At 33.9% G+C, this 72,089-nt stretch overlaps 4 protein-coding genes, 1 long non-coding RNA gene, 1 other non-coding gene and 1 pseudogene across 6 annotated transcripts; 3 read left to right on the top strand and 4 right to left on the bottom strand.

The window, feature by feature from the left end:
* Window positions 1–472: 472 nt before the first annotated feature.
* Window positions 473–591, top strand: LOC115231912. The gene has a single exon (XR_003883560.1). It is a non-coding gene; the product is annotated as a 5S ribosomal RNA (ribosomal RNA).
* Window positions 592–42,901: 42,310 nt separating this feature from the next.
* On the top strand, window positions 42,902–44,191 carry LOC115231911 (innexin unc-9-like). The gene is made up of 2 exons (XM_029801806.1): window positions 42,902–43,080; window positions 43,111–44,191. The coding sequence occupies exons 1-2, from the start codon at window positions 42,906–42,908 to the stop codon at window positions 44,157–44,159; spliced, it is 1,224 nt and encodes a 407-aa protein (XP_029657666.1). The 5' UTR covers window positions 42,902–42,905; the 3' UTR covers window positions 44,160–44,191.
* A 2,866-nt stretch (window positions 44,192–47,057) lies between these two features.
* Window positions 47,058–48,278, bottom strand: LOC115231902 (KRAB-A domain-containing protein 2-like). The gene has a single exon (XM_029801798.1). The coding sequence runs from the start codon at window positions 48,276–48,278 to the stop codon at window positions 47,058–47,060; it is 1,221 nt and encodes a 406-aa protein (XP_029657658.1).
* Window positions 48,279–52,431: 4,153 nt separating this feature from the next.
* LOC115231901 (solute carrier family 35 member F2-like) lies at window positions 52,432–53,895 on the bottom strand. Its single transcript, XM_029801797.1, is given in 6 exon segments — window positions 52,432–52,473; window positions 52,937–53,164; window positions 53,167–53,275; window positions 53,434–53,447; window positions 53,529–53,746; window positions 53,778–53,895. Coding segments are annotated over 6 exon segments (729 nt in total).
* A 1,117-nt stretch (window positions 53,896–55,012) lies between these two features.
* Window positions 55,013–58,687, bottom strand: LOC115231900 (cGMP-gated cation channel alpha-1-like). The gene is made up of 4 exons (XM_029801796.1): window positions 58,661–58,687; window positions 57,651–57,725; window positions 57,022–57,112; window positions 55,013–56,394 (listed from the first exon to the last, which is right to left on the bottom strand). The coding sequence occupies exons 1-4, from the start codon at window positions 58,685–58,687 to the stop codon at window positions 55,013–55,015; spliced, it is 1,575 nt and encodes a 524-aa protein (XP_029657656.1).
* A 1,459-nt stretch (window positions 58,688–60,146) lies between these two features.
* Window positions 60,147–60,599, top strand: LOC115231899. The gene is made up of 3 exons (XR_003883558.1): window positions 60,147–60,244; window positions 60,315–60,474; window positions 60,506–60,599. It is a non-coding gene; the product is annotated as an uncharacterized LOC115231899 (long non-coding RNA).
* Window positions 60,600–70,078: 9,479 nt separating this feature from the next.
* On the bottom strand, window positions 70,079–70,942 carry LOC115231898 (annotated as a pseudogene).
* Between the last annotated feature and the right edge of the window lie 1,147 nt (window positions 70,943–72,089).

Here is a 72,089-nt window from a genome sequence, read left to right as displayed (position 1 = left end):
CCTTAAATAATCTCACTACACGCATGTTTCACGCTTTTTTAAATAAAAAATAATAATGTGATTCTACTAAAATAAATAATCAATTATTGATTTTTTTCATACTAATTTTTAGATTTCTAATTTTTTCAGCCATTTGTGACAAGTGTAGATTATTCGGCGTGTATTTTATTCGGACTGTCACATACTTTAATATTGTTTATTGTTATTTTGATTCCTTTTGTTCACTATAGACAATAGTGAACATGATGTTTTGACGTGGACATTTTGTTCATTATAGAGAGGGTTGACTGTATTTACTTTAACCAATGACGGACAGCTTTTTACGATTACTTCAAGTCCTCCGAAAATATTTATTGATCAAAATAAAATCTACTATTAAGTAGAAAAGTAAACACCAGCCAATATACAATATTGAATATAGAAGATATGGAAAATGAATTATCTATTTCCAAAAATGTCACAATTTTAAAAATTGTACGATCATACTTAGTCGTAAATACCCGTTCCCATCCGAACACGGCAGTTAAGCGATTACAGGCTGTTCTAGTACTTGGCTGGGTGACCGCCTGGGAACAAACAGTGTCGTACGTTTTTTGTTCCTGTTGGGTGAAGAGTATGTTTAAGATTGTTGAGTACGGCAGTATTCGTGGAATTAAACTTGTCACCGTTTGACGTCCTAAGACATCAAGTCTGTCTGGTACGATATGTTTTAAAAGTGAATCCCCATTCTTCTTTGATTTACATTACCAATGAAACTTTTCATAATGCAAAATCTAGCCAAAAACAAATAAAGTTTTGTAAGCGACTGCTTATCCACTTCTCTTTAAATGGGGAAATCGGTCGATCTTAAGTGATAGAAAACTTTTTTGTTTTTGAAATAGAACAGAAGTTTCTTAAATTTATAGGTTTTTTGAATGTATGTGATGTAGAGTATTGATTACTTTCTTATTTACAAGGTACTTGCCCTTCTATATTATACATCACAAGCCCGAATCTTTTTCAGAATTTGGTCGACAATTTCAAAGTGCCATTTAAATAAACGTATTGCAGTTAATTCAGTTCAGAAATATCAAGGTCGCCTCAATTTTTTGCGAGACATGAGGTCACAAAAACAAGAAACAAAAATTCATATTAAACAATGTAAAGATACTAGTACAAAATATATAAAATTGCATTGGTACATACACCACAAAGAGCAGGAGTAAGAAAATTAACTTTTTGGGAAACTAAACCAGTATTCGAATTGTTTGAATGAGCTGCTCCCATTTCCCGCAGCAAGATAAAACGGTGCTATTTTTGTAATCAAATGAACCATTATGTAATCAATGAATTGTTTTATTTGATTATTCTGTTTTATGTTGGAAAGTTCTTCGAACAATATCACAATATATGGATTTCATGAAAAATTGTTGAACGAATAATTTTTTAATGTAATATTATGTTTTTTGTATGAAAAGTAAGTTTTAAAAATGTTTAATAAGTTATTATGTTCTTTGAGTTTTATTTTTATTGTTTTAAAATTATTAATTTTGAATTTCAAGTATTTATATAAAATATTTTGTAATACAGTTAGGTAAATAATAATAATTTATTCCCCTTATAATTCTTGATTTTCTGAACTGCATATTCTTCAAACAAATCAACAAGATACAAAACTTCATATCTGAAACAGAGGCAACATCCTCACCACATACATAATAAATCTCATTCTGCTTTTCTTTCATTCTCTTAACATAGGAATCAAAATCAGTCAATTCTGTTCTTGATTTATTCGATTTGAACATGACAAGCTCAACAAGTCTCTCCTGATTTGTGGAATCCTCATGAATACCAAGCTTGACGCTCTTGTGGTACTGCTCGTAAAATTTCCCATACAACTCTTTATTTTATTTCATTTCCAAAAACATGTCCAAAGCATTTTTAACAATGTTCTTTTGATAACTTTAAGGACTGTATTGCTCTGCAACATCTCTTTTGAAAGGTTGAGAGCAAATCGTTGCTATCCATCAACCCCTTTAAAAAGGGACAAGATCAAGACATTCGTCCATTATAAAGACTCGTCGGACATACAACTTAATTCCAGATTTCTTTTTCTTCGTCTCAAAAAGGTCAAAAGGAGCATTCTTAAACGAAAATTTTACTGCTTTACTTAAATCTATTGATTTGCTTCATACTCAAGCTGCTGTATAAAGTGGATTCTCTGTACCAAATATTTCCAAGTTTATTTCTGCCATTAATACTATTGTCGCCTGCACTCTTGATGTTGAAATCGATGAGGCCGAGAATAAATCTGAACAAGTCGCGCCTGTTGCTGTCCATGTCAAAGAACCATCTCAACTTGAGGAATTTGATTTGTTAGTTACTCTGTTTTCCTTGGTTTTTTGATTTTGATTAAATATACTTTTTAGTTTTGAAAAAAATTAGGTAAATTTCGAGTAATATTATCGTAATTATTTCATTATATAAGTTACTTTCTGGTCAAGTTTTTCTTTTCAAAATGATTTCTAATATTTTCTAAATACATAATTTGATAATTATAACATGCAACAACAGTTTTTATTCCGCTTATCTTTCGATGTCTTTTGAAAGGACTCTGATTTGAAAATGAGTGTACAGCCTTGTTATAATGTACACTGAAATTTCAAAAATTTTCAGTGACTTTTTTTTCATTTGTGTTTATCATTTTGAGCATTTAACTCCAAACGGAACTCGACCTCCCACAATGATTGGTTTAATCATTAGCGTTTGATTGCAATTTGATTGTAAGTAGGTCTGTCGTTGAATGATATGGTCTGAAGAATAATGAAAAATTATCTTTAATTAACAAAAAGTTGAAGTGTAAAACAATTAGAATTCGCCAGTGGATACACCGCAAATAGCATACAAATTACCTCGCAAGATTACTATAGATATTCTTTGGTACGGCCAGGTGGTTTCCCGGCTTTCCTGGTCAAAGGGCATCGGGAATTACAAGACACCTTGTCAATACTCAATATCTAGCGGTGGAGAGACAAAGAGACACTCGTCAAGTCTTGGGCGAGGGTATACGAGTTTTAACTCTCAGGTCTCCTCACTAACTCGAGGAGAGACAATAAGTATTAGTTAATAAAACGAATGTCCAGGAATGGGAGATTTATATGTCGTTATAATAATCGCAGAAGTACAGAGATTTAAGAGTGGAGGCGGGAATGTCCCGACTACCAAATATACAAAAATTAATTACGAGTTCATTATGCACTTGATTCGACTGATTTCATCTTGGTTATTCCATTTAAATGCTCGTTTATTAGTTACAATATGAAAGTTGTGGATTTTTTTATTCGATGGTTGATACTTCCGTCGGATAATACTATGTCTGGGTATTCTTTGCGCAACGGGAATAAATCAACTGTTATATTAATGAGACTTTTACCAAACAAACTAAACTGAGGGATGACCCTAATCCCCCTCAAGGCCGCATATTGAACAATCTCCCTGATATGATGTGCAGTATAAACCAAATCCTCCCTATAGGCTCCCTGATGAATTAATCCACCAAATATATACTTTGCTCATGTTTGGGTGCACTGTGCTCTCGTAGGGGACTGATTTATTTCCAGTAATAGTCCAATGAAGTGCATTTAGCTTATTGTAGGCCATTGCGTCCTATTTACTAATTTATCATTCCTCGACCAAGTTCTGCATGATCACCTCCTTGGGGATATATCGCACAGATGTGTTCAAATGGAGTCCACGATAAGAATAGCGAGGTTTGTCTTCTATTTTTGCACTCGGGACAATAAACTGAACATAAATTGCCAGGATACTTACTTCTCCAATATCCGAACGACAAATCAGTTGGCTAAATGTTTCTAATCCTCTCAAAATCCCCCAAACAGTATTGGATGATACATGTATAGTCCCAGTTTTGATCCTGAGATGATCTAAAATTGGATGATTACATTCAAAACATGACTCGTCCATGTCTCTGTAGGGAATTGACTCGCATTTCCCGGGCATATCAATACTCACGGTCGAGATTTGTCCATTTTGTGACCCAGAGAGGTCGCTTGGTTTGCATTTTAGTCGGGTGTTCAAGACAATATCTTCATAACGAGAACTGGCAGATTGCAGAATTGGACAGCCTTGATTATAGTTCAGTTGGAAGTTAAAGTTGTCACAGTCAAGTTGGAAAGTTTTCTGATAGTCAATTACACTCGTCAGAATTAGACAAATGAAACATAAAATGAGAGCCATAAAGTCATTCGACGCGAAAAATTATTTATAAATTCGAACAACCAATTAAGGGATAATGCACGAAAATTTTTAAATTGTATGTGGACAAGGGGGCAATAAAATATCTAAGGGGGCGATAAACAAAAAAGGTTGAGAATGCCTTGTGTATACCATACACTCTATACTAACGTTACTGCAGTTGAAAAACTCGCAATTGGATTTAGGTGTGGTAGTACGCATGCTAGCAGGCCTTGGCTGTAGTTAGTCTCAAACAGAATAAACCGCTTAAGGAAAACATCTTTATAATGGATATCATTTCCTTTTTATTAAATTCTGTAGTTGAATGGATTAAAATCAAAATGTGATTTTCATTAATTCTATCCATATAAAATGTCTTAATATTAATGGTTTTTATGACTTTTAGACAAATTAAATTTAGAACAAACCAAAAACAAAGTCAATTAAGCCTTTTCAGTCTCGAAATATGTACGCCAGTTAAAATGTTTCCTTTATAGTCTTTAGGAAGATATAAATCTTTGTGAACAGTGACGACATAATACACTGTAGCATCTAGCCCATCATATAGAGGCAGCTTTGGAGGAATGACGTCTAAGATCTATTAAGTCAGCAATGTGTCTATCACGCTGTCTATTAGGGATTATACGAGTTATTTTTGACTAACAAATATCAAAAAACTACCTAACAAAATGAACATTTTAAAACAATGTGAGCAACCTCAGTTCGGGAAACATCGTAATAACGATTTCGAAGCTTTTCAAATAACGATCTCGTCCAAAGTAATCCATATTATGTTCTGACTGTACTTGGAACATTAGCTTATATTCATCGGCCGCAAAAAAACGAGGTTCAGAATGTAAGTTTTTCCATCTTAAAACCGGATCAGATTCTAAATTTCTTTTTTTTCTTATTGACATCTTTAAAAAAGACGGATCGCAATCAGAATTAAGATAATCCTTAATTTGATGTATTTCATGCAAAAAAAGCTTCACTAAAACCATGCCGCAATTTTATTATTATTTTTATTTATTTATTTATTTAAAGACCAAAGACGGGTAAGCCAGTTAATTATAATAATCCCCGTGATCGCCGATCCAAACGAGGGAGATCCTACTGAAAGGTTCGATCCTGCCCGCATGATCGGCCTAAGATGACGATGTCCCAGGGTCTGAGTTCTAGAACTCCTTTTTTCGGTAGGCATTAAGTGCCTCCTGAGCGTTTCCATATCCGATTGGAATTTTCCAACTGACATGGTGGACCCCATAACGCCACGCTAAGACCGGAAGGAAGGTTACATTTTATTTGAATAAAAAGTAGTCGGTCTATTCAACGGCGTGTTCCATTGAATAACGGTGAAAATAATTATTTTATTTAAAAGTTAATTTAAGGTTAAAGAGTATGTCATTCAGGTATTATGTCACATGGGCGACTATGTCGCTATGGGCAGCCAGTCCTTTTACGTGTTTCTATGGAAACCGCAGAAAAGGTATTAAATATTGAATATAGCAATTTATATATGGAAGAGTGTAGATTAATCAATTATTCTAATTTAAAATTACATTTGAATTATCTTTTAAAAATGGCTTACCCAAAAGTATATTAATTTTAACAGCGTGGTTACTCACACTTTGTGATGTCTGGGTTTAAGTGTTACGTCAGAAATATTAACGAATACAATCAAATTAAGGAAGCGTTAATCGGGATATTCCCGGAGGATATGAATGCTCGAAGCAAACACCGGTTGGCCAAAAAGGCTTCCAATTTTTGTCAAAAATGTCTGAAGAATCGTCAGCAGAAACATCATTTAATTTCGAGTTAGGGTTTGGGTTAAGGTTAGGGTTAGATTTTGAATATTTATGTTGTCACTTGCCAACGTTAGGGTTTGGGTTAAGGTTAGAGTTAAAGTTGTTACAAACTTTGCAAAAAATTTGATGTAAATTATAATTTGCTAATGTTGCAATTTATATTATCAAAAATAAAAATAATTCACATTATAATTTGCTAATGTTGTAAATAATTTTACTATTTTAAAACAAGCATGGTTCAAATATAAAACATCATTTTCTCAAAAATTTAAAGTTCAATCATTAGTTCGGATCGTTTGCCTTTATATTAGTTGGCCTTTTAGTAAATATTTGCTATGTAGTTGCCATGAAAACACGTAAAGGCCAGGTTGCCCATAGGGGTCTGATCACCCATGTGACATATTATTTCATTGATGCTAATCCGACCGTTCTCCGCTAGAGGTTAATCTCCTCCTTTTGGAGGAGGAAGTAATCAACATCACTCCCTGATCCTCTGTCTCCAAGTTAGTTACGACTCCTTTTCCCACTCGCCATATTATCTTCGTACAAATGACTTGCTTCAATTAAGGGGCAACTGGCTGAATTTATCTCCTCATCAGTGATTTTAATCCCGTGTCTGTGTTCAACAATCATACTCTCCAGTGTTTTCTTCAACACAATTGACTGTATATAAGACTGAGTTCCGTCCTCGATAACCAACTTTTGTCGCATTTTTGAACCTTTGATTAGTGGAACGTCTCATCTATGACTCCAAACAATGTCAGAAGTCGATCTTCCTTCACGAAAACCGTTTATTTCCAACTCCAATTTCCTATGATGGCCAGTAAATGCTGCAATTCCTTTTCTTTTTGAATTAAACAATTTCTTGAAATGGACGATTTTTGCGGAATCTGCGATTCGCCTGTCATTTCCGTCATTTATAAATAAAAGTTTCTGTGTTTAAGTCTCAGTAGTACTCTAATCACTTCATAGTACCTGCTATTCTCCTTCAGAGCTTCCATTGCCTGGATCTATATCTTAGTCTCGTTCTTGACATAGAGAAAACACACTTTTTGATTTTATACTTTATATTTATTCTTTCGCGGCTAAGATTTTCGTTGATGTGTTTGTCATCCGTATTTAAATATTGTAGCCAAATAAATTTTTGTTTATTTACAAGGAGTGACATCTCAGTTGTTCCACTCGGTGATGTCTTATCAATTTCTGTATATATTTGTCCGCTGTATTGATTTTTACATTTGCTTTCAGAGTTTGGGGATTGGTTGATTTGTTTCTAGATACTTATCAAGTAATTATTGTTGTAATGACAGTCCATTTATGTTGAGTTTTCTTCTTCTGTAAATAACATCTGCCTCTTTATATTAGTTTTGTTCCTGATTAGATATTTGACATTCTGTCGATGACCGTTTTATGGTCACTGTCGCTAATTTACCCCAAAATGATCTTACGTCGGTAAAAAGAGTTTTGTTTTTAGCTCGACAGATTATGTAATCAATCTGGTTGTAAATGTTTATAAATTCAAAGAATATCTTAAATTCTAGTATTGCATCTCACAAATACATTCAATCACTATCAGAGCTAATTCTAAAAGCCAGGAATTGAAAAAGGAAAACTAATTCTGAAGGGATTCATCATATCGTAAAGGACCATTATTTCACAAGTTTTCACAATCACCTCAAGTCCTCAGAATATATTCATGTAAGTTAATGTAACCTATAAATAACTAAAGAACCAAAAACAGTTCCCAAAAGTGGGCAAAATACAAAATGTTTTATTTTTCACATCCAATATCACAATTTTCAATGTCGAAATAATTAAAACTGGGAAAAAAAATTCATGATTTTTCTTTTAAAATAGCTCTTAACTATTTTTTATGATCCATTAGAATTTTACTGGGGCCGCCTTGGTCTAAGATCCTGTTCCGATTTTGCTCTTCCGGCTTATCTGTCCTCTCATTCTGCCTCCCGCACTCTCTCAGGTTGAGACACAAATTTTTTGCATCTCCACCTTGTAATTTGATTCCACAATTATTCTTTATTTTTTAAAATAAATTGTGTTATAAAGAATAGAAATGTTTATTAAAAATATGATGAAATTCAATAAATAAAAATCAAGGAGAAAATAATTTTTCAAAAATTTCAAAATAAGTGGAATAAACAGATTGAAGGAATAAACTCACAAATATTACAAAATGATGAAATTTCAGATAATTTAACCATTAAAATTTTCCCGCCAAATTAATTTTAAGAATATTTGACTCGATCATTTCTGGTTGTCGTCGTCTTATGACTATTCACAAAATTGTCCAATTATAAAGACAACCATATCACGACCACAACGACAGCATAAAAACAATAATTTATTTAGAATATTTCAGTAAATAAAATAGTTTTTTTATAAAATAAAAAAATCTAAATTAAAAAGAAGTCAACTACGTTCATTCAACCCACTGGAAATTACTTTTTACCTCTAGTGAGAATTTTATTTGAAAAATGAAATAAACAACAATTTTTGTAGATTCTTCCAGAAAAAGCGTTTTTCTACCAACAAACAACTATAATTGTACATCTCCTTTCATTCGCTATATTAGGGGTCTCCAAACTTTTGACAACGCGGGCCGGATAGAATATTTGGTAGATGACCATGGGCCATAGTGTAAAATCAATTAGATTTAATAATGTTCCTAATTTTTTAACTACGACTAAGACAGAATAACAAAAAAAGATTTAAACATTAGCTTTTAATGAGAATGATGAAACTGACTTTTCGTTTTATATATTTTATTGTAATCAGGCGTCAAGTCTGTTGTCCCGATTATCAAAAGAAAGTGTAAGTGCTCATCCGACAAGTTTGCTCGATATTTGGATTTTACATATTTTGTCACATGGGTGATCAGACCCCTATGGGCAACCTGGCCTTTACGTGTTTCCATGGCAACTACATAGCAAATATTACTAAAAGGCCAACTAATATAAAGGCAAGGAAGGAAGGAAGGAAGTTTTATTGGAAACAGAGAAGGGTTAAAGGTTAGGGGGGAGTTTGTATAATGAAACAATAGGACTACCCTATCGACTTCTTCCCAGAAAAAAAAAGAGACCCCCCCAAGTAAATTTTTTTTTTTTTTTTTTTTTTTCTTTTCTACCTCTGCAGGTACGTCCCAGTGACAATTGAGTTGGATTTATAACCACTTATAGCTTTTTCGACAGTTTCACCGACCATGGAGGATTTACTTTCAAGCCACAGGGGGATTGGATCTTCAACTTTTTGGTGGTAAGCAAGCTTCAAAGCGAGCCTGCGAGACTTTTCAAATTTAGTTAAGATGGTGTCCTTCTTTTTAGAGAAGTACCATCCCTCTTTTCCGTATAGTAGTCCCGGTAGGATCACCGTATTGAAAACGTAGAGGAAAGTATCAGGCTCCAAATTTAACTTCCTCAGGCAGAACAGAGCATTAGTTGCTTTCCTTTTACTTAATTTTGCGTTTTCGAGATAGTTTCCCTTTTCATCGATGAACAAGCCAAGATATTTAATTGAGTTTTGTCGAGGTATGTTCTTGATCAGGCACGGTAAATTTATTAAATTTCTGCTTTCTGTGATTCTCAGTAATGCGGACTTCTCACGCGCAATAATGAACATATTTTCATCGCACCATTGCTCCACTGTATTCATATATGATATAATCCTTTGTTCGGATAAGGCAGGTTTCGATGAAATGTCAAGGATTACAACATCATCGGCGTATATCAAAATTTCCGTCCGTGTGTTGACAGGAGACGGCAGATTGCTCATCACAATGTTGAATAATAGAGGACTGAGGACTGATCCTTGAGGGACGCCTCTTTTAAGTTTCAGTTCATCCGAGTCATAGTTCAGAAAGCTTATCACAGAGCGCCTGTCGCGGAGGAAGTCTTTTAGCCATAGGAATAGTCCTTTGTCTATGTGACACTTCGCCAGATGTCTAAGGAGACCGAGGTGCCAAACCATATCAAAGGCTTTTGAGATGTCTAGAGACACAATTGTCAGACACTCTTTGAAATCCAGAGCCTTTACAATCGACGAATTGAGTGTATAAAGACAGTCAGCACAGGAACGACCCCTCCGAAAGCCCCACTGCACGTCTTTGAGATAACCATTTCTCTCGACGTGTTCAGAGAGTCGTTCAAACATTACCCTTTCCATTATTCGACTGATGGTAGGAATTAGGCTTATAGGCCTATAACTTGTCGCCAAGTAACCAGGTTTTCCAGGCTTCCGTATCATCCTTACCTCCGTCAGTTTCCATGAAGAAGGGACGTATCCCAAGCTCACACTGCGGGAGAAGAGACATCCCAAATATTCGTAAAGTTGCTTGGGAGCTTCTTTGAACATGCGCATGGTTATCTTGTCCTTTCCCGGAGCGTTATTTTTGGAGTATCTAACTGCATTTTCCACGTCTTTGCACGTTATAGATTCCGAGCACATTGGTAATGAGCTAAGATTGTCTTCCAACTCTTTTTCCATATCAAACAAAGCTGAATCAGATAGATTTGTATCCGGATTGACTTCTTGTATTCTTTTGAGACTATCAGCAAATATGTTCGGGATTTCTTCATGAGATGCAGGGGATCCATCTTGTTTTAGCAGTTTAGGTATAGTTTTCTCAGACGTCGAGGTTAATTTCGAGTAGACCTTCCAAAAATTTGGACTTCCTTTATGTAGCTTTTTGCACTCAGTATTCCATTTTTTATCCTTCGCCACCTTCGCCGATTTTCTTATTTCTTCCGTAATGGTGAAGATTTCACTTTCCAAAACGGACCGGTCACGAAAATCTGCGCAGCGCCGGAGTTTGTTCCTTAGACATTGTTTTTTCCTTAGTAGGATTTCAACATTCATGTTTGGCATGTGAGTTTTCCTATTGTTTGAGACGATTTTTGTAGAATATGTTTCCAGATAAGACTTTATGTATCCAATAAGGGAATTGCTAGACTTCTCGAGGTCCTCAGATGAAGAATTTTCGTCAAGTTTAGGAGCGAAATTGCTCAGATAAAGTGTAAAACATTTTCGGTAGTGTTCCCAGTTTATAGTCGAGAGGTTATATCGTATAAAAGTTGGTTTACCCTTTAAAGGTCCAAGGTTGAGTTTGTATAAAATTGGTAGATGGTCACTTCCAATATCATTTAAGGTGTACGGTTGTTCCATAAATTGAAGAGTAGACATAGAGACCAATGCTACGCCCAAATAGTCCCACCCTCCTGGTGAGTAATGATTTGGGGTTTTTGATGTGATGACCGAGAAACTGAGAGATTCTGAAAGCTTCTTAAGAATGATGCCATCCCTGTTGGTTCTCAGACAGCCAAAAGATGTGCATTTGGCATTTAGATCCCCGAGGAGTATTGACAAATGATTGTGTTTATCGGCAAAAAAGTCCTTGATAAGCGATGAATAATTGGAAAGGGATTTTGAGTACATCCCTCCGATTGTTACCCACCCTTTTTCCAGAAGGACGTCGATTGTGAGGAATTCACACAATTCCTCGGACACAATTTTTAGATTTTTCACCCTTAGAGTTGATTTGTAGTAGATAGAAGTGCCTGTTCCAGCGATCGAGCCCGGCTTCCACTTAATATCAAGGGAACGATAGCCATCCAAGTAGTAATCATCATGTTTTTTGATTTTTGTTTCGTTTACGATCAAAAGGTCCACGGGGTTATGGGATAACATATCCTCAATCTCTGAACGCCTTCTCTTTAGAGAACGTGCGTTCACAGCGATAATAGACAGAAAGGGGCTCACGCCTGATCAATCCTTTCCCTTCCAAGAGAAAGGGACAACAGATTGTTGATATCGAGGCCTTTTTCACCGCATATAGCGATTATTTTGCGAATCATAGAGGTAAGCTCAACGTCGATAGTTGGTGCTTTCCTCTTAAAGCGGGTTGGAGGCTCTGTGTGTTGTGTATTGGGAGGCAAAGTTGCGTCTTCACTAACATCTGTTTGCGTTGAGGAGTCAAAACAGCGGGAAATTGTGGGTTTTCGCCATACAGATTCAACGGCCTCCGCTTTTGACCATACAGTTTTTGAGTGTTCTGCTTTGGCCAGTCTGTCCCTGGCACTGAGCTGCTTTTTTAGTTGTTCAGTGGCTGCCTTAGCTGAAGAGCAGCCACCGTAGCAAGCCAAATGCCCACTCAGACCGCAGTTTATACATTTTTTCTCAGTTTTTCCTTTAATCGGGCATATAAAGGCAAGGAAGGAAGGAAGGAAGTTTTATTGGAAACAGAGAAGGGTTAAAGGTTAGGGGGGAGTTTGTATAATGAAACAATAGGACTACCCTATCGACTTCTTCCCAGAAAAAAAAGAGACCCCCTCAAGTAAATTTTTTTTTTTTTTTTTTTTTTTTTTTTTTTTTTTTTCTTTTCTACCTCTGCAGGTACGTCCCAGTGACAATTGAGTTGGATTTATAACCACTTATAGCTTTTTCGACAGTTTCACCGACCATGGAGGATTTACTTTCAAGCCACAGGGGGATTGGATCTTCAACTTTTTGGTGGTAAGCAAGCTTCAAAGCGAGCCTGCGAGACTTTTCAAATTTAGTTAAGATGGTGTCCTTCTTTTTAGAGAAGTACCATCCCTCTTTTCCGTATAGTAGTCCCGGTAGGATCACCGTATTGAAAACGTAGAGGAAAGTATCAGGCTCCAAATTTAACTTCCTCAGGCAGAACAGAGCATTAGTTGCTTTCCTTTTACTTAATTTTGCGTTTTCGAGATAGTTTCCCTTTTCATCGATGAACAAGCCAAGATATTTAATTGAGTTTTGTCGAGGTATGTTCTTGATCAGGCACGGTAAATTTATTAAATTTCTGCTTTCTGTGATTCTCAGTAATGCGGACTTCTCACGCGCAATAATGAACATATTTTCATCGCACCATTGCTCCACTGTATTCATATATGATATAATCCTTTGTTCGGATAAGGCAGGTTTCGATGAAATGTCAAGGATTACAACATCATCGGCGTATATCAAAATTTCCGTCCGTGTGTTGACAGGAGACGGCAGATTGCTCATCACAATGTTGAATAATAGAGGACTGAGGACTGATCCTTGAGGGACGCCTCTTTTAAGTTTCAGTTCATCCGAGTCATAGTTCAGAAAGCTTATCACAGAGCGCCTGTCGCGGAGGAAGTCTTTTAGCCATAGGAATAGTCCTTTGTCTATGTGACACTTCGCCAGATGTCTAAGGAGACCGAGGTGCCAAACCATATCAAAGGCTTTTGAGATGTCTAGAGACACAATTGTCAGACACTCTTTGAAATCCAGAGCCTTTACAATCGACGAATTGAGTGTATAAAGACAGTCAGCACAGGAACGACCCCTCCGAAAGCCCCACTGCACGTCTTTGAGATAACCATTTCTCTCGACGTGTTCAGAGAGTCGTTCAAACATTACCCTTTCCATTATTCGACTGATGGTAGGAATTAGGCTTATAGGCCTATAACTTGTCGCCAAGTAACCAGGTTTTCCAGGCTTCCGTATCATCCTTACCTCCGTCAGTTTCCATGAAGAAGGGACGTATCCCAAGCTCACACTGCGGGAGAAGAGACATCCCAAATATTCGTAAAGTTGCTTGGGAGCTTCTTTGAACATGCGCATGGTTATCTTGTCCTTTCCCGGAGCGTTATTTTTGGAGTATCTAACTGCATTTTCCACGTCTTTGCACGTTATAGATTCCGAGCACATTGGTAATGAGCTAAGATTGTCTTCCAACTCTTTTTCCATATCAAACAAAGCTGAATCAGATAGATTTGTATCCGGATTGACTTCTTGTATTCTTTTGAGACTATCAGCAAATATGTTCGGGATTTCTTCATGAGATGCAGGGGATCCATCTTGTTTTAGCAGTTTAGGTATAGTTTTCTCAGACGTCGAGGTTAATTTCGAGTAGACCTTCCAAAAATTTGGACTTCCTTTATGTAGCTTTTTGCACTCAGTATTCCATTTTTTATCCTTCGCCACCTTCGCCGATTTTCTTATTTCTTCCGTAATGGTGAAGATTTCACTTTCCAAAACGGACCGGTCACGAAAATCTGCGCAGCGCCGGAGTTTGTTCCTTAGACATTGTTTTTTCCTTAGTAGGATTTCAACATTCATGTTTGGCATGTGAGTTTTCCTATTGTTTGAGACGATTTTTGTAGAATATGTTTCCAGATAGATAAAGGCAAGCGATCCGAACTAATGATTGAACTTTAAATTTTTGAGAAAATGATGTTTTATATTTGAACCATGCTTGCTTTAAAATAGTAAAATTATTTACAACATTAGCAAATTATAATGTGAATTATTTTTATTTTTGATAATATAAATTGCAACATTAGCAAATTATAATTTACATCAAATTTTTTGCAAAGTTTGTAACAACTTTAACTCTAACCTTAACCCAAACCCTAACGTTGGCAAGTGACAACATAAATATATTCAAAATCTAACCCTAACCCTAACGTTGGCAAGTGACAACATAAATATTCAAAATCTAACCCTAACCTTAACCCAAACCCTAACGTTGGCAAGTGACAACATAAATATATTCAAAATCTAACCCTAACCCTAACGTTGGCAAGTGACAACATAAATATTCAAAATCTAACCCTAACCTTAACCCAAACCCTAACGTTGGCAAGTGACAACATAAATATTCAAAATCTAACCCTAACCCTAACGTTGGCAACATAAATATTCAAAATCTAACCCTAACCTTAACCCAAACCCTAACGTTGGCAAGTGACAACATAAATATTCAAAATCTAACCCAAACCCTAACGTTGGCAAGTGACAACATAAATATTCAAAATCTAACCCTAACCTTAACCCTAACGTTGGCAAGTGACAACATAAATATTCAAAATCTAACCCAAACCCTAACGTTGGCAACATAAATATTCAAAATCTAACCCTAACCTTAACCCAAACCCTAACGTTGGCAAGTGACAACATAAATATATTCAAAATCTAACCCAAACCCTAACGTTGGCAACATAAATATTCAAAATCTAACCCTAACCTTAACCCAAACCCTAACGTTGGCAAGTGACAACATAAATATATTCAAAATCTAACCCAAACCCTAACGTTGGCAAGTGACAACATAAATATTCAAAATCTAACCCTAACCTTAACCCTAACGTTGGCAAGTGACAACATAAATATTCAAAATCTAACCCTAACCCTAACGTTGGCAACATAAATATTCAAAATCTAACCCTAACCTTAACCCAAACCCTAACGTTGGCAAGTGACAACATAAATATTCAAAATCTAACCCAAACCCTAACGTTGGCAAGTGACAACATAAATATTCAAAATCTAACCCTAACCTTAACCCTAACGTTGGCAAGTGACAACATAAATATTCAAAATCTAACCCAAACCCTAACGTTGGCAAGTGACAACATAAATATTCAAAATCTAACCCTAACCTTAACCCAAACCCTAAAGTAACCCTAACTCGAAATTAAATGATGTTTCTGCTGACGATTCTTCAGACATTTTTGACAAAAATTAAAAGCCTTTTTGGCCAACCGGTGTTTGCTTCGAGCATTCATATCCTCCGGGAATATCCCGATTAACGCTTCCTTAATTTGATTGTATTCGTTAATATTTCTGACGTAACCCTTAAACCCAGACATCACAAAGTGTGAGTAACCACGCTGTTAAAATTAATATACTTTTGGGTAAGCCATTTTTAAAAGATAATTCAAATGTAATTTTAAATTAGAATAATTGATTAATCTACACTCTTCCATATATAAATTGCTATATTCAATATTTAATACCTTTTCTGCGGTTTCCATAGAAACACGTAAAAGGACTGGCTGCCCATAGCGACATAGTCGCCCATGTGACATATTTCATTCTTGAAAATGTTTGTTCACAAAGGTATGTTGTACCAAAAGTAGTTATAAATCCGCATGCGTATCGTTTCAAAATTGGAAACTGATCAGAATTTAAATATTTATAAAATTGAATAATATTCTGTTTTTCATATTTATCTTTTAGAATATTATCTGATTGGAGTTCAATTATTTCAAGTTGAAGATAACTTGGAATTGTTTCGGCTTCGCATTGAAAGAATCTTTAATGCTGTCAAGTGCTACGGACAAAAAGATTTATCTTATTGTGTTCGGGAATATGACAAATGTTGCTAAGAGGACCTCGCAGCTTGTTAAGTTTTTAGAGAGGAATCAACGTTTCGCTGTGCGTTATAAAATTCAAGGAAAACTACATTCCTAGACCTGCTTAATGATGAATTCAGGTCATAATTCAGTTAATATTTTCGTGTATTATCTGTTAGTTAGATACAATTTAATTAAATTATTAATGGATAATTTTAAAACAGTAAATTATATGGGTAATGGAAAAGTTACTAAAATTAATAAATAAAATCTCAACTTGACTTTGCTTTGAGGACTTTATCTAATACGTAATGGGTCGTATTCTAAATGTTAGAAATTAATATAAATACAATAAAAACTCCTAAAAATTTCATTAGTCCATCTTCTGTTTTTTTCCCCTTCGGCGATTATTAAATAGACAAAAATGAGAAAGACAAACTGCGCAAAATGCTATATTTATACCATTATTGGAAACATTAATTGTAAATTGCTTGTGCAGCCAGGGAACGCTTATCAAATAGGAAAAAAATTTAGTTATATCAATATAAGATTTTTAAAACATTTGGTAAAGACGCCGAGGGTTTTTAAATTTGATGGAAGAAGTTCCGAAATGCGGCGAGCCAGGGAAACATAAGAGAGATGAAAGAAATCTGAACGGAATGAACAATATCAGCTCTTCTTTCCTTTGTTAACCAAGTTGCAGATTATTCAGAGGGAAGTAGGATTGGTAGTGAACAGGCATGTGAAAGAAAATCGAAGCGAAAATGAAAAATTAATCAAGCGAAAACCGTAAATAGTAATTATTTCCTTGATTAAATTTATGTTTTAAATAAAAAGTTATCCAATATTTGCAAATTATTTTTATTCTATATCAAAAATAGGTGTTCATCTCGAATATTTACGTTTGTTTTTCGGGAATAATTGAATAGAATTCTGTTTAGTTGTGCTCATTTTATTACTGGTCGCGCCTCTTGCAATCCTGGTGATCTTTCCACGAGGCCACACAAGATCCAACCGGGCGACAGGCTGTTTTTGACGGGGCATTGGCAGACGAACAGAAGTTCAGCTTGATAAGGTCTTCCAGAGGAGCTGGATCGGGGCGTTCATTATCGTGTAATCAACGATCGGTTAATCTGTGGGCACTTTGTTGAACCTTATCGATTCGCCTCCTGTTAAACCACGATAACCGGGGACCCCAGATGATTTTAGGCTAGATATTGAGGAGGATTTGTCCAATTAATTCTATTTAATTATGAAAATATTTAGGGAATAAATTTTTTAAATAATTAATAAATTCTTACCCTACTAACCTATTTACTGTGCTGAGTTCTCTCCATAAATGTCAGTAAAACGTATTCATTGACTTCCCTATTACAATCTGAGGCTAGTCAGATATTCTCTGGGGCTTTAAGATTAAGTATTAAAACATTTTTTAACATTTAAAATTAAAGTTATCTTTATTAGTAATCGAATGAAAGGTTAAAAGTCTTATTAGCTATTTTAACTATAAAAGTGCCTGAATTATATAACTCCCAGTAAGTCCGATTATAAAGCCAAACATTCTATTACTAGCTTGTTTTGCGGGTTTCTTTGTTGTATTTGTTGGTGCAGTCGGTAAAATGGCCGGATTTTGTGATATGCAATTTTCAAGTCCAATTTTTATATCCTTAATAGTCTGTTTTACGTTACTTTCATCAGTTAGGAAAAAATTTTTCGCCATATGAAGGTACCAGTCTTCAAAACACATGGACAATTGTTTTTTGTCGTCGCGTCTATAAGAGTTCAAAATCATACAAACTTTTTTTTAAGATTTATAGGCTCTAATACATTTTCATCAACTCCAAATGATAGTAACAAATAATAAATGCTTTCCCTGGATATATAATCCTTAAATAGGTAATAAAATTAATACAATATTAGCTGGAAAGTTAATATTAGTATACGTTAAATATCCTGCAGATTCCAGATCTGAAGTTCCACTAATCATTAGCTTAGTTGAAATTTATACTATCTTATATTGATGTCCAATTTTTTATTGTTGTTTTTTAATACTACTGATATTTTGTCTATAATTAATTTAGTCATCTTAGAAATCTTACACTTAGTTATCTGCTCAAAGCCTAGTTTGGTTCCCTTCAAAATTATATTTAAAATTTATCTCACTTGTCGTTTTCTTATTTTATGGTCTGTAAAGACTTTGGCTTCTCTTTTTGTATTAGCTAGAGTAGTGATTATCCCAAGTTTAACTAAAAATTGTTGCATTGTTGGTTTAAGCAAAGATATATTATCATTATATTCTATCAACGTATTAGAATACTCAATTACTTTCAAGTTCACTTCCAGCAACTAATCCAGCGACATTTATACTTAAAAAATTAGTAAATATATATATTATTGACTTAGGTTTGTTGTCCTGAAATTAATTTTATTAAGTTTTTACACGATAGATTGGGGGAAAAAGACCATTAATCGTCATACTGATCACGCTATCAAATGTTCTAATTGAATTAAACAGTCAGATTTACAGATCTAATTTCAGGTTCATTGTATTTCCGTTCGCGTTTTTTGTAAAAAACATTTCCATTTTTTTCAACTTATCGCGTTCTTGATTGAACACATTTGGAATAAAGAGAAGTGAGATTACGAACATGACTCGCCACTGACTGCAGAAACTCAATTTATATTGCAATAAGAACGCAATTTAATTAGAATTCTTGACATAATTTCGAAATAAATCATTTGATTTTTTATACTGAAACATATATAAACATCAGTTTAAAACTATCAAAACCTTTTATTAACAATTAAATTTTATAAGTTCAAACTAAAATCTTCTTTAAGAAACAGTCGATAAATATCTTTTAATAAAGTCTGTCAAATTCAAAAATGCAGGAATTTTAAATTTCTTGGTAAAATATTTATGTTATATCCGAATATTTTTTAATTTGACTGTTATCTAAAAACTGAGATTTTGTCAAAAAAATTAACACCAAACTAAATTTAATAATTTATTTAATGTACAAAAAGCACAAAAAACCAGGCTTTTACAGGCCAATCGTCCTACTCTGTTTCATGTTGAAGGTTCTAGAAAAAGTTGTATTCTGGAAGATAAAATGTATCTCCACTACATATCATGTCACCGTCCATTCAATATACCACGCCTTTTTTTGCAAGAAATAGAACAAATTAAGGATTATATTAATTCTGATCGCGATCCAACATCTTTTAAAGATGTCAACAAGAAAAAAAGATACAGACTAAGAAAAATTTCGAATCTATTCCGCTTTAAAGACGGAAAAACTTACATCTTACATGAAGATACTGAACGTCGTTTTTTTGCGGTCGATGAATATGAGGTAAGTCTATTCCAATAAGTGTTCTATTAGGGCCTCCGGTCATTTTGCACACGGACAATGGTAAGGAATTTAAGAATACCGCTATGGTTGAATTATGCGAAAAGTATTCAATAAAACATGTTTTCGGCAGAGCAAGAGCTCCACTACACTCCATTATGTCAGAACCGTTAGTGGAGATTCGTATGTTCTAGAAGACGATAAAGGGAACATTGTAACTGACGTACATATTTCAAGATTGAAAAAGCTTAGTTGACTTTATTTTAGAAATTTTTTGTTACGAATATAAAGTTCAAAATCTGGTTGATTTTTAAAAATAAAGCTTGGTAAAGTTAGAGCTTAATAGGGGTTTCTGTCAAGCTAGAGTTGGTTTTAAAAATTAGGATTTAGTAAAAGTTTGAAATTAATTGGATTGGTTACAATTAGGGTTAGGGTTGGGTACGTAAAGCGTTAAGGTTTGGTTAGGGTTAGGGTTGGCTTTTAGAATTAGGCTTAATTATGTTTAGCGTTAGGGTTTGGTTAGTGTTTGAGTTGGCTTTTAGAATTAACTTAATTATGTTTAGTGTTAGGGTTTGGTTAGTGTTAGGGTTGGCTTTTAGAATTACGCTGATATTGTTAATTTAACTTAGTAGTTTTTTTAAATAAAAGTAATTTTTTAATTAATTTGTAATGGATAACCACTAAAATTAATAAAAATACGTTTATCAAATAGGAAAAAATTTAGTTATATCAATATAAGATTTTTAAAACATTCGGTAAAGACGCCGAGGGCTTTTAAATTTGATGGAAGAAGTTCCGAAATGCGGCGAGCCAGGGAAAAACGAGAGAGATGAAAGAAACCTGAACGGAATGAACAATATCGGCCCTTCTTTCCTTTGTTAACCAAGTTGCAGATTATTCAGAGGGAAGTAGGATTGGTAGTGAACAGGAATGTGAAAGAAAATCGGAGCGAAAATGAAAAATTAATCAAGCGAATACCGTAAATAGTAATTATTTCCTTGATTAAATTTATGTTTTAAATAAAAAGTTATCCAATATTTGCAAATTATTTTTATTCTATATCAAAAATAGGTGTTCAACTCGAATATTCACGTTTGTTTTTCGGGCATAATTGAATAGAATTCTGTTTAGTTGTGCTCATTTTATTACTGGTCGCCCCTCTTGCAATCCTGGTCATTTCTGTGTTTCTCTGGCGAATATATTTTAAATGTACAGTGTAAGTGATCAAAATTTTTTTAGGGAAATACGGTTCCCGTCAAAATTTTTCATCAATATCAAAATATAGTGGTTATTTGAATCGCAATTTTATTTTTAGCAAATAGACGAACAATGATCGTAATATAAGAACATATGGATGTTTTCATTTTAATAATTCATTAACGTTTCTAATTTTAAACTCTTTCACCCTTCGAATTATACCAAAAAATTTCAAATTTATAATCCGAAAGTTCAATTTTATAATTGGCAACTTCAATTTTATAATTTGCAATTTAACTAATCGAAAACGTATAAAATTTGAAAAAAATATGTGTTATTTTTAAATTTGGATGTTCTGCATTTGAGTTGCATTTAGAAGTTTACGCTGAATGTTCGCTATAAATACAACACATTTTTGAACAGTTATTAGTCCAATGTTTTCTTCAATAATCCTTTCAAGACACCGTAAGCAATATTCTTTCTGCGTTAAGTCCGTTTGATTATTTTCTAAAATAGATGGAAGATGAGTTGACAAATCTTTCTCCACTCCTGCCTTTGAAATTTACCATGCATTTTCAATAGGATTGAGCATAGGAATATATGATGGCAAACGAAGATTTCGATGCATTGTGAACTCTTCTTCACGAAGGATTTCTTCCAGTTGTGAATGGCATGGGGTATTATCAATTATAACTACGTCCCCGGAGTTGTTTATTTCATGGATTTTGCGATGACACTTCCTGACAAACTCATAGCTCCAATTACATGGATATCTGGACCTTTTGAAGTGGATGCAATAGACGTGATCCAACTTTTGACCAAACTTTTAAGTAATTAACTAATTTACCTTTTTTACGACGAATATGCAAGTTGAAATTTGTTTTATCAGCAAATAATATTGTTCGCAACTCTCCTTGATATTCAAGACACAAATTTGCTTTCCTTTTTCCAAAGCCTCAGACCCTTTGATATAATTTGTATTTGGAATCAAAAAATTTGATTAAATGCGGCATATTTCATAATTAAGGTAGACATCAACAAAAAGCAGCAACTTGCGAATTATAAAATTAAAGTTGTTTTGGTATAGACACGCACAAATAGATTATGTCGCTTCCCATGCTGGCTACATGTCACTTGTCAACAGATCATTTTTATGAGTTTGGCGGCGATCCAAAAAAATGAAAAAATCATTTAAAATTGTTTAAATCGAATAAATGTCTGGTAGAAAGTGTGACTCCTTGTGGGTTCACTTCGATAAACATATTATTCATGTTAAACCTTTTATTTATGTTTAGGCTGTAACATCGGATAGAGAAAGCTATATAATTGACATTGTGGATACCTTAATCTGTTGCATTAGAATCTGCAAAATCTTATCTGGATAATTGGTCTACAATTTTGAAAATTTGTCAAGAACACAGATCCGATATTGATTCAGATTTTGCTTCTAAAGTCCAAATTATTTTCCTAAAACGTCGTGTTGAAGAATATTTGCAGCTGATTAAACCAATTGCTGTCGGTTTAGACGAAATGCAAAATGATTCTACGAAGATTAATTATGCTGTAGAAATTTGAAAGGAACTTGAACCGACTTATGAATTTACGGCTATTTTAGAAAAAGTGAAAACTCGAGCTGATCAAGCATTAACATTTTTCCACTTACTTGCAAATCTAATGGAGGGAAATCTCTTTCAACTGTCGAGATTGACCTTGCTTTGAAGTATTATGCTTAACATTATGAATATACTCTCCCGACTCAGAGCAAAATTTAAGCAATACATTTTCGCTTATGAAAATCTGATTTAAATCAAAAATGTTTCTCGGAGTCAGGCTTTTCCAGCTTTGGCTTTTCTGTTTCCGCCAATGATGTACATGTAGGAAGAATTGAGGTTGTTGTATAAATCTGTGAGGGTGGAGTAGAATTCATCAAGTTCTTCTGGGTTACAATGGCTCTGACACGCGTTTGAGTCGGAACACATTGATAATTTTGTTGGGGTTGGTCCCTCATTTGAGTCGGAACACCGCTGTCCTGTCTGAGATGGACCACACCCGGGATACGTGCTTTTCCGATTTTCGATGGAAGCGAATCCCTGACTGTAGTGACGACAGGTCGATGGGATGATAGCGCATTTTGCTGTAATTGAGCTTGAAATTCATCAGCTTTCCATTTTGATTAGAAAAAAAGTCAATTCCAACCGCACTGACCAAGTGTTACTTGAATTAGGTCTCGCATATTAACAATAATTATGTCTGACTATACGAGAATATATTCCAGGAATACGTCGGGGAAGGACAACTCGTTAATGTCTAGTTATCTATGCATATCCAATGCTTGTTGAATCACTGGGTCAAACATCTGGTTTTGTAGGGCTTGGAAAATTAAATACATTACGCAGTGAGCGATGTAAAGTTGACAATCTGTAGCGTTGGGTTCGGAAAGGCGATGAGGAAAAAATATACTTGTCATAACGCCTTCAAGTGATAGCAGGTCTCTTGTCTGAGGTGTTACATGACATCTATTCAAAACTTCTCTCAACATCGCTTCGAGATGACCCCTAAATTGATATTGTTGAAAACTATACCACTTTCAGTTCAATTCTGACATTTTTATATCAATTTTAACTGAGCAATATTCAATTTTGACACTTTTTCATCAATTTCTACATTTTTGTGTTAATTTTTACTTTTGACGATTTGTCATTTATTTTATATTTTCTGATTCGTCGTTCTTGTACAAATTTGTCAAGAACAAATTCAAGAATATTAAAACCTACATAAAGAGGACTTATAAATAAGAATGAAAAGGGTGGCAATTATATAAGCTTTCTCGGGATTTTGGTCTAGGAGAACAACAGCTATAGCCATTGTAAAAAGTGGAAATCTGTCTGTTTGTAAACTGGAAGTAGAAGGGATGCTACGATTAAACTTACGGATGATGATATGAATTTTTTTAATTGAAAAATTTGAGAATAATCTATAAGGAAATGCGCAGTTTGGTAAATAATAAAATTTGTATTGCGACAATATATAAACGACTTGATGGCCGATTGATTATCTACAAAATGCTGCGAAGAGGACGAATTTCGAGGAATAGTCTGGAAAATATTAAAAAAATAAACATTGACCAAATTTCGAGCACTATTATTACAAAATGCGTTAGAATATTCTCTGACAAATCTAACTCGGGAGAAAATACGGAGTTTCTACAGAAATGCAGAAAAAATCATTGAAAATTGTACGATTGGGATTCCATTAACCTGATTAATAAAATTATTTTTATTAGCTCTCATCTTGATTTAGCCGATTAGAAAAAGTCCTTATGTGTATATGTTATAAAAATATTTGTCAAAATATACGCACAAAAATAATTATAATTTTTTACACATAAAATGAGACAAAGTTTCTAATTAATCGAACATCAGACAAAACCGGCTTACAAGATTTGGAAACAACGAAGGGTGCACAAACGGCCAATTTTGTCAAAATTAATGTAAAAATGTTAAAATTGAATCTCTATTCCAGGTTTAGGACTATTTACAAAAAAGTCATGGCTTATGAACGACACTAACAGGATTCAACATGGATTATTCGTAATGCTATAAAAACACATATTCGTAGAGAAGGCGTCATTCCACTTATCGATTAAATTGTCAGAATTTTTTATGGTTTTTATTTTTGCCCTTAATTTTTGTTTTACACTCTGCACAATTCAGTTATCTATCAATTTATTAGCACCAGTTATGGGCATTATTTTGTTTCCTTACATTAACGAAGCTGTACGCTCTCTTATTAGAAAACAGTCTACGCTCACACAAATGATCTGACCCAAATGTAAATATTTCCTAGATATTCAACTTTTATTTCTATTATTTTCAGTGGACATTTTTTAGATATAGGTTGGTTTTGGATCCAATTGTTTTCATTTGGTAATTCTTACAGTTATTTGGATGTTTCTTTTTGCTCGATGAATGAAAAGCAAGTTTAAAAAAATTAAAAATTTACAAAATTGTCACACTAAAAATTCTTTAAATGAATTTGATCACAAGAAAATTAATGAATGAAGTTTATTTTGTTTTTTAAATTATGAAAAACAAACAAAACAGTCGATTGTCAGGCTCTCCAATTTTGGTTATGTAGCTGGTTGTATTGTCTTATTTGATTGCACTTTGTATCATTATTTCAGCTATCTGGAGCATCATTGAGATATGCGCGTTGTTATTTACACTGTTTATAAGCGACAAGGTAGAATTGTGTTTTAATTAAAATAATGTTTTTTTATTAATAAATTATCTTAATTTTTGGTTATCCAATTATTAATTGAAAACCTAATAAATTATGGCACGTGTGAGCACGCTGTTACATACCTTGTTGTCCTGTTACATTATTTGATCGATCTTTATTTTTTTATTTAAATGGATTCAGAAGAAATATTCCGAGATGTAGTTTCTTTTAATGGTTAAATTATCTGAAATTTCATCATTTTGTAATATTTGTGAGTTTATTCCTTCAATCTGTTCATTCCATTTATTTTGAAATTTTTGATTCATTTTTATTTATTGTATTTTATCCTATTTTTAATTAAAATTTATATTCTTTATAATTTTATAACATAATTTTATTTATTTGTTCCTCGATTTTGTCTTTGCAATAGTTGGCGGGTCTGAACTTTTTGAGTGTGTTCCACATGTGTTGGGTAGATTTTTCCTTATCAAGCGTTTTGATTTGTTTTTCCCATCTTCTTCTTTGAGATGCTTTCAGTTTCTTAGAAATTGTATCATTTAGGTTCTTTATTTCTTTTCTTCCTCCAGGAATAGAAATTGAATTCTTTTTAAGAAAGTTTCTTTTCCTGATAAGGATTTTTGTCCCCTGGTCGAGATTTTGGTTCCAAGTCAGTTGAAGATCGACGGCAAAGAATTTGTCCCAGTCTCGCTGAGAAAAGACATCTGAAGGGACTTCAGAGAAATTACGTTTCCAAAAAGCGAGGGCCGAATCAATATCAGAGTCAAGAGTCCAACTTCCCGAATGATCTCTCTTTTTATTGTATAAAATCTTCTTCTACAAAGAGCTTCCAATGCATTGTGTCCGCAATGATTGGCCTCATGAATCCCTCGAGCAATATTTTTCATTTCTTCAATGTTCGTGAACACAATGACGAGTAAATTAGACTGACACGTTGATGACAGGCTTGACAGGTGTCAAAGTCGCGTCTAGTGCTCGGTTTGTTCCTCGATTTTGTTTAAAATTAGCACAAATCCTCTTTTCGCTCGGATTCGTAGTTCAACTCACATTAATAAATACCAAATCAATTAAAGAAAGAATCATTCTGTTGATTGCTTGTAAAAAATGTGTTATTATAATGAAAAAAGAGGAAGCAGCTGGGATGCGAGCAGCCTTTGGGATTCTGTGCGGGATTTGTCGGAGGCGGCGGAGGAGTTGCACAACAACAACGTGCAACAACAACCTTATAATATAATTTTTTATATTCCAGCAACCAACAACTTTTTATCACATGACATCTTTTCCCATTTTCTTTTATTGCCGAAGCTGAACGTTGATTCTCATGTAAAATTGTTGAAATATGATCAAAATCCTTTCCATAAATATTTTGAAACTTTTTCTAACAACTTTTTATCACATGACATCTTTTCCCATTTTCTCTTTATTGCCGAAGCTGAACGTTGATTCTCATGTAAAATTGTTGAAATATGATCAAAATCCTTTCCATAAATATTTGGACACTTTTCTAACAACTTTTTATCACATGACATCTTTTCCCATTTTCTCTTTATTGCCGAAGCTGAACGTTGATTCTCATGTAAAATTGTTGAAATATGATCAAAATCCTTTCCATAAATATTTGGACACTTTTTCTAACAACTTTTTATCACATGACATCTTTTCCCATTTTCTTTTTATTGCCGAAGCTGAACGTTGATTCTCATGTAAAATTGTTGAAATATGATCAAAATCCTTTCCATAAATATTTTGAAACTTTTTCTAACAACTTTTTATCACATGACATCTTTTCCCATTTTCTCTTTATTGCCGAAGCTGAACGTTGATTCTCATGTAAAATTGTTGAAATATGATCAAAATCCTTTCCATAAATATTTGGACACTTTTTCTAACAACTTTTTATCACATGACATCTTTTCCCATTTTCTCTTTATTGCCGAAGCTGAACGTTGATTCTCATGTAAAATTGTTGAAATATGATCAAAATCCTTTCCATAAATATTTGGACACTTTTTCTAACAACTTTTTATCACATGACATCTTTTCCCATTTTCTCTTTATTGCCGAAGCTGAACGTTGATTCTCATGTAAAATTGTTGAAATATGATCAAAATCCTTTCCATAAATATTTGGACACTTTTTCTAACAACTTTTTATCACATGACATCTTTTCCCATTTTCTTTTTATTGCCGAAGCTGAACGTTGATTCTCATGTAAAATTGTTGAAATATGATCAAAATCCTTTCCATAAATATTTGGACACTTTTTCTAACAACTTTTTATCACATGACATCTTTTCCCATTTTCTTTTTATTGCCGAAGCTGAACGTTGATTCTCATGTAAAATTGTTGAAATATGATCAAAATCCTTTCCATAAATATTTGGACACTTTTTCTAACAACTTTTTATCACATGACATCTTTTCCCATTTTCTTTTATTGCCGAAGCTGAACGTTGATTCTCATGTAAAATTGTTGAAATATGATCAAAATCCTTTCCATAAATATTTTGAAACTTTTTCTAACAACTTTTTATCACATGACATCTTTTCCCATTTTCTCTTTATTGCCGAAGCTGAACGTTGATTCTCATGTAAAATTGTTGAAATATGATCAAAATCCTTTCCATAAATATTTGGACACTTTTTCTAACAACTTTTATCACATGACATCTTTTCCCATTTTCTTTTTATTGCCGAAGCTGAACGTTGATTCTCATGTAAAATTGTTGAAATATGATCAAAATCCTTTCCATAAATATTTTGAAACTTTTTCTAACAACTTTTTATCACATGACATCTTTTCCCATTTTCTCTTTATTGCCGAAGCTGAACGTTGATTCTCATGTAAAATTGTTGAAATATGATCAAAATCCTTTCCATAAATATTTGGACACTTTTTCTAACAACTTTTTATCACATGACATCTTTTCCCATTTTCTTTTTATTGCCGAAGCTGAACGTTGATTCTCATGTAAAATTGTTGAAATATGATCAAAATCCTTTCCATAAATATTTGGACACTTTTTCTAACAACTTTTTATCACATGACATCTTTTCCCATTTTCTTTTTATTGCCGAAGCTGAACGTTGATTCTCATGTAAAATTGTTGAAATATGATCAAAATCCTTTCCATAAATATTTTGAAACTTTTCTAACAACTTTTTATCACATGACATCTTTTCCCATTTTCTCTTTATTGCCGAAGCTGAACGTTGATTCTCATGTAAAATTGTTGAAATATGATCAAAATCCTTTCCATAAATATTTGGACACTTTTTCTAACAACTTTTTATCACATGACATCTTTTCCCATTTTCTTTTTATTGCCGAAGCTGAACGTTGATTCTCATGTAAAATTGTTGAAATATGATCAAAATCCTTTCCATAAATATTTTGAAACTTTTTCTAACAACTTTTTATCACATGACATCTTTTCCCATTTTCTCTTTATTGCCGAAGCTGAACGTTGATTCTCATGTAAAATTGTTGAAATATGATCAAAATCCTTTCCATAAATATTTGGACACTTTTTCTAACAACTTTTTATCACATGACATCTTTTCCCATTTTCTTTTTATTGCCGAAGCTGAACGTTGATTCTCATGTAAAATTGTTGAAATATGATCAAAATCCTTTCCATAAATATTTTGAAACTTTTTCTAACAACTTTTTATCACATGACATCTTTTCCCATTTTCTCTTTATTGCCGAAGCTGAACGTTGATTCTCATGTAAAATTGTTGAAATATGATCAAAATCCTTTCCATAAATATTTTGAAACTTTTTCTAACAACTTTTTATCACATGACATCTTTTCCCATTTTCTCTTTATTGCCGAAGCTGAACGTTGATTCTCATGTAAAATTGTTGAAATATGATCAAAATCCTTTCCATAAATATTTGGACACTTTTTCTAACAACTTTTTATCACATGACATCTTTTCCCATTTTCTTTTTATTGCCGAAGCTGAACGTTGATTCTCATGTAAAATTGTTGAAATATGATCAAAATCCTTTCCATAAATATTTGGACACTTTTTCTAACAACTTTTTATCACATGACATCTTTTCCCATTTTCTTTTTATTGCCGAAGCTGAACGTTGATTCTCATGTAAAATTGTTGAAATATGATCAAAATCCTTTCCATAAATATTTTGAAACTTTTTCTAACAACTTTTTATCACATGACATCTTTTCCCATTTTCTCTTTATTGCCGAAGCTGAACGTTGATTCTCATGTAAAATTGTTGAAATATGATCAAAATCCTTTCCATAAATATTTGGACACTTTTTCTAACAACTTTTTATCACATGACATCTTTTCCCATTTTCTCTTTATTGCCGAAGCTGAACGTTGATTCTCATGTAAAATTGTTGAAATATGATCAAAATCCTTTCCATAAATCTTGACAGCATCCAACAATGTCGCTTCTTCTTTTATAGATACTTCCTTGCCTGACTTATTATAAAGAGGCCTGGCGAAGGCAAATCTATAAAGATTGTTTTAACTAACAAACCTGCTATTGACATCAATGACCGTTAAAATCCATTTAAAATCATGATTAACAGTTGAAAATCTTTTTAAGTCTATAAGATCTGACCCAAATGTAAATATTGATGGAGTGTGCATTGCCGCGAACGACAGCTATTCCAATTTGTTGGAATAACCATGACACTTCTCGAGGCTCCCCACGTCGCCTAGCAACTTTTCCTCCGACTTCTCTGATGAAAGAAGTCGTAAGAGGGCCGGTTATTCCAGAAGTCTCCACAGCGATAGGTACGAAGCGGTACCGTTGTCCAAGATTTGCGTATTTGGCAATTTTTCTTTGCTCTGCAGCATCTGCTGCAGAACCTGGAGAAACAGCAGAAGAGATCATATTAGTTTTGGAATGGGTGTCAACACACGTTGAATCCCAAACCAACGATCATATTAGTTTTCACCTTATTAACTAATATTCCGTCTCCACTAAAATTTGATACAATTTTAATGACTTCAGGAAGATTTTCGGAATAATATTTAGCTGCTGATAGCCAGCTACCCCATCTTGTGACAACCACATCAGGTGGTTGCCAAATTTTTGAAAACATTTCTTTCTGTCCCCTATTTTTTACTATTGCCGCCTTGATTTTTGAAATTAATTCATCCACATCTCCAAAATGTGACTTTATTCTTAAAGCACAATTATGAAGCAAATGAGATACGCATGTTATATGAAAAAGATTTGGATAAATCATTTTTAATGATATTCCAGCTAAAAAATTAATTAAATTTTTACCACTTGTCATATATCTTGCTGCATCTGAAACCAACAAAACAAATTTATCACGGTGAATGTTCATATTTTTAATCAATTCATCGACTTCAACGCAAATTTTAGAAGCAGTGGGTGGATCGTCTAACTTTTTGCAGGATATTAAATATAGTTTTTTCGGAAATTCTATATTCCCCATCAAGGATACCAGAAAACGTGACCCATTAATTTGAGCCTCATCAATGACCATGGAAACATATACGCCACTACAATTTACTTTAAAACAAAACCTTAAGGAATTCATAATTTGATTAATTTTATCTGTAACGATTTCTTTGACACACGACCTGCATGTAGATTCTGAAGGGAGAGTAAAGGTATCATTTTGAAACAAACGTATTATGGAAAGATGCATCAGTTTATATAAAGGTATATTGGCTTCTAGAAATGTTCTTGTGACCGTCAAAGCCCAATTATGTTTACTAGAAATAAATGTCTGTACATTTTGGGATGAATAATAATTATAAATCGATAGTGCATATTCGTTAACTGATTTAAAGAAATTTCCAGAATTTAGCTTTGTATTAGCAAGCTTCTTAATCCTTGCAATTGCTTCACTTTTCAAGACATCCATCACTTCATTACTCTTCATTTCACTAGACTTGTTTTCAATGATTATTTTTTTCAAATAAATAAGTGTATTAAACTCCAAATCAAAATATTAAACTTCTTCCGGTCGCTATATCCTCTATTTGCAAAGTAATTCATATAGACATGTTTACCTCTTTCCCTTCGAGGTACTGACAGGCAGCGGCGGACCTTAAGAAATACTAATTTGGTGATAAATCTTGCTTATTCTTTTGTTTAGGTCAAGCGTTCTTTCCCACAGTTCAACTCTGTTTTTATAAGAATCAATCTCAAGGGTTTTCTTTTTAATAAAATTTGATGGAATACTCGAATTAGATCATGAAAGAATCCATATATTCATTAGCAATATATTTAGCACAATTTTTAGCTTATGATTATGAAGGAAGTGAAATCTGGTTGCATTTGAATAAACAAAGGCATCGATAATTTAGTTAGTGGAATATCACATTTTAAACAGGCCTTAGTCACTTTCAAATTCCAGATATCAATTTCTGATTCATCTAATTTTTGCTGGCGATATGTTGTCAAACTATGTATTATATAATCGAAAAATCCTTACTAACGGAAGTTTTATGTTTCTTGGACAACCTGTGAAGTTAACAAAATGCCTTTTTGAGCACTTCTAAACATTGTTTTCATTCTCATCAAAGAATGGGAGTATGGAATCGTCATCACCCTATCTGATGATATGGAATTGCCCTGTTGATAATGATCATCAATGCAGTCACCTCTAGCCTCTCTTTTTAATATTGTAGACAATATGTTCGCATACTGTGTATTCTCGAGTGTAATGACTATTCTCTTCTTGGGCTTCGTGATACCCGTTGTGGAGATGTCTTGTTGGCAAATCACCTGGACCCCTTATTTCAGGATGATGGGGTCATTGTAGAGATCTGCATAGTAATACTTTGATCACGCTCTAAACACTTGCTAGACACTGTTCGCAATTCAGCATGTTCAAATGTTGTCAAGTAAGGATGATATCTCATTCTCTGGAGCATCATCTTAATTAGTCTTGACTTTTTGTTGAAATAATGAAAAATATAAAGTTAAAAAATTAACCTTACAATTTTATTTTTTAAATTTTTAGAAGGTCATTAAGCTTAATATGTGACATGAGACTTCTATTGGTGAAACTTCTAATTATTACAAAGCTATGAACAGGAAAATGAATGTTCATAATAGTAAGTATGATTATAATGTCGGTGATAAAGTAAGAAATAAAAAATTAATAACTAGATTCGAATTAAAAAAGATTTTGGAACTCCAGATGGAAATAGCGTATGTTGAAATTTTGTCGAATTATCGCGTAGAGGTAGTTTTAAATTTATTTATTTAATAGATTAAAGATTCAAATGGGGAAAAGTCTATAGTCGGGATGGACAGGATTAAAAAGCTTAATTAAATTAATTATTTTTATAATTGATAATTCAATAATAAGATTTTTTTTAAGATTGTTTGAAGTTTATCGATAAATTGACAGATTAACATTAATTGAAGGTCAGTGTAACGCGCATCCCATACGTATCATTTGGCCCATGTCACATAGTAGGCTAAGTTTCCATTAATCGGATTTAAATTAAATTTGAATTTTTTTGCACTTGGACAAGTAGAAGCGCCTAGATATAAATTCCAAGTCAAACACTAATATTTTCTAAGAACATAATTTGATAATTATAACCTGCAACATTAGTGTTTATTCCGCTTATCCCTCGATATCTTTCAAAAGGACTCTGACTTGAAAATGAGTGTACAGTCTTGTTATAACAGTACGCTAGATTTTTCAAAATTTTCAGCCACTTTTTTTCATCTTTGTCTATCATTTTGGAAAGTTTTCTTGTGGTGGTTTGATTAAAATGTTTTACAATCCCCTGTGTACGAGGATTGTTTGGTTTTCCATGTATATGAACTGCGTTGAAATCTTCACGAAGATTTCTTAGAGACACGTTTTTTAATTCTGAGCCATTATCTGATTGCAAAATTTTGCCCACCCCGTATAGGTAGAAAAGCGATCTTAAGTTGTTGCATACTTCGTTTGAAGATTTATGAAAATCTGGTCTGACGAATGCAAATCTAAACAAATTGTTTAAAAACCTACTATAAACTATAAACATCGATTACTGTTAAAATCCATTTGTAATCATTATTTAAAGCTAAAACCTTTTATCAGGAAAATAAGCAAAAATATGATGATTCATATCACCAACTTACATAAATTATTAAAAAGAATTAAAACTTTTAATAGACAGGCAAATTTACATACTTCACAATTTCGAATGACTTTGCTTGAATGTCTTGTCAAACTCGAATGTTTTGTCAAACTTGTTAGTGTTTCTGCACCGGAGAGAAATGCTGTTGGAACAAACTTGAGAGTTTTGCGTGTCGCTGAATTGGACCAAATAGTGTGTTTTAAAGGTTGAGATTAGTAGAGTAGTTAATTTAATTGAATCGATGTGTTCAAAGAGGCAACCAATCTTCCCTTGCTCAAATATAACTAATAATTTGACAAGATTGTTGGAAACTATCACTGTTTCCAGTAACATAAATAATTCAATCATAAAATTAATCTTTTTCGTTTTTCAGAAAAAAAAATTAATTAGAAAGTTGGTTGTATGTAATAAAATTAGTTCGATGTTTTCCGAAAAAACCGATGAACGAGAGTTTTTTTTGAAACGATCAACGTTTTAAACTTGAATAAACAAATTTATCTGCATCGCATAATTTACATTTTTTACTGTTAAATTTCAGATTTTATTTAACTCAAAGTATTAAGTTTTTGTATACAAAAAGTCAAGAGACTCCAGAAAATCCCTTATTCCAGTGAGAATCAATAAATTTTCAAAGAGCGAAAGATTTTCTTCGTCATTGAAGTACAAAATAGGCGGAGCGGCAGGAAACTCGTGGATTTGATGTTTTTCCAGCCCTGAGGCGAGAATGCAATCCCCACTGATAGGATCAATCAAAAACCCAAAAGGACAGACACAAATGTACGACCCATTCGTGTTTCGACATATTTTCCCCAATGGACAATCGTGGAGATTAGTCGAGCATTCATCAATGTCAAAACATGCATGAATCTACATATAAAAGACATTAATACATTTTTATTCCATTTAAAACCCTTCTCACATTCGCAGGTATGAGTCAATTTATTGCTAATAATATTCTTCAGGTTAATTTCTGGGTTGTATTGGAGACTGCAAGCACGATGTTTCCTAATACTTTGACCAGATTAGAATATATGCATACATTTCGTGGGCTGTATCAATGTAGTGTTCGTCGTATTCGTTATTTCTGGAATGAAGGAATAAATATACCCACACAAGTCATTTTCTAAACTGAGAACTCTTTCCTCGTCCTCGAGTACTTTTGGTTCGATGGTCCCATAACAAATGTCGGGACAGAACCACCGTTCTGCACATGAAAATTCATTTTCTGGTTTGATTCGAAAATCTCCAACTCGAAGATGTTCGTCTTCCGCAAAAATTAGCGAACAAAACTCAGAGGAAGGCATCCGCATTGCCTCGTCGTTTCTTATCGTGTACCAACACAGGTAGTAACGAGCTCGGACAAGCAACTAAAATGATGGATTAACAATAACCTTAAATTCTTCTGAATAAGTCATGGAAACATTTCTCTCTCGTGCTGAAGCAAATAGAGAATCCTGGAGATCGAAGAATTTCTTTAAGCTATCTTTATCCAATTTGGGATTTGAAAGGTCAAAAAGTGAAAATATTTGACGATAAGTTTTGTAGCTGTTTACTTCTCGCATCGAAAGTAAGGTCGACATGAAAATCAAACAATTCAGAGCTGAATTTCTACAATTGTCTTCCAGCTATAAATGAATATAAAATAATAACAAGAGTAAAGATTTGATCAACTGTATTAGCGGGAAAAGCTGTCCTTTGATTGGGACATGAGTCCAATTTGTATTTTGAAAAGTGCCATCGAGCTGTTTTGTGGACTGCTTTTCCCGCAAAAAGTCCAATTTTGTAAGTTAGTGAATTCTCGATAAAAGATTTAGATTTTTTAAGAACTTTGTGATCTTCAATTTCAGCCAAGAGCATGTCTTTAAGATTTCCAGTCGTGTTTTTGATTATACTGGAAAAATTTTTGATGAGATCGATTCCATCTCCAACTCGGGGGTCAAATGGGTTGAACTTTTGATGAGCTAAAAATCATTACAGACATTCACCAATGTAGGGCCCCACGTACATGAGATGTACAATGTGAGAAAAGTTACGAGTTAGATTGATCAGTTCCAGCTGTTGTTTGTACAATTTGACTTGTGTCTGAAAGGCTCTTTTGACCTGTACAGAAATCTTGACAGAAAGAGATGAAAATAGACAGCTGACGAAAAAAATAAATAATGTTTTAAACATAATTGAATTACGATTTTAGTGCCCATTTATTCTGGGAATATAAACGCCATTAATAGCCTAATTTGGTTATTTTTTACCAGTTCCTAAAGTTCTAAATTTTTGAAAATAGTTTTATAAATGCAATCAGCCCTCTATTTATTGCCACTAACGGGACCAACCAAAATAGTTGCAAAAAAGAGAAGTGATAAGAAAGGAGGTTTAAAGCTTGAATGTCCTCTCATCTTCTTTTTTAATTAGTTTGTTATTTTTTGTCAAAATAAAGAAAATAAGTTTTTATTTGAGCACATTTTTCGTAAAAACCGTTAGATAATTTAATGTCACCGTCCAGATAGGTCGGGGCGCCAGATCGGTTATGTATAAAATTTTTAATAAAACTACCTTTCGGAAGTTATTTTCTTTTTCTGTTCATTCTTTCGTTGATTTTAATATTATTTTTGCCAAAATATTGAAGTTACGAGTTCATAAAAAACCAACATCAGTCATTTCCAGATAATTACCGTATTGATTTTGCATTTTATTTAAAAACGCTTTAACCAAGGTTAGCCAAACAATTCTCAACAATAAAGTTTATTAGAAAAATCCATTTTTAATTTTTAAAAATGTTGTAAATTTCTATTTGTATCATTAAAACTTTAAAATACAATCCGGCCTACGGCCGGATGATTCAATGTGAATATTTTTCCCTATGCGGCCTTCGGCCGCGTCGAATTTGTAACAATGGGACAATTATTTCACAATTAGGTAAATATGACACAAGAAAAAACACAGAACGAACCCCATGAATATTTGCAGTTAAAGTTTTTTTACTCTGGTAATATGTATCCTTTGATCTTTTTCATCCTCTTCATTAATTATCGTTACGAGTTCTCGATCCCTAATTTTCACAATATATTTTTGTGCAGATATCTCGTCGTATAATGGGTATTTTCTATTACCCGGGTTTGCATCCCCATCATGGCGTATTAAAATTTCATCGCCACTTTCAGCTTCATCATATTTCCATTTTCTCCGCCTTTTCATTTTTTCTCCCGATTTTACAATATGAGTGTCAATAAACTGTACAATTTGTGAGGCCTTTAACTAACTTAGCTATCTGTAATTTTTGTCTTGTTTGTATAAATTAAATTTATCACGTCCAAAGTGATTAAGATTGTGTTGAGCCTAATTTAAATAAACAAATACACTACTTCAATGAATTTTAACTTAAGTTCAGTGTCTTCGATACAAAAAAACGCAACTTTGAGCCATTTTTAGAAATGTAGGTGTTGTTCTCCTTGAAACTAAATTTTTTGCATATCTCCGTATTCGTGCCCTTTCTTCCGAACTCAAGGAATCATCAAGGTGGCCTGATTCCAAATACTCCCTAATTTTTTCGAGGGTGTCTCGAATTAATTCAACTAAAACCATTGATTAATGCTAATCTTTTCAACTTTTTATAACTTTTTTATTAATAAGATTTTATTTTTTTATTATCAATATTTTTTTGCGATGAAATGTTTTGTAGGAAAAATATTTGTTTTGTATTTAGATAATTGACCTGACCGATCTGGCGCCTCGGCCGGTCTGGACGGTGACATTTAATAATGTTGTTTTTCTTTTTTCCGTTCCTTTTTTAGTATGTTTTCAATTGTCTTCAATACAACTAAGCATCATTCGAAAAATTTTCTAGCTTAACAAAAACCGGAGAGCAACTCAGATCCGGAAGGTCTCTTCATCCAAAAAGACCCCGTTGAGGGAGGTTTCCATGGGAGATAACATGTCAGGATGAGAGTAGCATGGCACGCAGCGGATCGTGTATAGCAGTTTCGGCATGGTAGTCTGAACTCCGGAGATGAGATCGGTTATTTATTTTCTCAAATCGAAAAAATTTTCCTGAGGATAGTTGATATTCAAAAGTTCATCATCCCATTACCATAAATTGAAAGTAGAGTTTAAGGAGTGTACGGCATCATCGATTGCCAGAACGAAGAAAAGCTTCCCGAATGGGTCGCCCTGCTGAATTCCTGTCCGTGAGTAAACGACTTGGTTCCCGAAGATAAACGTGCTTTCTTCTCCGTAAAAAAGCAAAACCAACTGGGCGATTTCCGAAGCCCTTTTAAAACAAGCGTCCACACACTGTTAAAAGCATTGCGTAAATCTAGTTTCATAGCTACGTGGAGAGAACTAAGTGCTCCGTTAGAAAAGAAAGGCTTCAAGCGGCGGAAGTAATTTCCAACTGCTTAATGCAAATAGATGTACCGAGAAGACCATGTTCCTCGCAAAGTTGGAGATCTCACCGCTCAATATCCTACCGACTAGAGGGGTTATAGCGGATATCAGGGTATTGCCTGCCTCTCCAGTCAAAGAGAGGTTCTTGATATGGCCCGGGCGTAATCCATCGAGTCCGCTGCAGCTGCTGCTCTTCCCGAATAATTTGAATGAAATTCTAATTTCTTCTTCTGAGGGTTTGAGAGTGGAAGGCACAGATGAGTTATAAGATGAACGACTGATGAAATATAACCATTTGAATAATCACAAGTTTATATCGATTATGTATATTTCGCGTACATTCAATCAGTGACAATCAAGAAAACCCTGGAGAGCATGGTCGTTGAATACAAACATGGCATGAAGGTCGACAACTACCAAATTGAGAAGGAAACGGATAGTCTTATCGCTAGAGGAGAAGAACTGGGAGTGTCAGTTGACTTGCCAGAGGAGTCTGCTTTCTTACTGCAATACGAAGAGGAGAGGTGTCAAGACATGACCGGTCAACGGAGTAGTTCCCCTAAGAGAAGAGAGAATATCAATTAATTTTTGTTTAATTTTTGTTTTTGGTTTAATATTAAATCTTTCGCGATATTATTATTATTATTATTTAAATCACTAAAAGAATTTATGACTAAAACCCAAAAGATAAAATTATATATTTCTTAGGAGCTTTATTAACGTGACTTAATTACATCAAACCAGAAATGTTTATTGGCGAATAGGAGGGCATTGTCCTGTCTATAGCTAAAGAGATTCGTTCGTCTAAATACCGGTGCTCAGATAGGTCCCCGATTACTTTATCTATTATCGAGCCAATCCTCCGATTTTATGTTCTGGGGAAAATAGAAGTTTACGTAAATGACTTCCCAGATTAGACACTTTAGAAATGGAAACGTTTTCATCCTGTCAGATCTTCTCCCGTCTTCGGCAAAGATCCCTGCATGATTCAGTTGAAAGTCGATCTTCAGAGAGACCGACAGACAATCTGGTTTAGTTCGGCGTGTCGTGAGAAGCGTCAAATTCTGCTGCGACATGAGAGGGAATGTTGGCTAAACTCGTCGGCCAAAAAACATTTTTGTTTAGCCGAAAAGGACAAGCCGAGGCAGATTCCGATTCTCACTGATTTGTCGTCCAGAAGCCAGCCAGTTGTCTTACAGGGGTAAAATTTCATCCAAGCTACTTCTAAGCAAAGTAGCTGTCTTTATTTTATGGCTTCATTTAATCCATCTAATAATTAGATGAAATAGACAGCCCCAGTTTTCCACAAGCAGCAAGCCAAGCATCAATATCAAAAAATATTCTCTATGTATTGCATTGAGAAAGAACAATGTCAATCATCTTTCTGGACGAGAGGATCTATTCCTCGGGCGCTGAGTCAATTGGAGTGGCCAAACTAATCTCTACAAGAAATTGCTAGGATATTTTGACACCATGCACGTGTATCAGAACAAAGAATGCTTCCTGCCAGATTTTTATAAATTCAGCGTAATCTTATAGTAAATTGATTTTTTTATAGCACTATGTGACAGGTAAAAGGCGGAACCTGGAGGCGGAATTTTTAATAAACAATAATTTTTTGTTTTAATTTTCATTGGAAAATCATTTAGGTTTAGGGTTACGGTTAGGGTTAGTTTTTCACTTTGGGAAAAAGTGAAATAAAGTTGAGCAAAAAATGTATATTTGAGTGTTTTAATAAATATTTTAGTGTACAATTTTAATTTTAAAAAAAAAATTTGAAAAATTCCGCCTCCAGGTTCCGCCTCCGGCGTGGTTCCGTCTCTTATAGGTTAGCTTTGGGATTGATAAGAAGTTCGTTAGTGAGAAAGTCCATCCAAACAGCAGTATGTTGAATTCAGTATTCCACTTCTTAAAGATAGATTTTTTTAGATAACAGTAATAATAATAAAATGATCCACGTTAATTCTTGGATTGAGAGGACGAGCGAATAAACAGGCAATATCGCGAGCGAAATGCGCTGAAAAAGCCAGCTAGACTCACGTCTCTCGTGATTCTTCCTTGAGATCATCAAGCCGATTTCCGAAAGGAACTCCAGAGCTTTTGGGCCGATTATCCCGCTCGTCCCGAAAGCCAAAGGGACGAAAAGGCAGGTGTTCTCCAATGAGGCATACTTTGTTATTTTTTTGCTTCGGCATGTGCGGAGGCTGAGCCAGGGCGGGAGGCAGAGTCCATGAGAAATGACGAGGAAAACGAGTCGACACAGGTGACGTCCCAAACGAGAGCGAGTCCCCCCTTGAACGGGAATAGCGTGGACAAGATAGATTCGTCTGTATTGATGTTAACGATAGCTGAATTCAAGTTTAAAAATTTTAAAAAGTGATTCGAGCGTTCCCAGGATGTTTTTAGGGGTTTTTTAGATCCTCCAGAGACCATAAATTAACATCCATGATTTTTCGGTTTTTTTGAATTTAGAGAGAATAAAAGTTCCTAAAAAGAATCACATTGATGAAGTCCACTTGCAGATTTGATGAGAAATGTTCCAAATATAACTATTGAAAGAGTAAAGTAGTTTGTGCAGACGATCGGCAGGGTACGTGATTTGGGCGAGGTCGTACATCAGAGGACGTCACCTTCGACTATTTTGATACTGACACGTTCATTCAAAGTGTTTTTCAGATTGAGTGGGACTTTTGTATATTGGATAAAAGACATGTCGTAAGAAATCCAAATAATAAAGTTTATTATGTTATTTTTAAATACAATAGATTTCCCGGGCTTTCAAGATTTTAAAATGTAAGAATAGACTTATATTGGCTGGGGCACCAGTCCAGGAAAATGAAATACAATGATAGAACAATGATATAATCACGAACCGCAAGAACAACGTGCAACGAATTCAAACACTTGTTTTGACAGTAATTAACATCAATAATTAAGCACTAAATTAATTAATAAAAAATTTAAATAAACCTGAAAAAAGTGGTAAAAATAGAAAGATGGTAAAAATAGAAAAAAACAGAATGTCAGTGGCAAATCAGAGAGGTGGTAAATTAAAGAGGTCTGACTATTAAATGAGATTTCTTACGACTTTCGGGTCAGATTATCTAGGTGCTAATCTTGAACACCGTTTATTCATTTTAAGATCAGATGAAAAACAACTTATAACGTGCATGTTGCCCTTTTTACTCACAGCTATGGATGCATAATTACTGCAAGATTTTAGATGATCCAAACTCGCGAGTTACGAGAAAAAATATATTCAGCATTTTTGGGCCATACAACTGCTTTTCTTATCGGATTTAAGCACCAAAGCATATTTGAACTTTTTCCTCATTCTGACAGTGTTTTTCAAGTAGAAGATGAAACTTACTCATTAACGATTATAAAATTCTTATTCAAATATTGCTGTATCGCTGAAATGCGTAGAATTTATAAAAATATGAACAAATCTGCAAAGATCTATTTACTAAATAATGTAAACAAATTCTACTTCAAATACCAAAGTGCTTCAAAACGTAGAACCTTACTGCATGTACAGTAGAGCAATAAAAACAGTCCATCGACTTTTTTATGCACGTTCCTGCTATAAATATCCCGAATTTCCTAATATGAAGTATTCTGACGGAAATGAGGTTGTTCGAATGAATTGTCTACAAGAATGTAAAAAGGCCATCTTTGGGTTAAAAACAAGAGTTTGAGAAATTAATCATATGATTGAGTTAACAGTCAATCAACTTTAATTACATAAAAAAGTGTTGTTAAAACAAGAATCTAAATTTTTTGTTCATTTTTTAAATTTTTGAAAAATTTATCAATTTAAGCAATTTCCCCGGGTCCGCTGCGAAAAAGGCTGAGACGACCAAAATTAAAAAATACCAAGAACTTGGACGCCGCTTTATTTTCGTACCAATCGCTTTGGAGACATCGGGCGTCGCCGGGCCTCTTACCTCGGCCTTCATCAGCGACATCGGGAGGAAACTGGCTCACAGGATGAAAGAGCCACGGGAGGTTTCGTAGCTATTGCAGCGGATATTCATCGCTATTCTCCGTGGCAACACGCATGCGGTACTTTCCGCAGGAGGGTGCGTGCTTTAGCCCCCCAGAGTTTCCCCTCTGCCCATTCCTAACTTAATTTGTTTTCATTTGGTACAATAAACACATTTAAGCAATAATTAAATTGTCACGCACCGGCAGCCAGTATTGCATGTTTCTTGTCACGAAGAACTGCAATTTCAATGTGTTGGCGAAGCCAATATCCCTCGTGACTGTCTCTTTATTGTTTAGTCCACATCGTCCCTATTTCCTTAAGAAATTCCACAGCTTTGAAACCCACTACGCCATACTTCTCTATCGAGATTGGGACAAAACGGAAAAGTTTTCCGATCTTCAAATACTTAGTGAAATAGCAGTGATAGTCCATGAGGTGAATCGGAGTCAGAAGTTAAGTCATGTTGTAAAGGAATTCCGATATACCAGGAAGTCGGTTTAGAAGGGTTTGACTGTATATCCACAAAATTGGATTTACACCAGACAACCACATTCAATGTGTGATGAAATTGGACGGTTTGTCATTAACAACCACACGAGTACTTTGAATAAGTTCTTCCTGATAGCTTTCAAACTAATTAATCTTGTCACTTTCTTTTTTTAAACTTTCTGATATTCAGATTACAACTTTCTTGATGGTTTGCCGAGTCGAAGAAAAGAAAATCAAATTCGTATTGATGGGTCATTAATTTATTTAAAAAATTCTTTTATAGAATTTGTAAATAATTTGCTTTTAAAATGTTAAGAGATTCGGTTTTGTCTAAATTTCAGCTCCGGGAAAAACTTTCAGAATTTTAAATTTCAAAAATATAAAACTGAAATTAAATATGAGTAAATTTGTATAATTTATTTACATAAATCTACATTTAAATACACTTAATTACACTTTTTTATCAAAATAACGATTTTATAGTTAATTAACATTAATCTTGATAAATTATTGAACTTTGAATAAGAAATTGAAAAATCAATTTTTAATTGCATTTTAATATCGAGTTGAGGAAAAGTTGAAAAGTGCAAAATAATCAATTTTTATACGGATTTAAAACATAAATAATTAATCTAGTCACTTTCTGATATTCAGAATGCACTTTCTCGATGCTCTACCAAGTCCATGAAAAGAAATCAAATTCATATTGAAGATCATTGTTTATATAAAAAATTCTTTATTGAATTTTAATATCGATTTGCGGGGAAATTTAAAACGTGCAAAATAATCAATTTTTATACAAATTTAAAACATAAATAAAATCTCTTCCCAAATGAAATGTTTTTAGTATTATTTGCCAAAAAAAGTAATTTTTTAAATAAATTAATAAGATTATTTTGTAAATTGATTTAATATCAATTAACGATTTATTTTCATATAAATACACTTTGTTGCGCATTTCTTCTGCCAGATGGATCTCTTAAACGTGATAAGGAGCAGTGCAGGGAACCGAAAGGACGACGACGCGACAGACCGTCTCAACCACATCTACACATCCATGCTTCTAATTTTATTCGCAGTTGTGGTCACCACCAAACAATATGTCGGCGAACCAATAGAATGTTGGTGCCCAGCACAATTCACAGGTTTAAATTAATTAATAACAAATTAATTAGGAAATTATATTCGTTATACAAGCAACATCTGCTGGGTAAAGAACACTTACTACATATCCATGGACGAAATGGTCCCCGAGACCAACAGCCTGAAGGACAAGCCTCAACTGCGGTACTACCAATGGATGCCTTTCATTCTACTCGGATTGGCACTTTTTTACCAACTCCCATGTTTATTTTGGAGGGCGAATAACGAGAGCAGTGGAATGAATTTGGACAACATAATAAACATATCAATCCAGTACATCGATGCAGGGAATATGGACACTAAGGACAACTGTGTGAAGATGCTTACTAAACATTTTGACCGTTATTTGGAGATGAGGAAGCGGTGGAACAGGCCTAACACCAGGAGGGTTGATTTTGTGAAGGAAATAATGCGGGCTGCCTGCGTTTGTACAGGCCGGAAGTACGGAAACTACATCACATTGTTGTACGTTACCACAAAGAGCATGTACCTATTAAATACAGTGGCACAGTTCATATTGATCGACATGCTTTTGTCAAATGGAGTAGTAAATGGGTATGGAATCAGATTGGTCCAGAATTTCATAAATGGGGAAAGTTTTAAGGGGTCCTATTACTTCCCACGAATCACATTGTGTGACTTTAACGTGAGGGAGATGGGATATGAAGTCATAGGTCATCGATACACAGTGCAATGTGTGTTGTCGATAAATTTATTCTCAGAGGCAATTTTTGCATTTTATTGGTTTTGGCTGATAATGGCAGTCTGTTTCAATGCCTTTAGTTTGTGCAAGTGGGTTTGGTATTCGCTGTTCAAAAGTGACAGTATTAACTACATCAGGAAGCACATTCGGGATGAACTGATTGATGAGGGGGATATGTATTCCACTCTTAGGGACTTTGTCCTCAACTATTTGAGGTCTGATGGGGTTTTTGCCATGAGACTTATTTCACATAATTCTACGGATATTGTCGTTACTGATCTTGTCAGTGCTATGTATGAAAATTTCAAGATTAGAAAATCTGCTCTCGAGCCTAGTGACACTGGGGTGCCCTACGAGAAAAATATACTCTTAAATTAACTCGTTCTCTTTCTTGTTTTGAATACTCTATAATTAAACGTTATCAACTATGGTTTTTCACGTGGTTAGATTAAGATGGTTTTAATATGTTAGTTACTTTTGATTTGTATTTTCCAGACTGTCTGATTTAGTATTATATTGCGCCATACGATCAGGGTTACTTTAGTTAGTAATTAGTGTCTGTAATGGTGTGATCTTTTTGGATCTGCTGGCTTTCTAGTCGTGGCCGCCTAGGAGTGTTACCCCAGGGGACTATTGTGGGACAATTCTTCTGTAGATACAGATCTGATGTCTACGTTGACCAGATAAATAGCTCTTATATTTGGTTTAGTTTCATGAAAGAAATGAACACAAAAAGAAACGCGACGCTCCGCTAGCGTGCACGCTTGTCAAATCTCAGCCGTCTGATTCTATGTATATGCGTTATTATATTCCGCCATACGATCAGGGTGATTTTAGTTAATAATATGATTGTATTTATTTATCGATTGTGAATACAAAAGTTAGTAATTAGTGTTTGACTATGTAGGTCACCATATCAACCCTGTCAACTATGAAGGTCACCATGATTCACAGCATGGGATTGTTGGAAGCGTATTTTGCGACATATTATAAAGCTACAGACTGCAAAAAATACGTCATTTAATTAGAATTCCTGACAAAGTTTCGAATTAAGTCATTTGATTATGTCAGAAGGTATAAGCTAGTGAGATACATTCACTTTTTATTTGTGTCGATGAGATTGAAAAATAGAAATACGACTTTTTATCAAAGAATATTGGCGATAAGAAGACGCCTTGCAGAATACCAATATATATTTCAATTAATTCTTACATGTATATAGTCAATCTGATTGTAAATTTGAACTCACGTCATTCTGATCTTTGTTTTTCTGTCCTAACCACGTCTTCATATGTTTTGGGGGTTGTTTAAACTACGCATAGCTGTTTCATTATAATTTCTTCTACCTCTGAAGTTTTAGTGAATGCGGTGCATTTCAAATTTTATATTCAAATGATTGGCAAAAAAACTGGGGGAAGCAATTTTTATGTTTATAGTTAGGGCAAATTGGTTAATAACTGCCACAAAAGTTTCGCCTAACTATGACCGAATCAGATCCTGTTATGGATACTCAAGCATCCGCAATTATACTGATTTTGTTATTTTTGAAAAGCTTGTAGTTGGTCTAGTACGTAATCGCATGCTAGCAGGGCTTTGCTGTAGTTAGACTGACAGTACCTCAATCAAAATAAACTGGTTACGGCAAGCTTTTTATTTGAATATTTCACCATGAAATAATAGAATAAGACTTTTCTAAGACTTTTAATTTTTCATAACTAATAAATTATGAAAGAAATAAATTGAAATTTTAAATATATTATAATAAAATATTAGCACGTTGTTATTTACAATTCTTTTTGTTGTTGTTTATTTTTTAAGTTTATTTTCTAATGGTTAAAGTCTGTATTAAAACTGATTAAATATATTGTTGACTTACAGAATTTCTTATAATATTCGATATTTTGTAATTGAATTGGTTTTATTTTCACAATAATTTAATCTTTTTGTACATTTTAACTATTTAATTTTGTTTTGACTTTTTTACAGACCCTATTTCTTTACTATTTCTATATTTATTGAAATTTTATTGTATGAAAATTCTTTAATTCCTCAAAGTTTTTTAATGGTTTATCTTTTTATCGAATTTTTTTACATCTACAGTCCGACCTCTAAATGGGGCACTAAGTGCCTCAAATCAGAGGTTTCCCCAAAAAAGAGGTTTTTCAAAAAGCTCAATAAATAAAGAAAAAGAACATTATTTTTTAAAATAATCAGTTAATTTTTCTCCATATTTATATTTAATTCCTAACGACACTTTCTTTCTGAATTCATAAAAATCATGAAGAGAATTTGGAATCAAATCAAAGATGTTTGTCTCTAAGTTTTCCATCAAACTTAAAATTTGTGATATTGATGGTTCGCAGCTTATATTCTCATAGATATTTGGATCATTATCTTCTATTTCATCAAAACATTCATCAATAACATTATTAAATATTTCTTCAGATGATTCATTTATGCAACTCGAGTCTGATGGAGATTGTCGAAAAACCTTTTGCCAGCAGTTATAAATAATATCCGCGGATACATTATTCCAAGCATCTGAGATTATTGTTGCCACTTGCCGCAAATTTAATTTGGATAAAGACTCTATAAACAAATCCTGGTCGTCTTGAAAACATAAAAAATCAATTAGACAATTCAAATAATTATCCTTGAAATTTTTAATGATTCCAGCATCCAATGGTTGAAGTATTGGTATCGTATTTTTTGGTAAAAATAAAAAATCAACGTTGCTAAATGTCGATATTTTGTGGCAAGCAGCGTTATCTAATAACATTAAGATTTTTCTTTTTTGAATAATCATTGTTACAGTAAATAGAGATACCAGGAAATAGCGATCCGAAGTAAAATAATTATAAAATTTTATATTGTCCAAATAGAGAAATCTATAAAGACAAATACTGTGCAGGACGATTTTTTCGTTAATTTGATAATTTTATAAATTAATAAATAGCTTACTACAAAATCTGCTTTAAAATCGTACAGGAATAATGAAAATATTTGCTTAAGAATAGATTCGTTTATTGTTTGAATTGTTAATTTTTTTAAATGTTTAAATGACGCTTTTTGTTAACAATTTAGTCAATTTCGCGTTTAAATCTTTATGGAGTGTATTTTAGTTTCGATTTCATTTTATTTAAACAAAAATGAAAATATGGAAAAGTAATTCAAATTCTTTTTTTTTTGAAATAGCAAATAGTTGTCTATTTTCGATTGCAATCATAAAAGAACAAAAATTTAAGATATAAAGAAGTTTATTCCGAAACAAAATTTTTATAGTTTTCCAACGATAGCTAGTCTATTAATATCGATCTCGTAAGGGGCCTCATGATTGATCAACATATTCGTCGAACTAATTTGGACCCTGTCGTGCTGTAAAATCCCAACGACAGTATATTCAGTACAATCCAAATGTTCGTGGAATGGTCGACGGCGTGTTGTTGTATTCGTATCTGTGTCGGTGTGGATGACCACTTTCGTCCCCAGAGGAAAGTCAAGGATATCATTCCTCCAATTAGATCGTCTCCTCATGGATTCAGCAGCACTATTAGTATTCCTCCTCGCAATATCTCGTAAATCTTCGGCTGCTGCAGAAGCTACTACAAGTCGATCCATCTCGTTGTCGTTTGTTTCCACATCAAGTCCATGTAGTTCTTGTTGAATTTGCTCGGTTCTTGGCTCTTCATTGTAGTCAAGTTGATTGATGGAATCAATATATTCAATGAGTGCCTGAGTATGACCTCGAGCCATTTGTTCTCTAATCCGTGGGCCATACATCAAATGAACAGGAGAAAAGCGCGTTGTAGAGTGTATCCTTGTATTATATGCGTATGTTATATTTTCGAGGATATCAATCCAACGAAATCCATTCCCGTTGGTTAATAACGTCGAACTGAGCATCCATTTGAGTGTCTGATTAAGTCGTTCCACTTGACCCTGTATCCAGGGACATCGGGCCCTCCCCCTGACATGGCGAATTCCAAATTCTTCGCACAACTGCGTCATCCGCGAGTTGCAGAATTCAAGTCCATTGTCGGTATGTATTATGAATACTTCCCCCAAAGAAAGAACAACACTTCGTATCCTCGGTATCACATCAGCCGAGTTCTTTGATTTCAGTGCTGAAGTCCAACAGTATTTCGTAAACGAGTCCATTATCACCAGCAACCATTTTTCGCCACTATTTTGATCGCTGTAATATCTTAGGTCCACAAGATCGATAATCAGCCTTTCTCGTGAAAACTTGGCAATTATTGGAGTAATTTGTCTCCTGGTTGCGAGCGTACGACGAGCTATGCAAGTTGTACATGCACTTAGAACATGATTCACATGTTCTATGCTAATTCCATATGCCAAGTTCTTCATATGATTGAATAATTTATCTCGACCTGGATGCCCCGTATCCAGGTGACACAACCGGACATAATCATAAAGTTGTTCTTGTTCTTCAACAGTAAAAAATCGGACAAAATGATCAACTCCACGTTTAAACATAAGATTCGGCGGAAAGTGAATAAACTTACTCGCCCGGAGCCTGAAGGAACGAATTTCATTGGCGGTACTGAGTGTTGACGGTAAATTCGCATTGACTAGATAATCAATAATCTGATCCCTTTCATAATTGCACATCGATAGATATCCCATGCTCAAATAAAAATTTATTATTTTTTGCAAAAAATAAAAACATTTTCAAAAATAAAAATGATTATTACTAAATAGACATATAAATTGCTTAATTTATTTATATTTGAATACTATGCGCTCTATTTACTACGGATCGCTATTTCCTGGAATCCCTATTTACTGCGACAATCATTTTTTCATTAATTTTTTTGCCAGGATATAAAAATGTCTCTTGTCATCCACGCATTTTTGGACGAAGAGTATAAAATTCCATAAATTTCGGGGGAAAATTTTTTGAAACATCTAGTATTTCTATATTTTCCGATTATTAATGGTTCAAATTTTTTTTAAAAGAGTTCCAGAAACTGGAACATTCTGATCCCTTAGACGCTGAAAAATATCAAGGACTTTTTCATCAAATCCGTTTTTATTTTCACTTAATGATGAGGAAAGAAATCCTTTTTTGATAAATGGAAGAATATTCTTTTTTATACGAAAAATAGTTCCCTTGCTAGTATTGTACATTATGGATAATCTCCTCTCAGAATGTTCTTTCTTCAAAAGATGATCAGCAATCTTCAACTTGGTTTCATAATTCAAAGGCATTACACAAGAAATTTGAAATGAAACGTGTCTTAAAATATTTATTTTTTAAATTGGTATAATTAATTTTATTTAATAAAAAATCAATGCCCCAAATAGAGATGTTAAAATTAATTGATTTTTTATAATTTGGTTAAAAAAATTTATAATGCCCCAAAACAGAGTTTTCCCCAAAAAAAGAGGTGCCCCACCCCTGGAGGTGCGCCCCAATTAGAGGTCGGACTGTAATATGATTCAATAATTTGGACGTTTTCATGACATCATTTGATAATGATTTATTAAACAGTAAACAATATGGTCTCCTTTCCAATGAGCTTCCAAATTACCGAAAAAATTCCTTTTCCATTTGGTCCAATCACTTTACTCGTTTCCACGTCTGTGGACAAGTTAGGCTGATTGTCGACTATATTAACTTGTTCGACTTTTTTTCTACAGTCTTCCTACCATCTTAAACTAAGGATTCATGATACGTCTTCCTAGATTGGTTACATACATGTGGAGAACTCGCATATTGATTTCTGGACTAGTAGGCCTCACATCTTGAGATGACGTGTCGTGTATCCTTAGTTAGAGTTGGTAGGTAGGTTTAGACATTTTATGTGGTCTATTGGATGATACAAACATTTTATTATACGGATACTCCGGAGGTCATCAAAAACCACTTCTGAGGACCACAAATAGTTGCTTTTGGTAAGAAGTGGCCTTTTTGTGGGCGGATAAGCATTCAGACCAATTTTTTATTGTATTTTTTATTGTCTGAGCTGTTACTGATTTTCTTGTTTTTTGGTAAAAGTTTTGGCATATTTAACACAGTTGAAATGGACATTCACTTTTCGAACCTCATTCCTTTGAAATATTTTTTAGCGATTAAGCAACGATGGTCAACCAGACCCGGGTTTTTTGTCCGTCGAGCAGTCGTTTAAATAGCTTCTGATTATTTTCGATATCGTGCCGAGCAATCTTTTGGCGATATCTTGTATTTCACTGTATGTTTTTCCAAATTTACCCAAGATGGAATACGTTCCGAAGTGCAGCGAGAAAGGGAGACATAAGAAAGATGAAAGAACAGAGAACACGATGAACAGGGACGGCCCTTCTTTCTTTTGTTAATCATGTTGCAGATTGAGCAGGGGGAAACGGGATTAAGAGTGGGATGAGAGACCTCCATACGAAGGAATAAGAACAGAACGAATAATTGATAGAATAGGATTGTTGAGAAGAATAAAAAGCAATTGTTTGGACAAGATGAAATAACATCACAAGCAATCTATATGCTGCAATTTATAAATTCAAAATTATTATGCCTTTTTCTTCAGATGTTGTATGACTAAACATGTATCGAGATTACAAATGATTAAATTTGAAAAATTAAAAAAAATAAAATCTTTTCCTTGATATATTTAGGTAAATTAAATTTGTTCAGTTTTTTTGGTTTTGAATTTTCGATTTCATGAAAAGTGCATAAATATATGTTTTTCAAAACAACTGTCCCATTGTAAATTTATAAGAAAAAGCATGTTCAGTTTTTATTTTTGTACACTCTATATCAGGAACACCGAATTTTGTAAGTAAATCCAATAAATTAGAAGCTCTTTTTTGAGCTTTTTTGGATTTTAATGCTCCTAGTTGAAAAAATTTTGTTAAATGATCCTGGTAAACCATAATGAACTTAAATTCTCCACCGGGTAGAGTTTTCATATCAATTAAATCGACTTGACATTTTGAATTAAATTGTTCATTTTGAATAGGTCTAACTACAATTCTTTTTTAAGGGATTTTCGCTTTTTTTCTGCCATATTTCGCATAAATTCAAATAAATCATAACCATTTCTTTAGTTATATTTTTGTTTAATCTCATACATCATTCTATTTTGACCTCGATGACCCAATGATGAATGGCATTCGTGCAAAATTTTGAAGTTTTGTTCAATATAAGAATAATATTTAATTGTATCATTTGTGCTTTTAATAGGCACAATCAATCTTTTAATTTCTGAAATTTATAATACGTCATAACGAAGTAGCCATCGATATTCTCTTAGAGTATCTTTAGTTAGTTTTGTTTTTATTTCCTCCATTTTCTGTAAAAAATTGTAATATTCATTAAAAATTTGATTTTTTCGATTAGATTTCGAGTTTTCAACATTTTTGGTAAAAAGAAATTTTTGAATTTCAAATCCAGACATTCTATGCACTTATAACGGGAGAATAGAATCAAATGATGAGTTTGTCCAATTAAATTAACATTAATGGCCTGGAATTAACATAATTTTAATGAATAAAGGTTTTGTAGGTAGCGATTAATTAATTAATTTAGTGAATTAAAAAGGCTGATTCTTTACTGGACGAGAGGCTGACGCGATCAAAAAAGAGTTCCAGCGTACTATTATAACATAATTATCCGGATTAATGACTTCCGTAAACAAAAAAATAGAACATGGAATCAAATTAATCATGTAATCGGTGATTTTTTGAGAATGATTAGTTTTTTTAATGTTTTGTATTTCGTATACTTTTCCTCTTAGTTCATAATCATTTTCAAGAAACCACAATTCATGCGCCTTCGCATATTCACTAGCTTCATATAGTATCGGAATATAAATTTTTTCATCTTCTTCTCTAACTTTGGTCTTGCTGTTTTAGTTTTTTCAAAAGTTTTGTATAAAGTTTTCGTCGTCAATTTGATCATGATTCAAAAAATTTTTATCATCTATTTCCTCTATTTCTGTCAGGTTCTATATTAACGCATTTTCAAATGCTTTTTTGAAACAATTTGTAATTGTCAATTACGATACTTCTAACCAAGCTTGATTTATGAATATCAAGCAATTCAATAGAGTAAATTTATTCTACTTTTCCGTAACTTTTTTTGTGATCTACGTTGCCATCATAAGTATAAATTCAATGTTGTATTTCGAGGAAAAAAAGAGTTCGATGTTACTAAACTCAAAATCATGTAAGTGTACAGTAGCATTATCAAATAAAATTAGAATTTTTTTGCAAAATCATTTTTTGTTCAATTCTATAAGCCATTCTGAGAAATAATCTCTGTCGAATGGATGAGACTTGGGCAAGTAAATTTTCTTCTTTTTTTGGTCAGCTTGAAAAGTAAGTATTTCTTCAGAATTTTTCAAAATTTTGTTTAATTTCTTCGATTATTGAATCATTCTTTTTAAAAATATAAATTTTATAATTGTTTAGTGTAGAAAATGTAGAAAAATATTCTATTGATCCGCAAGCTCCACTCCCGGTGGCGTCCTTTTGTTAATTCTTTTAAATTTCGTTAATTCTTGTTCATTCTATCTCGGACCACAACGAATTTGTTTTTTGGAAGCCATTTGCTAATGTATCCAAATATTATCCTCGAAATGTTAGTTGGAATTGTTAATAGTTGGAACTACGGAGGGATCCGCTCGGGATATTATTCTTTGAATCTTTTTGAAAGAGTTGGAATTAATTTATCCTAAATGAGTGAAAATAGTACGTATTATATTAACATGGGATGGAACTATAATAATATAGCCTTTTCCGCAGAGCCAGAGTATTCTATAACTCCCCACTGGCAGGATACACACTTTATTTTAAGCAAAGAGTTAATTTTTTAACTAATCGTAGGTAGGGCTGGGAAATTATCTTTACTTGTTTTTCTTTTTCTTGTGTGTGGGTCCAAGTTAGACAACATAAAATGGACTTGTAACTTAAAAATTCCTAAGATATGTACTTTTGCTTAGCATAAAAATATATTTTTTAAATAAGATCAATTTCATTTATGTTCTCTTTTTGTTTCACTGTTGTTATTTTTTTAAAAAGTGTATAATCAGGTTCGGATGCGGGTTCATAAAAAGCATAAGTCGCACCTCCAAACGTCACAACAAAAAACGCAAAAACATGTAAATAATGAAACTAAAAATTAATCCTATACATACTTTATAATGAAGTCGTATATACCCATAGATATGCGTAAATATATCCGACGACAATACACCTATATTTAACATCAAAGCTCCGCTGTATTTCATTACGTAAGGTACAAGAGAATATATAAAGATCATACAACTGGTATATCCGACAATCGCCCCTCCAATATATCCATTGAAGGGCACTTTTTTAAGTGTTTCATACTCTAAAATACCCCTGGCATTAGATATATATACTACATTTGTGCGGCTGTTATAAGTAACCCAAATGTGCTAAAAATTGTCATGAATTGTAGCGTATTAGTAGTCTTGACAATATATTCTTGGATGACATTAGAAATACCATAACTAACAAAACCAAAAAAAGCAAAAACAAGTCCAGAAATAGATTTAAAACCTAAAAAATATTTTTGTACCAAAAAACCTGAATATCCATATAATAAAATGTCCCCAACAACAAGACAACTCGAACCAAAAAGGACAGCAATTATACATATTCCATGCACAATTTTATATTTAACTTTGAGTAATGTAGAACAGATTATAAACACAGTGACAATGATAAGTGAATCCATTAACTAGAATATAGAAATAAGTTAACTTGGATGTTTGTTATATTTGCATTACTGTAGGCTTTCACTACCAAATAATTGCCTTCGACGTCTGTTACTGAAACTAGTAAAAAAGCTATCCAATTTTCTCTTAGGGTTTGAGACCAAACTTACTTAAAAACAATCCAAATTTTTGAATTTAACTTTTTGTAGAGACTGTATGAACATGTAAAAATTGATATGATCAAATAAAAGAAAACATTTTGAGCTAGAAAGACAATTTTTAATAAATATGTTACTTAAAGGAACATTAAAATTTTTTTCTTGCAAATATTCGCTTGTTATTGAGGTCCCGAATATGGCTAAAGACACAAACTGGCCAAGAAACAAGCCAAATAGAATCTGCTTTCTTATCATAAATTATTATTATTATTTGCAACATACGTAGAATCATATTAGTTATAATTTTACTCGTGCAGCATTAAAAACAATCCTTTGAACCAGCCTCCTCCAACCTCCTCTGTCGTGAGCGAGTTTCCTCAGCTCGTCCAGATCCTCACCACTCCTTAGCCTTTTCTTCACACATTTCAGGTCTCCGTCAAGTGTTTCCGGCAGCGTAACACGTGGACGTCCACGGAAGCTCGATCCCTCTTTCAGGAAGTAGCCCTCCATTGCTATGTTAGCTGGGGCAAGCATGTCCATTCGTAGAATATGGCCAAATAACCTCCACCGCATATTAACGATTTCCACACTCAGAGGGCCAGTTCTGCATCTATTGTATAGCGATTCCTGGTTGATTCTTATAGGCCAGTTCAATCCCAGTAGGGATCTAAGTTGCCTGCGGTGAAAAGAATCGAGTCCACGTTGTTCAGTACTAGACATTCCCCAGGTCGCCGAATTATATGTCAGGATTGGTTTGACAAAGGCTTCATACATCCTCAGACGAAGTGACGTACAGAGTCGTCGTTTGCCGATCCACTCTTTCTTTATCTTGTTCATCGTGGCCCAAGCGAGAGCCTTTCTTCTGACAATATCATGGCCGTCCCCAAGTAGAGAACCGAGTTTGTTCGTTTTGCGCCAGGCTTCACTTGAGCTGCTCTCCATCCTCATGATTTCAACGATGTCGGTTTTTCCAACGTTCATTTTAAGGAACCATCTGTTCAGCTCAGCAGGTGCCACTTCAAGGAGTCGAAGTAAGGCCGATTTGTCGTCTGACACGAAGTCGACGTCATCTGCATATACAATTTCGACGATATTGCCAGCATAGAATTTTCGAAGGTCTCGTAGTGCCGTCTCCAGATAGATCACGAATAGCAACGGCGAGAGGGCGTCTCCCTGAGGGGTACCGACGTTGCACGTGAATTCACGCAACGTGATATATTTAAAAATATTTAAAAAATATGTTTAAAATATATTTTATAAATTATTAACATTGATAGAAATAACAAATTATTTAGTTCGAAAAAACTTATTAATTCAACAAAAGAAAAATTGTTATTCAAAAATGTATTTAAAAAATGACATTAAAATAGAATTATATATTTATTCGACCCTCAAGCAAATCCAATCTATTTTTTAGTTGAATTTGTCGTGATTCAAATGTCCCAATAAAGGAGACAAGAGTCCTCTCCAATTTATCAACTTTACTCGACAAAGCCAAAATTTGCAATTTTTCATTTTCTCTATCAATTTTGGCCTGTTCGGCCAATTCCTCGTCCAAAAGACCATCCTTTCTAAGAATCTCTTCCCCCGTGGCTATGAAAGTTTTTTCAGCCTCGGGATATTCCTTAAGGACATCCCACAAGTCATCCTTCTGTAGCACAAACAGATCACTGTACCCAAAACTGCGGATACTAGCACTCCGCTTATTCCCAGTCTTATTCCCAGGAATATTCATAATGCTCAGTTCCCCAAAAATAGCACCTTCCTTGAGGGTGGCAAAAATTGTGTTCCCGTCCTCGGAGACGACGTTGAGGATCCCTTTTTTGACAATATACATTTCCCGCCCAATGTCCCCCTTTCTGCAGATATAGTCGTCGGGATTGAAGACTTGAAGTCGGAGTTTAAGAACAACTTCCATGAGAAGACCAGCCTCGACATTTTTGAATAATTTGACTTGTTTGAGTGTCTCAAAATGAAGATTAAGAGCAATCTCAGCCCTGAGTCTGCTTGGGAGAATATCGAGAGCCTTGTCATCATTAAGAGACTGTTTATTTGCGGAAAGATAGTTGAACCATTTGAGGATCTTAATTTGCAGTGATTTGTCAACATGGCGTAATTCCATGTACTGTTTAACCCCGTCCATACTCTGTTGGAACTCGATCCTCGAAGAGTTAATGTTGGTGACCATACTCCCAATATTCCCCACGATGGTTGCGAAGATGAGGACCCCGATTAAAAAGTCGAGGACTACAAAAAAATGTTCAAAATTAGTGACAGGTCGAGGGACTTCTCCAATTGTAGTCAAAGTGAGAGTAGACCAATAGAAGCTGTATATATACATATATATCAACTGGTCCTTCCCTGACCCACACATGTCGTACACCCATCGGTCAGAACAGAATCCAATCGAATTGCTGACTGAGAAATACACACAGGCATTCCAGTGGATTATAATCAAGATGTAAGCCACTAGTTCGATTACTCGGAAAATGTTAGGAAATTTGGTTTTGTTTTCCACCAAGTTGAAATATTTGACGATTACATATATTTTTAGAATTCTATTTGCTCGCATTTCGGGGAAATAATTATCGAATAGTCCTCGGTTTGTGAAGTAGAGATAGTCCAGAGGGATGACTGAAATAATGTCCAATTTAAACTGAAAAGTCGCCCTATATTTTTGTCCCAACTTTGTAATGTCAGTCACCACAATTCCCTGTTCAAGGAAGCCTACATTGCGGACAACTCTCACCTTCCCTGGACTTGAGGAATATGTCAATCACATAAACCACATCTGAAAACACATCCAACACAGTCCAAGCCACTGAAAAGTCCTCCTGCAGTCGCCAGAATGACCATCTGGCTGTCAGAATGAGTGTGTTGTACAACACCACCAAAAACATGAGTGACAGCCAATAAAAGTACAACTTTCCTGACGTGTTGATTACAAATGTTTTCAGCCAACTTAAACTAACTGGGTACATTTTTAATGAGTTTAATCCACGGTTTTTTATTCCCCATTTTGATTTAAATTTCTATTTTTGTGATTTATTTGAATTTACTGCTTGGTCTAACATCTCCATTTGGCTTCCTAATTAGTCCGCATTGTCTACATATATACTTATACTATTAATTAATCCAATTTAACAACTCTACAGATCAATATATATCATTCCAAATAAAAGACAGCTTCCAATGTGGACACAAAGTCACGTGCTGACAATTCGGGCACATTTTTCTCAACCAAAGGCCACCTTGTCCTCAACACACGGACATCCTCGTTGGGGGACACAACCACCACCACACACCTACACTCCTTAATCACACACTACACTAATTTCCTATGGAATACACATACAGCCTCGTCCTTTGAAATTGTCTCACCTGACCAATTTTCTAACACACGTGGACTGCATTCAATAAATCCAAATTTGGCAGCAAATAATGCAACAATATCACACTTGAATAACATTGCCTACAAAAATCAACAAAAAATTACTTCTCTGTGCAAAATATGGCCAATTTGAGTCAAATTATCCACCATTTTATGCCTGCTGGTGACTACTCGTATTTTCCCTTCACAAATCTTGACAAAAAACTTGTTTCTACCACAAAATCCCCACAAATTCTCACTGGAATGGGACATTGGCCAATTTCATGACAATCTGCATTCGAATGAAGTCAAAGGACTGAGAGGAGTCCTCCACAGCCTTTGTTTTGACTCCATCAGTCAATTTTGTGGACTTTAGACACTCAATTAGGCTGAAATAACAAATCAGTCAAACCAATGTCTCAAATTGCAGTTCTTTAAAAGAATAATCACTTTATTCAAAAGATTAATTTTTGATTTAAATTCTAATTAAAATATTATTTAATTAATTAATAATAAAATATTAAACAATACTTGTCATATGGGTCACATATATGTAATAAAGTATGTATTCAAATGTAGCAGTAAATAGAGGACTGTCCAACACAGACTACAGAGAATCAACTACTGGTAATGAATATACTAGATTAGCCATATCGAGTACAATCCGATCTCCAAACACTCTTGCAGTATCACAAACAACATGTTCCAGACACAACTAGTATATTTGAATAGTCAAAAATACAGTTTGGAATAGTTTTTGAACAATTATAGTATTCTGAGCTCTTTGGAGGATTATTGAAGCAGGGTTTGTTCTTGTTGTATAATCACCCACAAGATCAATGTTGAAACACGTTTTTGTGGAGGAGAGTTTAAGGGATAATGGCCACTTTAGTTCGTCTGGAAGGGACACTGTAAACACACCGTTTTCGTCGCAGATTAAACTAAATGTAGTGGCACCACAAGAATCATTTGACACTAAACAATTTATTTAAAATAATTAATTTAAATATATTTTTTATATTTAATATAATAATAAATAACCTTGTGGATTAATGTCTAATTCTCCTGTAATCCCACTGGGGGTCCTTTTCAAATGCCAGAGGGTCCTCAGCCTCAGAATTTCGCGGCTAACATCAAGGCAACTTCGCTTGCTTTGATCTTTGCCGAATCTTTCACGCTCGAGTTTTTCTGCACCGTCAATTAGGGCATTATATGCCCGACTTAAAGCCTAAAAATGATATTCATTTTCATACAAATTTTCTGCTTTGAAGATCAAAGGATATGCCGCCATTTGAAGTATTGGCGGGAAAATTATGACTTTTTTGAAGTGTGATATATTTATCGTTTTTTATGGAGGATATTTTGAGCAAATCGCCGAGGACGACAACTTCTTGGTAGGCGAGTCTGAAATTAGTTTATTTTGTGTTTTACTTTAAATTTTGGTTTATTCTGGACAGATGAGTTGTGTTTGGAATAGTTTTGTTGTTTTCCTTAATTTTTTGGTTGATTATTTGAATGTTTTGTGTCCCTACTTTTTCGGCGAATGTGGATGGTCTGGGAAATAATATTTTGAATTAACTTAATATATATTTCCTCTCCTTCTGGCAGTATTTCTTGTACGTCACATTCTAGCGAGACTTCTAGACTAACATGAGGATTGATAGGTGGGGTATCCATTTACACCACAGCAAATATATTTGAATATATTTAATATTTTATTATTTATGTTATTATAATTATTACGCGAATTAATATAACTATATTTATAATTAATTTAAATTAAAAATTTATTATAATATAAAATGATTTTAATATAAAAAGAATAAAATTATTCAAATTTTTATATATTAAATATACATTTATATTTAATTTAATAATAATTTAGTTTTTATAAATATTTAAATTTATTTATATTCTGATTATTTCACGTGTGGCATGCCTTTAAACATAAATACAATCAAGAATGCGCAGCTATATGACCCTGAGGTCCCCGAATCTGCCCAAAATTCATTCAATTTCATGACGGGATGTGCATTTGTCAACCTAATGAGACAAATCAGTGACCTATCCTCACGCTCTCGTGACATATTCACTAAAATATCACTCGAAATTACTGAAATATCAAACATCACAAACTCACTTGGCAATAAACAACAAAATTTAACACAAAAAATCCACAATTTCAGTCCTAAATGGACTAAAATGAACATCAATTTTAAAAGCCCGCCAAATCCGTTCGAGAAAATTCCAGAACCCTTAAAAGAAGCACTCAACACGTGCGAAAAGCCCCAGAAATTTCAAATTCTGGACTCCTCTGTCAAAATATCACTCAGAAAATCAATAATTCGTAATCTAGAAGATTCTGATGATATAAATTATGTATATATTAACTAGTTTTAATATATTTTAGATTATGAGGACATTTATGAGCAATAAAAACCGTGAAATGACCGTGGAACAAAAAAACGCGGTTTTTTCTGACCGGAAAATCCCCGAGGATTTCCCTCAGGTAGTCCAAAATGCCAAAAAAGACGAGAATATCTCGCCTATATCTCCCCGAAAGGTCTCCTTTGAAGGATTGATGGCCGAATTGAGCATAAAAGTATCAAAAACCAGCCGAAACCCTCCCAAAGTCGACAAAAACGGCCAAGGCAAGTCTCCGGCTGAGGAGGGCAAGAGGAGTGTGTTAATGGAGGCTATTCGGGCTGGGGGGGTTAAACTCAATCCTGTGGGGGATAAGAGGGGGGTACAGCCTGCCTGTGGAATGATATCTGCTCTCAACACTGCTTTGGAAAAGAGAAGGGTGTCTATTAATTGTTCTGATAATGAGTCTGAGGGGGTTTGGTCTGATTGATTTGTTTTTAAATAATTAATTATTTTATTATTATTTTTTAATATTATTATTAAATAAATTATTAATAATAATTGCTGTTGTGGGACATGTTAAGTTATTTAGAAAAGCAGTTTATATTAGAAGGAATAAAGGTATATCAAAATATACCAATTTTTAGAACAATGTGCGAATTGATGGTAGAGACTGCCGTTCTTTAAGAGAAATAGGCATTGAGAGTGGAATACTTGTCAATGCTAATGGATCAGCTCGTGTTAGACAGGTATTTCCATCGTGGTAATCACTCAGGGTAATACTGAGGTCATTGTTGGGGTAAAATGCGAGCTTTCTACTCCAAACCAATCGACACCCACATCAGGGAGAATTGAATTTAATTTTGAATGGTAATTTATTTAATTTAAAAAATATTAATTAAATTAAATATAATTATATTATAATATAAATTTTATTTAGTTCAAAAAATGTCTTTTCCGAAAACGATAATGATTTTTCCAGCCAAATGTCAGCGGAAGTCGTGGGCTTCATTAACTCCGCGTTTTCGAATTACCACCATAATCCTTCCCTCTGCATAATTCCGTCAAAAATATGCTGGTTACTCCATATTGACATTTTGGTTATATTCACGGTGGTTAACCTCACCTCAGTTATTGGAATCTGGCGGGAATATATATGACGTCACATCCCTGGCCATAAAAGTAGCCTTGGCGGACACAATTCTCCCGTTGGTCTCAGTTTCCGCGGAGGGTGAGGTGGAGCCGGTGGGGGAGGGATCCCGTCTGGACGTGAAGGAGTGTCCCACAGTGGTGACCACGTGCAAAGTGGAGTATTCTGTGTGTTTTGTAGATTGGGGAGAGTCATGTGTTGGATGGGTGTGTGGAGGAAGAGTTGTGTTCAGTCGGGAGGTAGTTTTGAGGGGAAAATATGTTTGAGTGTCGTCCTGGCCTTTGATTTGGAGGGAAATGTGGTCGCAATGAAGAAGTTGAAGGACGGAGGGTTGTCAGTCGACAGTGTGTTTGATATCATTGATGTATTCTCCTTATTTTTAGTTTAGCAAGCACAGCATGCGAGTGCTGAGTTGAGGGAAACTGTCGATGCCTGGATTTGTACTAATTTTTGTGTTTAAATTGGCATTTTTTTGTTTTTTAATATTTCTGGCATTAATTGATATATTTACTAACAATTTCTTTCCGTTGGATTTTCGGAAAATGTTTTTTTGAGTCTTGTAGCTCATTAGTCTGGATATTATAGGAAATGTGTAGATATAGACATCACGAGTCAATCATATTCACTTCTACCCGGCTAAAATGACTTTTATTTCAAGAAATAAATTCGGAAGAGGTCTGAAGTCACTAAGTTATAAAGAGAAAAAGTTCCCATTTATTTTTTTGGTGACTTTGAAACATAAAACAAATTTTGTTTAAATAGAGGAGGAATTTTGCGACTCATTGTTTTAAAGAAAGATGTCATCACTACCGAGGATGCACAAATCTCAAAAAATTAGAATTGTTTCAATCCTATACTAAGAATCAGTTACTATTTATATAAATTTACTGAATTTTTTTGGACAATTCAAGAACGATTGTTTTGGAGCACATTTTTCTTCGCTTTACAGTTTCATGGTTACTAAAATTGATGCAAAAAGTGTCAAAATTGAATATCGCATTGTCAAAATTGAACTGAAAATGGCATAGTCAATTGGACGGATGGTGCAATTATAAAATCAGTCTTAGAGGAGTCACTATCTCCAATCGCGGCAATTCCATTATTGCATAGTTGTGTCATTTCAGGCTACGTATTGTTTTGTATTTAATATATGGTAGCAAAAAAAACGCGGTTACAAATGTAAATTTTAATTCATATCACTTGTCCAATTTCACAAGTAAAAGTTGCGTGTAATGGTGTGTAAAAGTATCAAATCACAAGTGTCCCTATCAGTTTGCAGAGGAAATAATGTGGATATTATTTTTATTACAACAAATAGAGAGTGAACAAAAAAAGAATCCCACGTCTCTACAAAATATAAAAAAATCACTGACAGTTCATTCTTTCTCCCCTGACCGATGAGTCTACACATACAAACAAATAGCTCACGCAAATTGTTTAACCCAGAATAGACTTCAGCTTCCAATCAGGCACGTCTCATTTCGTCAAGAAAGTCCACAAACGGGAAACAAAATGGCTCAAGACTTCGCAGACGCGCGATCTGCTCTTCCATAGACCCCAAAGACGTTTCACCTGGGGATCCACGTTGATTCATTCGGTTTAATCCACACCCTTTTAGAAGAATAGTATTTTCATTAATTATCACTTATTTAAATAGTCATGTATTTAAATCCGTCGATCGTCTCATTTCCAACTCTCCTTTTTGGCTACTCAGGATAAATGGTTTTGTAGGTGATTAGTTGCACATTATAGGAAACCTGTAGATATAGACACCACGAGTACATAGTTTTGAATAGAGAAAGATTAATTAAGAATGTAATATGGAAATGAGCTTAATTAAGTACAGGAATGAATATTAGTATAAGAAAGAATGTTAATACACTCAACCCTCTCAAATTGGCCATTTTTAACTATTTATCTCTGGAAAATTGAAAAAACTCTGCAAAATAGCCAATTCTCAAATTGGCTTTTATGTTTCAATATTTTTTTAATAAATTTTAATTTTATTAATAAAATTTGTCTCATAATTATACGCGTCTGAATTTTAATCAGAAAATAGAAATTTTATCTTATAAAGAAAGAATCTTCATTTTCTTGTCAGAATTTGGCCGAAAGATTTTCTTTTTTGTTCAATAAAAAATTTCTCGAAAAACAATTAACATTCTTTTGAAAAAAGATTCTCTTCTCATAGATAGCAAGATACAAAATCTAGCCTCAAAAAAGTATCAAATCTTAAGTTTCCTGAACTTGATGCAGAATTGGTTGAATGGATAGATTTGATTGAATCTATCGAACAAACTTTTCAGTTCAACATCATTTTGCAAATCAATCAATTCCAGTTGGTAAATGCCGGAAACCTCCTCACTTTTCATAATTAATGGAGATGCAAATAATCTCATTGAATTTGCACCTTCTTTAAAGCTCTGTCAGGTTAAATTAAATACTAAAAACCTGAAATCTTGCATCAAATTGCGAACTTAAATCTTCAATTATTTTTAGATATTTATCAGTTGAGCCACTTTCGGAATTTTCTGACAAATAAGGAAAATATGTGTAATCATTATTTGCTATCTGCGCTTTCCATAAAATTAATTTCTTAACGAATGCATTGAAATATCCATAAATTTGATAATTTAGTTTATTTTCCCCTTGTAGTTCGACATTTAGGGCAGACAGATGCACCGATAGATCCACATAAAATGCTAAATCTGCTACACATCTTTCAATAATGCATTGTGCACTTTATTTTAAGTGAATAAAATAATTTCAGGAAGAAGTGGATAAAATCTACATATAAAAATAAAAGAAATTAACCTTTTGAGACAAGAGCTACGGCTTAACCATCTTACTACTGAAAAAGAGGGACATCGCCATAATCCGAATCGGTTTCAGTTAAAAATGTTTTAAATTTTCGGTGATTCAAAGGGTTCGCCCGAATCCAATTGACAATTTTTATCACTACTTCAGAGACATTTTCCATTTTAATATTTTTGAAATTAGGTTTTCCTGATGAATAATGCAATGATGCCATAATACTGGAGTCCAGTTATTATCACATCTCCATTTATTCATAAGTCCACGAAAACCAGTTTTACTGCCAATCATATAAAGGTGAAATTGAGACTAATTTCCTTGGATCCAGTTGATAATCTTCAATTAATTTCACAATTGGAGAAAAAATCTGTGTTCCTTTAGTTTCTCCGTGAAGTGAATACAATGAAAAAAATTCTTCGTATATTCGAAAGTCAGATGTTACTCCCCGTACAAACACTACTAATTGTTCGATATCTGAAATATCTTTGGAACAATCAAGCCCTTAGGAAACCTGTAGATATAGACTTATATTCCATACTGTGAAAGTTCGTTAATCAGATTATCTGATATATCGCTGACTCTTCTAGTAACAGTATCGTTATTTAGAGGTAACTTGTGTGCAATATCGAAAACAGCGGGCGAACAACATTCCGATGCAAATATTTCGATTGCCGTTTTATATTAATTCGCCATCAGAATAAGGCTTCATATTTTTAGCCAATAGGTAACTAATTTTGTATGATGCCAGGTTAATATTAGACGAATATGTGCCACTTTTGAAAGTGGATGATCGTTTTAAATACTCTTCTTTCATTTGTTTTAGTTTTTTCGTCAGAGAAACACCAGTGAATTTGTCATAAAGAATAGAGTGGGAACGATAGTGCCGTTCGATTGTATACGTTTTTAGAGTTACAATGATAGAATTGCATATTAGGCAAAGAGCCTTTCCATTGACCTCAATAATGAAATATTTTTCTTCCCAGATGTGTTGAAAAATCCTATTTTCCTCGGAAATTTTTCGACAACGTTTAGAATCCAACATCACAACAACAAATAAAAAAACGTGACAATTTTTATTCATAAAATATAAAAATATTAAATTAAAAAATAAAATATTTAAAAAAAACATAAGGCCCTCAATTAACTCCTAATGCAATAAAAAATTGATTTTTTAATTTCTTATTTAAAATTCAATAATTTATCAAGATTAATGTTAATTAACTATAAAATTGTAATTTTGACAAGAAGTGTAATCAAGTGTATTTAAATGTACATTTATGTAAATAAATTATACAAATTTACTTTTTTTTTTAATTAACAATACAGTCCGACCTTGAATTGGAACACTAAGTGTTCCAAAAACTGAGGTTTTTCCAAAAACTGAGGTTTTGTCAAAAAATTAATATCAATATAAATTTAATAATTTAATTAATGCAAAAAAGTCTTAAATATTATTATTTATTGAAAAATAGTCATCGATCCTTTTTCATAACCATAGTTTTTCTTCAAACTACTGAACAAATTTTGTCTGAAACAGTAAAAATCATTTAACAAAATTGGAGCTATGTCTAGAACTGATTTTTCCAATTCATTCACTTTTGCTACTACTTCTTTGACCGTAGTCTGTTTATTTTGCATACCACTGTAAAAAATTTCTTCATTATCGCTGCTTTCCGTATTTTCCAACTTGATTATCCCATTATCCAATGGTTGAAGAATTGGAGTTGTATTTTTGGGTAAAAACAGCAATTCGATATTTGAGAGCGATTTATTTTCATGACACGAAGCGTTATCAAGAATTATTAAATTTTTTTTTCCATTTTCATTCGTTCATTCACTAAGAATAGCCATTGAATAAAAATATCTCTTGTCATCCAGGCATTTTTGGAAGATGAGTACATAGCACCATAATCCTCAGGGTTAAAATTTCTGAAACATCTGGGATTTTTAAATTTCCCGATTATTAAAGGATCAAATTTTTGGCCTGAATAACTGCAGCAAAAGAGCAAATAAATTTTTTTTTATTTATTTTAGACCCTGACGCTTTTTTATTTTTTGTACGAATGATTTTTTGGGGTCTTTTTTATAAAAAGACAAGTTTCATCAATGTTAAAGATATTATTTTTTCCAAATTGATCAATTTTTTCATGGAAAACTTTTAAAAATGATTGAATTCCATCACGATTACATGAGTTTTTTTCGCCGCTAAGGATTTTGAATTTGAGTTCATGTCTTTTTTTAAAATTCATTAACCAACCATTCGATGCTTTAAAGCTTGTAATGTTCAATTTACCCGCAATTTTCAAACCTTAAAACAATGTGAGAAAAAGTAAAATTACCAATTTTTTTGAATATTTTGGAGCCGTAATTGTTGAAAAACGTCGAGAACTTTACTATCCAATGTTTTAAAAATATGTTCCAAATGTGTTTGTTCCAAATCGAGGTTTTCATTTAAAACAGAATTATTTATTCTAGGCAGAGATCCTACAAAGTGTTCCAAAAACTGAGGTGTTCCAGCCCCGAGGTCTGTTCCAAATCGAGGTCGGACTGTATAAAGGACAACGAAAAACGTTAAGTCCCAGCGGCAAGAACGCAGTGTGCGTTGCCCCGAACAATGGCCAGGCCGATGCGCTGGCGGAACCAGAGGCCCTCTCTCGTGTCTTTGAGCCTCCTCCCGATGGACTGCCCGACCTCGTTGAGGAAAGAGTCAGTCTCCTTTCCCGCAGCTCCAGCGGTACAAATTTACTAATATTTAGTTTAATGCCGCTATGGAAACTGTTGAGTCGGTTTGCAGCCCCTCGCCTGCCGTCTGAGTGAACTCAACTCGATCATACAGAGAGTCGCTTCGAGGCAGGCCTAGGATCGAAAGATTCTCAAGTACGGTCACCTTTCCAACTCGCTGTTCTTTACTCCAATCGCCTTGGAGTCTTCCGGGGTCTTCGGCCCAAAGACACTTCGCTTCCTTCGCTCGCTTCATCGATGGATTTCAAGGACGAGTCATCTTGGCTCCTGGAACGTCTGTCGATTGCTGTGATCCGAGGGAACGGCTTCGCCATTCGCGAGGCTAGCCGGGTGTCTCGTGAGGCCATTAATTAGTTTAACTATCTTTTTACTTATATCATTCAGTAATTAAAAAAATTAAATACTTATAAGAAAAAGCGTATACTGTGACTCTAAGTATGGTACAAATTGTGCTAATTCTCTGATTATTTCGTTTGCTAATAACTAATGAAATTTGATTTTTTTGAAATGAGTTTTTTGTTAACTTATGCTTGGAGTGAGCTTTGATTTAACTTGAAAAGAAATGTTACTCAAGGAACCAAGAGAGCATCTTAGTACTGTCTTAACTTTAGTTTCTCATATTTAAAATGTAAGTTAAGATTTAATTATTATTAAAACACCAAGACCACGGTAAAAACCTAAAAAACGTCACGTGATTCAGATGCACTCAACCAGGGACCTCGCTCTGTGATCTTTCAACGAGCCCACACAAGATCGCATCGGCATTTGCAAACAGACTGAAGTTCTGCTTGATCAGGTCCTCCAGAGGGGATTGTTATCGTGCAACCAATGTTCGGTTAATCTGTGGGCCCTTTGTTCCATTTGCCTCTTGTTGGACCACGATAACCGCGGACCCCACGATCCGTAGGCGTATGAAATAGACGGTTCAAAGTATTGATGGTTAAGTATTTGCCAATACCTGGTGGGAACTGTTTTTCCATAAACCGGATAGGGTTCTGAAAATGTTCAATTTTTTCTCACATTTACGAAGAAGAAGGGGGAGAAGCAGAGGTGCATTTCGAAGGTTATTCGTAGAACCGTCTGACTTCTGTAGAAGGGTGCGAACACATTGTTCAAGTTGGCTGAAACACTTCCCAATCAGATATGAAAAGATGTGAAAGGACCTGGCCCCGTTTACCACGAGTCGGTTGTTAGTTAGCCATAGGTTGAGTCTATCCACGTTAACCTGGAGCCTTTCAGAGTCCTTCTGGATGTCCTGTGAGACCAATCCGCATATGAAAGGACAACATCATTATTAGGGAGGGAGATCTTCCAGAAAAAGGTTGAAAGGGCCGGGGATAAGGGGGATCCCTGGAGTACTCCGTTGGCCAGGAGTCGAGACTTGGATTTCAGGCCTCCGAGGCACACCCTTCCCCTTCGTCCATTTAGGAGATTGGTGATCTATAGTTTAGGTTTCGGGAAAATTCAGCTTGGAATATCTTTTTGATAGGAGCTTTTTCGAGACAGAGTCTAAGGTTTGTCTAAGGAGCAAAACACGGTCTTTTGGTGTCTCAGTTTGCTTGCAAAACCGGTACAAATGAATTCCGTCAATGACTGTAAGTATGAAGTCGTGAACCTTGCCTTCTTGAATCCATGTTGAATAGACCTTTTGAGTAAATACTCTTCTATTCTTTCAAGAACCATCCTTCCCAGCATTTTTGACAAGAAGCATAACAGGGAAACCGGCCTTAAAGATGCCGGATCGTCTCTTAGTCTTCCAGGTTTCGGTATCGGCCTTATTTTCATAGTGAAAGAATTACATTATTGTTGATCGTGTAGTTTAAGATAGCCGCTAGAAACGTGATTCCTTCGATATCAAAATTTCTTAATAGAATGACCGGAATCTTCTCGTCTCATAGAGGACTGATCACTCCGTAGTCGAGGAATGTGCGGTGAAAAATAAATACTTCGATTTTTTAATACTATTAATATTATTTTTAATGAACAAATTAATGCATGAGATTGTAATTATGTATACAATTGAGATGTTTCTTTACAGAACTGAGAAATTTTCGATGCTAATTTGGTTCAATTGACTTTAAATAACCTGGCAGCATTAAAAAATTTAGATTAACAAAAAAGTGGTTAACAGTATATCCATCCAAAGAAGTATAAAATTTGTGTTAATTTAATCAAATACATTTAGTTTTTTTACTTGGATTCAACAAGATTGGGCTTTTCTGGTTTTCTGGTTCAATAAAATAAACTAAAATAAAAACAAGATTGGGCTTCATGTTAACAACTGGAAAATGAGCACAAAGCAAAACAAATTGGTTGTCGCAAGAAAATAACTCATCCAGAACCGCAAGGGTTCTATATTTCATACATGAAGTAATCTATTGTGTACTCACTGTAACTCACCTAGGCAAACAGTTGATCACTAAGCAACGAGGTATGGTCGAATGCTAAATAGTGACTACTTAAGGAGACACAACAAGGTAGTGAAGTGTATACATCTGCATTTAAGCAGAAAATATGGAATTAAGAAATCCAAAAGGCTAACAACTCACTCTGTTGAATCAGTGATGCAAATAACTATGTGAGATTCGTGTTGACACAACAATAAATAAAATACGAAAATCGGGAATAACAAAGCGAACATCTTCGTACTCGACAAAATGAAAATCAAAATCATGCTTATAGACAAAATCAAGATCGGGATCACCTCCTAAGAATGCCTGAGACAAGTTGAGGTAAAAAAGCTCTTTAAGTAAGAAATTTGAACTAAGGTTTTAGTTAATCCTTTCTCCTTAATACAGTATTAATTATTCATTTGTCAGCGCAATGTCAAAAATTTAATCATTTGATCGTTATAATTAAAAAATAAACTTTACAATATTATTTCCATCTATTAAATTCACTCGAGATGATCGCACGCATATCTTCGGTAAACTTTACAATTATATTTTTAAAAATAAACAAAATGAAGCCATTTATTTAAAGAATAGAAAGGGAAAAATTAGTTTCCATTTTGCACATCGACGTTATTTTTATTCTCACATGCCAACATCTCCTTCAATTTTAGGATAAGTTTACATCGCGGGACAATTATCTCATTCCTCGTATCTACCCGTTGAATAATAACCGCATCATTGACAATCTCATCCTCCCCAAGGATCACTGCCAGCTTGACCTGCTTTTCCTGACTGATAATTTTTTGCCCCTCAAAATTCGTATTTGTTTTATAACAAAACTCAGTCTATAAAAATAAAAAATCACAAATACGTTAATTCATGCGTCAAATAAATCGCGGCATAATATAATCCTTTCTAAAATCATTCGATTTTGGCCTTCTGAATCTGTCTTACTGGGATTGTGATCACAAATAATCAGTACAATTTGTTTCAAAACATAACTGTCTTGCTAAAAAAACACTACAACTAAACACAAACTTTTGATTTGTTTTCACGAAATGCGAAGAGACGTTCGACTCCAACAGAAAAACCAACACATGGAATCTTGGTATCATTCTCTTGAAACATGTTGACTAAATTGTCATAACGTCCACCTCCAGCTCTACCGAAAACTCGTCTCTACTGTCTGTGAAAAATTACGTCATCCAAAAACTCAAACCCAAAAATTGAACTTCAAAAATCAGCCCCGTGTAGTAATCCAATCCTCGAGCAAGACTCAAATCAAAATTTAACTATTTTTAAATATTTTTTATGCATTATACCTTTTCGGCTATTCCAAAAGACTCACAATAATCAAATAGAATGTTCATTTCATCGAGAGCAACTCGAGCAGTTGCGTTGTTTATGAGATTATTATCCATCATTAGTTGTGCAATCAACTCCTTTCCTCCTAGTTTAATTAGACGTTGCAATAAATTATTAAATCATCTTATAAACAAACCATTGAGTTGAACGTATTTTTTCAAGTTTTCCACTACGAATTTGTCTATTTTTTTAACCTGGAGCAACTCAGCTTCAACTTCACTCACGGGACCTTAATAATTATTAAAATAACGTCACTTTATCTAATTTATCGACAGACGAACAAATTGTAGTGAATTTATCCGAAGGAGAATTCAACGACTCTAATAGTCCATCCAACAGTTTTCTGCTGTTTATCTATAAATCATATAATCAGTTGCAAATATCAGTATTAAAAATATTAATTCGCATAATGCTGAAATTTTACCATTAATTTTGTTTTATATCAACAATAAAAAATTGTTTAATACACAGAAAAATATAAAAACCCAAATAGACATATTCGTTACCTTAATCCGAAAATCGGATAAACCCAAGGACTTGAAAATCTCGTAAATAATTCTCAATACTTCTTCCGCATCAGGGCATATTAGAATAATCCCCAGCAATGTCAAAATCCTTAAAAGGATAGATTTTACACATAACTTACACATTGCATAAATTCCCTAAACCGTCCACGAGCAATTGCAGGATTATCTCTCCTGTACACTTTCCCATGTGATATCTCTTCATGTTCTGAATTTTTCTTGAAGCCAAATATCAAGCAAAAGGGACATTGATATTTTTATCAATTAAATACTGTCAAATCATAGCGTAGAGACAATAGTTCTCCTCCCTGGTCCATCATATCGTAAATTAACTTTGAGTCCTCGCCATATTTGCCTATCAATATTCGTAAACATTTTAACAGGTGATTTGAATACTTTTTCGTTCAAAACAGGCGTGTCGATGCTTTCGGCTCCGTGCCTTTTAAAGACGGAAACAATTTTGTTGAGGATTTGTTCTCTGATGATCATTTGAGAAGGAATCAAGTCCTGGGTTCCCTTTAAATAAAGTAATTATTGATAAAAATACCTTTGCTGTTTTTACAAAGAACGCCTCGAGAATCTTTCCGTAAATAAAAAATTAATGATACTGGACAAAACGGCGATTGTTAAAACAAGTCGAACTGTAAACAATCATTTACTAAAATTCGTTATGATAAAATGATTTTCATAAATGTTAAGCCACCATGAAATTCTAATTTAGTGCATTAAAAGAATACAAACCAGGATTCGTTAATAAATTCATTTCTCTGATTTTCTAGAAAAAATGGTTATGAAATTATTTTTGCTCAACGCAGTTGATTCCAAGTTAATTTACTAAGTTTTTTGATCTGTTCTTAAAACTCTGACTTTACACTAATCTGACTATGTCGAGTATTTCTACGTCTCATTATCTTCCTGTATTAGAACACAAGAAATGCTAATTACTCAAACAGTTTATATTTCTTTAGTTTATTGCTCAAATAAATCCTTTCAAACTCCACTTGGGCTAAAATTTTTGAAAGTTTTTTGAGTTTTTCGTCTGTGGCAACACCCTCTGGGGATCGAAAATAGTCCTCCATGTATTCCTTCCAGCCTTTCCCGCCCAAACTGGACATATGTGAAGATATCCCGGAGGGTCGATTGGAAACGCTGTCGTCCGAAGACTGACCCAGAGGTTTCATTTCTATAAAATAAAGTATGTTTAAAAAAGTGTAGTATAAAACTGTTAGAAGTGTCCTGTTCTTTGTTCACAGAAGAATGGTTGGATAAGTCAATTGAATTCGAAAATAGTTCATTGGCATATTTATGAATAATTAGTGCATTCGATGGGTCGACAGAATATCCATGAATGAAGAGCACTACCATGTGTGTGCACCACAAATTCCGCTTTATTAGTCGCCCTCGTCTTGGTCTTTGTCGGCAGTCTCCAAAATGAAGGCCAACAAATTTTTGGACAATTTGGATTTTTCAAAAAAACTAATCACGCTCTCCCTAGTGGTCAATGACATACTCATAACCTGGAATAGACACGTGATCTACCCGCAATATGTCAAATAATAGAGTAGTATTCGCCTGCTCTTTGCTTATTGAATACATCTCAAGGACTGATTATATATATTAGAATTTTGTATTTTCAAGATTTAATAAATAAGATATTTTTACACCCTATTTTATGTCAGTCGTTAGGAGTCTGTCCAGTTATTAATATGCCACGATGGTCAGAAATA

Source organism: Octopus sinensis, unplaced genomic scaffold, assembly GCF_006345805.1.
Source record: "Octopus sinensis unplaced genomic scaffold, ASM634580v1 Contig18956, whole genome shotgun sequence".
Lineage (NCBI taxonomy): Eukaryota > Metazoa > Mollusca > Cephalopoda > Octopoda > Octopodidae > Octopus > Octopus sinensis.
Note: the sequence above shows the minus strand (reverse complement) of the source record. Positions and strands in the feature narration are given on the sequence as shown.

Coding starts and splice junctions, on each gene's coding strand:
- LOC115231911 (XM_029801806.1), top strand. CDS start 42,906: ATGGATCTCTTAAACGTGATAAGGAGCAGTGCAGGGAACCGAAAGGAC. Junction 43,081..43,110: donor GTGCCCAGCACAATTCACAG/GTTTAAATTAAT, acceptor CAAATTAATTAG/GAAATTATATTCGTTATACA.
- LOC115231902 (XM_029801798.1), bottom strand. CDS start 48,278: ATGTTTAAACGTGGAGTTGATCATTTTGTCCGATTTTTTACTGTTGAA.
- LOC115231900 (XM_029801796.1), bottom strand. CDS start 58,687: ATGGATACCCCACCTATCAATCCTCAT. Junction 57,113..57,650: donor TACTCGATATGGCTAATCTA/GTATATTCATTA, acceptor TGATTTTTGTAG/GCAATGTTATTCAAGTGTGA. Junction 56,395..57,021: donor TGTGTTAGAAAATTGGTCAG/GTGAGACAATTT, acceptor CCTCAAGTCCAG/GGAAGGTGAGAGTTGTCCGC.